This window comes from Camellia sinensis, chromosome 10 (genome assembly GCF_055761805.1).
Source record: "Camellia sinensis isolate YWXY chromosome 10, ASM5576180v1, whole genome shotgun sequence".
In the NCBI taxonomy this organism is placed as follows: domain Eukaryota; kingdom Viridiplantae; phylum Streptophyta; class Magnoliopsida; order Ericales; family Theaceae; genus Camellia; species Camellia sinensis.
In genome coordinates this window covers 13,861,524-13,933,612 of record NC_138970.1, presented here as the reverse complement: position 1 = coordinate 13,933,612, position 72,089 = coordinate 13,861,524, and the positions used below count along the sequence as shown (strand labels likewise).

The 72,089-nt window shown below is 38.2% G+C and overlaps 2 protein-coding genes across 2 annotated transcripts; both read left to right on the top strand.

Moving 5' to 3' along the window:
* Window positions 1–26,322: 26,322 nt before the first annotated feature.
* On the top strand, window positions 26,323–27,685 carry LOC145800164 (uncharacterized). The gene is made up of 4 exons (XM_082889806.1): window positions 26,323–26,497; window positions 26,646–26,732; window positions 26,824–26,983; window positions 27,091–27,685. The coding sequence occupies exons 1-4, from the start codon at window positions 26,323–26,325 to the stop codon at window positions 27,683–27,685; spliced, it is 1,017 nt and encodes a 338-aa protein (XP_082745932.1).
* Window positions 27,686–34,463: 6,778 nt separating this feature from the next.
* Window positions 34,464–70,219, top strand: LOC145800163 (uncharacterized). The gene is made up of 9 exons (XM_082889805.1): window positions 34,464–34,547; window positions 34,640–34,693; window positions 45,519–45,629; window positions 45,758–45,919; window positions 46,013–46,606; window positions 46,688–46,786; window positions 46,995–47,174; window positions 68,849–68,923; window positions 70,169–70,219. Exons 1-9 carry the CDS (start codon window positions 34,464–34,466, stop codon window positions 70,217–70,219), a joined length of 1,410 nt encoding a protein of 469 aa, XP_082745931.1.
* The last annotated feature ends 1,870 nt before the right edge of the window (window positions 70,220–72,089 follow it).

Here is a 72,089-nt window from a genome sequence, read left to right as displayed (position 1 = left end):
TCAATTCAAACTAGAGGTGAGAAAAAATATTTTATCACTTTTATAGATGACTATACTAGATATAGTTATGTTTATTTAATTCGAACCAATGATGAAACTTTGGAAACTTTCATTCAATATAAGAATGAAGTTGAAAATCAACTTGATAAAAAAATTAAAAAACTTAAAAGTGATAGAGGTGGTGAATATGAATCACTTTTTGGTGAGTTTTGTAAAGAATACAGGATAATTCATCAAACCACCGCTCCTTACTTACCTCAGCAAAATAGAATTGTTGAAAGGAAAAATATGACTTTTAAAAAAATGACAAATGTCATGTTAATAAGTTCTGGATTACCTCAAAACTTGTGGAAGGGAAGCAATACTTTCTACTAATTATATTTTACACTACTAGAAATATGACCTTTTGCGACTGATTATTTAACCATCGCAAAAAATTACTTTTTACACCACAATCTAATTGTACTCTAATTGTACTTAAAACTCTAAACGTGTATTTCCCAATCCTGTCTCCATTTCGCGCCCTCTTCGGTTGAAAAAGAGACCTCCAACGGTATGTCTCTCTCTCTCTCTCTACTTTTTGTCGCTCGATTCTTTCTTTCGATTCTTCACTCTCAATTTTATTGTTCATTTGAAAATTTCGATCAATTGTTGATGAAGATTTGAAGATTTTGATGGATGGTTGATAAAGATTTGAAGATTTCGATTGATTCATAATCGGTAAGCCTAATTTACATGAATGAATCCAATTCTCTCTCTCTCCCCTCCGCTGCGCCTCTTCTCCATCACGGACGCTTCTTTTTCTTTTTCTCGCCAGAGCCGACTATGGAGACCTTCAATTTTTCAATTCTAGGGTTTAATAGAGTATTTATTTTCAAATTCTTGAGATTTCTGGTGCGAAGCGGAGGTCTTGCAGCGCCTCCTCGAAGCTTTTCACTGTAACGATATGAAATCTATGCTTGATTGCATCTTCGATCGGTTCGTCGATGTCAACTTTGTTGGCGCTGTGTGCTTGAAGGTTTAAAAGGCGGAGCTATCATGTCGCAATGAATTGGAGAATGAGGTTCACGTTGAGTATGAAGAGTTCAAGACTGATGTCAAAGTGTTTTTCCTTGCTATTCATGCTGAAACTGTGACGCTCATAAGGAAACTACTGGTAATGTGATTTTAGTCTTTGATTTTGATTGTATCTGTTTGATCAACTTCTTGTTTCTTACTCTATTCTATATCACAAAAGTCATTTTTGATTTCATTCTGCTTATTTTGAAGCGTTTCACTTGTTAAAAAATGCTAAGTGTTCAATGTGTTTGTTTACATGCTTGTTTATCTGCATTTTGTTGATCTTTATCTCTCTGCTTTTTTGTTTCAATCTCTTCCTATTTTTTGTTTGAATCTCTCATTTTTTTCTCACTCTCTTCTTTTGTTTGAAATTATTTATTAAAAACAAACCTTGGTTCTCTCCTCTGTTTTAGAAACAACAATCAGATTGTTTTACCTCTTAAACCTCTTCACCCTGTCTTTCTCTATCTAGAATCAGCATTGTTGGGCTCAAAGAACTCATATATATCTCGATCTTTTTGCTTATTTCAGTATGTATTCGCATTTCTATAACTTATATCTCAGTTTGAGTTTGACTGGATATAGGCTTAATATTATTTGGTTACTGATGTGTGTTGGTTCAAATTATGGTAACCTTTCTTAGGTAATTGATTTTAGGTGAAGCTCGAAGCTGCGAAACAAAAATTTGGACACAAAAATCTGTGTGTTTGAAACCCCAAATGCTTTTCCAACACCCAGCAATGTGTCTAGGAGTGGTATGACCACTAAACCATTTATGCCATTATTGTTCATCATTACCTATGGAGTACTCTAATTATGTGGAATATGTATTAGAGTACCCTCTTAAAATGCATGATTCACTTTGTTATTGCTTGCTACTTCATATCACGTAATTAAGAGTGATTGCATAATTAGGTACACACTATATAAGTGAGAGCCATACTACATTAGGCAAAATCATTTTGTTATGAAATTAATTTTGTAGAGTGTTTATGCTTTTGGATTTGTGGTTTTATTTTTATCAATGGAAGACACAAGTTTAAGCTCATATACACCCACACTCATCATTCCCCCCCTTGCCCCCTTGTTGATTGTTTGATGTTTGAGGATCAAAACAAAGGTTAAAAGCCCTCCTAAATACTTTCCACAGCAGAGGCTTGTTTCAAGAATACCAGTAACCATATGTAAGGATTCCCACATGAAATTGTGTGGGTTTCTTAATAAAAATATATCAATCTGGTTGAGATGTGTTTGCTAAGCTATGATGGAGCTTCTCCCCCTTAGCTTGGTTCTTGGTGTTCCATTCCTTGTAATGCGCTTGTTCTTATTATTTTCTAATAATATAATTTCATTTTCCATTACCAATGAAAATTAAAAAAAAAAATATATATATATATATATATTTGTTTTGGGAAGTAGATTAAAAACTAACTTTTTGACTTTTAAAAAATATTACTTTTAACCTCTTTGCCAAAAAAGGACTATGATATGAAAAGGGCATTAAGAGGAGCTAACATATATTCAATAGGATTGTTATCATGCAATGATTTTTGAGTGGGTCTACAAACCCAGAACACAACATCAGAATTTTGGAAAGTGCGAAGAGCAATAGTAAAGTAAGTTCCTTTTGCTTATAAATAGCTTCTCAAATATGTTGCATTTTGGAATAATACATTTGTGCTTCCTACTTCGCTATGTTTGGATTGAGTGATTTGGAGAGAAAAGAAAAGAAATGGAGAGATTTGTATTTTTCTTATTTGTTTAGATAACATAAGTGGAGAGAAATGGGAAGAAATGGAGAGAAACCCATTTCTTTTATAAGTCTCGTTTTTAATCTTCCCAAAAGTGGAGAGATTGGGAGAGAAAAGAAACTACTATTTTCATAATACCAATTTTGTCCCTACAAAATAAAAGAAATAAAATGATTGAAAACATAAAAAGGTTATTTTGGTAATATAACATAAAATAATTTCTTTTCTTTCTCTTAATGAAATCTAACCAAACAAGAATGAGAGAAATCACAATCATTTTGTCACGACCCAAACCCGGCCCTATGGGTTTAGTACCGTAACCGGCTAGTAATCTGAGATTACCGAAGGCCTGCAGAACAATAAAACAGAGTACAGGACCTGGCGGAAGCCAAAACAGTAAATAAACAATGTCCAATGAGCTGTGATAGTCTGTATGCAAAAAGACTTTCATACATATATACATAATCAGTACAGAACAGTAATGATGGCCATCAGTCAGTAAACAGTAGTGGTTCCAACAAGGGAACCGACAGAGATCTCTGTAACAGTAACAGTAAACAGTAGGTGCTTAGGATGCCACAATACAGTTCAGGATATAGGACATACATTCATTCAGTTAACAGTAATCAGTTCAGAAAACAGTACAGTTCAGTTGTTCAGAAGATAATCATTTGCGAACATATCTTTACACAAACGTTACTCACAGAGTTCTAGGCTACAGTATGCTAGAGCGTGTCTCCCCAGTCGCCAACCCTACACAGTTAACAGATTGAACACACTAAGCTACACAGCTGAGAAAGATAATAACTTAATCCCTAATTTGCCTCGGTGTGTTCTACATCTACGCCCTCATGAAGATGTCTTAAACTAGGCCTAAGAGTGCCTAGAATGGGATGAGGATGCAAAGATGTGATCAGAAAACAGTTTCAGGAGTTTTCAGAAAAACAGAGTCCCGCTCGAGCTCAGGTTTCCCCGCTCGAGTGGTCATGCAACAAAGGTACACGCTCGAGCGTCAACTTTCCCGCTCGAGCGTACTGTAAAAGTACTGGATGGGTGAAATCTCCGCTCGACGGACGCTCGACGCCCGCTCGATCGTGAGACACATGCCTCCGCTCGAGCGGACTGTAAAACAGTGCAGAGAAAATACTGGATGCTCGGATTCCACGCTCGAGCATCACTAGTCCCCGCTCGAGCGGAAGTGCAAAATTTGGAAAACCCAGATTGCACCTCCAAGCCAAAAACCAAGTTTTAACAACTCAAAACTCGACCTCTTGGGCTGAATTTTCGGAAAACATTTGTAAACACATAGTTAAACATGATTCAAAACTGAACTTTGAGAAATCAAAGCCCAAGGGTGATTAATTCAAACCCAATTTCAAATCATTTTCAAGAACAGGATGAACATGCAAACATGCATGAATTCAAATCAATTCAAAGCCTCAATCTCGTGCTCTAGTGGGCCAAAACTTTCAAATACAAGATGAGTTCATGGTCTCTTGTAAAAATATGAGCATGCATGTACAATTTATGGAAGACAACTTCAAAACTTCAAATAAAGGCATGCATGCATGAGCTAGGCTCCAATTCACATATATGGACCAATTCAAGGCTCAAATCACTAGAGGCTCAAGAACTAAGCATGAACAAGTTCAAATACATCAATAGAAGGTGAAATTCTCTTACCTAAGTCTTGGATTCTAGGCAAGGAAGCTCAATTAGCAATCTACACTTCAATTACTAAGCAATCTTTAAGTCAATGCGCAAAATCAAGTTGGATCACTCTCCTAGTTCACTCTCTCTCTCTCTAGTTCGGTGTTTCTTGAGGAATTGAGTTGGTGAAATGTGTTTGTGTGCAAGTGCAATGAGCTCAAAAGTGACTAGAAAGTGGCCACTCTCATGGCAAGGGTGTAATTAAGGCAACTATGCTCTTTATCAATATTTAATCTAGTTAAATCATACCTAATCAGTTTTCAGATAAATATACCATAAATTCACATTAATTCTACTGATCAAGGCACACTAATTAATTTCGGATTCGGCCGCCGATAAGGCCTTCAATTAGCAGTTTAAACATAAAACGTGAACAAATCAAGTAAACAATCAAACAGATAGAATACAGATTAACACACATACTCAGTCAATTCAGTTCCAGTTTTCAGTCAGTCAGTTCAGTACTTTAATCAGTTCAGTTATCAGTCATGATCAGTTCAGTTTAACGGTAATCAATGTTTATCGGTAAGCAGTGGTGAGGGTTCTTACAGTCTCCCCTCCTTATAAAGATTTTAGTCCTCTAAACTCGAGTTACCTTCATTCTGGAAGAAAATAGGATTCAATGGAAACAGTTCAAGATATCTTTTAGCCATGTCCTCTTCCCTTTCCCAAGTGGCATACACGCCACCGTGGTTCTGCCAGTCGACTTTTACCAGGGGGATTTCTTTGTTTCTCAGTTTCTTGATCCGTCTGTTTACAATTTGTATAGGCCATTCCTCATAAGTGTAGTCGTCACTTAGCACTACACGGGTAGGCTCTATTACATGGAAAGGATCCCGGAGGTAGTCTCTCAACATAGAAATGTGGAAGACGTTATGCATATGCTCCATTTCAGGAGGAAGCGCAACTTGATACGCCACCAGATTGATTTTCTGAATAATCTCATATGGTCCGACGTATCTCGGTGCTAATTTGCCTTTGACTCCAAAACGAGTCTAGCCTTTCATCGATGTCACTTTCACAAATACGTGATCACCCACTTCATACTCTCTGTCTCATCTTCTAACATCAGCATAACTCTTCTGTCTGCTCTGTGCAGTTTTCAGTCTCTGTTGTATCAGTTTCACTTTCTCAGTTGTTTCATAAACAATCTCGGGCCCAAGCAAAGGCCCGTCTCCAACTTCTGCCCAGCAAATCGGAGATCTACATTTTCTGCCGTACAATGCCTCGAAAGGCGCCATACCAATACTTGAATGATAGCTGTTGTTGTAGGCGAATTCAGCCAATGGTAAATGGCTTTCCTAGTTTCCCTGAAAATCAAGGACACACATTCTCAGTAAATCCTCTAGAGTCTGGATGGTCCTTTCTGACTGGCCATCTGTCTGAGAATGATAGGCACTACTCAGTCTCAATTCAGTACCCAGTGCAGTCTGTAGGCTTTGCCAAAACCTTGATGTAAATTTCGAATCTCTGTCAGAAACAATGGACACAGGCACTCCATGCAGTCTAACAATTTCATCAATATAGAGTATAGCCAATTTGTCCGCATTATAAATTGTCTTAACAGGTAAGAAGTGAGCAAATTTAGTCAGTCTATCAACAATAACCCAAATCGAGTCCATACCTTTACTGGAGCGAGGCAATCCCACTATAAAATCCATGGTGATATGCTCCCATTTCCACTCTGGTATCGGTAAGGGCTGCAATAAGCCTACGGGTCGTTGATGTTCGGCTTTAACTTGTTGGCAATGAAGATATTTCGATACAAAATCAGCAATCTCTTTCTTCATTCCCGGCCACCAAAAGTTCAGTTTCAGGTCTTGGTACATTTTCGTATTCCCCGGATGGATAGAAAATCTTGAGTTGTGGCCCTCTTGCAGAACTCTTCTTTTTAGTTCAGTATCATTTGGTACACACAGTCTTTCTTGAAAGTTCAGTACATCATTCTCAACCTTGAAACCCGGTCTAGGTTTAGTTTCCCTTTCTTCGATGATCTTCTTCAAGAAGTCATCTAGTTACTGTTTCTCTTTAATTTCTTCGATCAGTGCTGGTCGAGCAGAAATAGCAGCTAAGGTTCCACCTTGTTCTCGCAAAACAATTTCAATTTTAGATTTTTCAAGGTCACAAAGTAGCTCTTTCTGTCCAGTGAGTAAACAGGCTAAGTTTCCAATTGATTTTCGACTCAATGCATCGGCAACGGTATTGGCTTTTCCCGGGTGGTACAAGATCTATAGGTCATAGTCCTTTATCAGTTCTAGCCATCTCCGCTGTCTCATGTTCAGTTCTTTCTGTGTGAAGAAATATTTCAAACTCTTGTGGTCGGTATATACTTCACATGTTACCCCATACAAATAGTGACGCCAAATTTTCAATGCAAATACTACTGCAGCAAGTTCCAGATCATGGGTCGGGTAGTTCTTTTCATGCGGTCTCAGTTATCGGGAAGCATAAGCAATTACTCTCCCATTCTGCATTAAAACAAATCCCAAACCCTTATGAGAAGCATCACTAAAGACAGTATAACCATCCGTACCAGAAGGTAAGGTAAGAACCGGTGCAGTCACTAATCGAGTTTTCAACTCCTAGAAAGCAGATTCTCTTTGGTCAGTCCAGTCAAATGATATCCCCTTCTGAGTCAGTTGAGTCAATGGTAAAGCAATTTTGGAGAAATCCCTGACAAATCTTCTGTAATATCCAGCCAAACCCAAAACGCTTCGGACTTCAGTCACGCTGGTTGGTTTAGGCCAGTTCACTACAGCTTCAATTTTCTGCGGATCAACAGAAATTCTATCTTTGCTAACAACATGCCCCAAAAACATAACATGGTCAAGCCAAAATTCACATTTAGACAGTTTAGCATACAGTTTCTGTTCTCTTAAGGTTTGTAGGGCAAGTCTCAGATGATGTTCATGTTCTTCTACATTCTTGGAGTAAATCAATATGTCATCAATAAATACAACAATAAAATTGTCAAGGTACGGTTTAAAGATTCTGTTCATGAGGTCCATGAATGCAGCATGTGCATTGGTAACTCCAAAAGGCATAACTAAAAATTCATAATGTCCATACCTCGTTCTAAAAGCAGTTTTATCAATGTCATCTGATTTAACTTTCAACTGATGGTATCCGGATCTGAGATCGATCTTCGAAAATACTTTAGCACCCTGTAACTGATCAAACAGGTCATCAATACGCAGTAATGGGTATTTATTCTTTACAGTTACCTTATTCAGTTCACGATAGTCAATGCATAGTCTCAGTGAGCCGTCTTTCTTCTTTACAAACAAAACAGGTGCGCTCCACGGTGAGGTACTAGGTCTGATGAACTTTTTGTCTAACAGTTCTTGCAGTTGCACTTTCAGTTCTTTCAATTCAGTTGGAGCCATTCGGTAAGGAGCTTTAGAAACTGGCTGTGTTCCGGAAACCACATCAACAGTAAACTCAATCTCCCTGTCAATCAAATCCCCTGGAAAATTGTCTGGAAAAACATCTGGGAATTCTCAGACTATAGGAATACAGTTCACATTAGCATTATCATCAGTAGATACAGTCAGTACAGAACACAGATACCCTTTACATCCCTTCCTAATCAATTTAACAGCTTTCACAGATGAAATCAGATATGGGGGAGGTACTACTCCAACCCCATTAAACACAAATTCAAGCAAACTAGATGAACGAAAAACTACTTGTTTCGTTACACAGTCTATGGTGGCATGATATTTCGTTAACCAATCCATCCCCAATATCACATCAAAATGATCAATGTTCAATGGCAGTAAATCAATAAACAGATGTGCATCTCCAACAATAATTTCACAAGCAATATACGTATATGCACAAGTCATAGATCCCCCAACGGGTGATGATACAGCTAACAGATAGTTCATGGGTTCTAAGGGTCTATTCAATTTTTGAGAAAAGGCATGCGATACATAAGAATGCGTAGACCCCGAATCAATCAGTACATAAGCATTCTGAGTACAAATAGAGAGAATACCTGACACAACGGTCTCGGTATTCTGGACGTCTCCCGGTACTAGGGCGAACACTCGGCCCTGCCTCATAGGCTCTTTCTTGGTAGCTTTGGGATTCGGTTTTGGTGTAACAGTTGATGCCGCTACGCTTGGTGTAGCTTTACTACTAGCTTGTGGACCAGAGGGACAGTCTTTAACCATGTGGCCCACCTTGCTACACCTGTAACAGGCTCCTGATATCTTGTAACAGATTCCTTTGTGATTTTTACCACATTCGGAACAGGGCGGTATTGTACGGTTTCCTTGACTAGACGTAGTCGTTGACCTCGTATTCTGTTTCTTGTTCAATGGACTATGCTTGCCTTTCTTGAAATTGAAACCCTGCCTTTTACCCCGCCATTCAGGCGCTGGCGTTTCAGTTTTCAGTGCTTCAATATTTGATTCAGCCATCAAGGCTCTGTCAAGGACATTCACGTAGTTCGGTAACTTCAGTACATTTATTCTGTCAAGAATTGCAACATTCAGGCCGCCTTCAAATTTTCTGGCCTTCTTATAATCAGTATCCACCATATGCGGTGCATATCTAGCAAGCTCGGTGAACTTCGTTTCATATTCAGCAACGGACATTGTGCCCTGTTTCAGCTGTTCAAATTCAGTCACCTTTCTGTCCCGTACACACTGAGGGAAGTACTTTTCAAAGAAGGCTCCTTTGAATTGAGCCCAAGTCAGAACGGTATTTTCATCACGAATGAGCATCCACCACCTTCTAGCTTCTTCTTGCAATGTAAAGGTGGCTAACAGTACTTTGTGTGCTTCAGAGCACGGGAAAACTTCAAACAATTTTTCAGTCTCCAGAACCCAAGCTTCAGCTTTTAACGGTTCAAGGCCTCCCTGAAAGGATGGCGGTTTCATTTTGCTGAACTTCTGGGTGAGAGAAATTATGTCCCCATCATTTACATTCACATTCTGTTCCGGTACGACTGGAGGAGGAGGTGGGGGCTGTTGATTCAGTTGTTGGTCCAGTCTTGCAGTTATCAGTTCCATCATTTGTTCTAGTCTGGCCATTCTGGCCTTAGAGGATGAGGTTTTAGTTTTGTTTGCAGTGTTTGCATTATCCATTTCACTATAAGCAGTTATAACCGTTTTAAACATAAGCAGTCATTTGTTTAACAGTTTAACACATTAGCATATATTCAGTCAGTCATATCACACACTTATCATGCTCATGAGATGCCCTAATTACTTTTCTAGGACACCCTATAGCTCATTTGGACACGTGTGTGCGGTATAACTCGTGGTAAGTATCGCTTTGATACCACTCTATCACGACCCAAACCCGGCCCTATGGGTTTAGTACCGTAACCGGCCAGTAATCCGAGATTGCCGAAGGCCTGCAGAACAGTAGAACAGTAAAACAGAGTACAGGGCCTGGCGGAAGCCAAAACAGTAAATAAACAATGTCCAATGAGCTGTGACAGTCTGTATGCAAAAAGACTTTCATACATATATACATAATCAGTACAGAACAGTAATGATGGCCATCAGTCAGTAAACAGTAGTGGTTCCAACAAAGGAACCGACAGAGATCTCTGTAACAGTAACAGTAAACAGTAGGTGCTAAGGATGCCACAATACAGTTCAGAATATAGGACATACATTCATTCAGTTAACAGTAATCAGTTCAGAAAACAATACAGTTCAGTTGTTCAGAAGATAATCATTTGCGAACATATCTTTACACAAACGCTACTCACAGAGTTCTGGGCTACAGTATGCTAGAGCGTGTCTCCCCAGTCGCCAACCCTACACAGTTAACAGATTGAACACACTAAGCTACATAGCTGGGAAAGATAATAACTTAATCCCTAATTTGCCTCGATGTGTTCTACATCTACGCCCTCATGAAGATGTCTTAAACTAGGGCTAAGAGTGCCTAGAATGGGATGAGGATGCAAAGATGTGATCAGAAAACAGTTTCAGGAGTTTTCAGAAAAACAGAGTCCCGCTCGCGCTCAGGTTTCCCCGCTCGAGCAGTCATGCAACAAAGGTACACGCTCGAGCGTCAACTTTCCCGCTCGAGCGTACTGTAAAAGTACTGGATGGGTGAAATCTCTGCTCGACGGACGCTCGATGCCCGCTCGATCGTGAGACACATGCCTCCGCTCGAGCGCCCAATCCTCCGCTCGAGCGGACTGTAAAACAGTGCAGAGAAAATACTGGATGCTCGAATTCCACGCTCGAGCGTCACTAGTCCCCGCTCGAGCGGAAGTGCAAAATCTGGAAAACCCAGATTGCACCTCCAAGCCAAAAACCAAGTTTTAACAACTCAAAACTCGACCTCTTGGGCTGAATTTCCGGAAAACATTTGTAAACACATAGTTAAACATGATTCAAAACTGAACTTTGAGAAATCAAAGCCCAAGGGTGATTAATTCAAACCCAATTCCAAACCATTTTCAAGAACAGGATGAACATGCAAACATGCATGAATTCAAATCAATTCAAAGCCTCAATCTCGTGCTCTAGTGGGCCAAAACTTTCAAATACAAGATGAGTTCATGGTCTCTTGTAAAAATATGAGCATGCATGTACAATTTATGGAAGACAACTTCAAAACTTCAAATAAAGGCATGCATGCATGAGCTAGGCTCCAATTCACATATATGGACCAATTCAAGGCTCAAATCACTAGAGGCTCAAGAACTAAGCATGAACAAGTTCAAATACATCAATAGAAGGTGAAATTCTCTTACCTAAGTCTTGGATTCTAGGCAAGGAAGCTCAATTAGCAATCTACACTTCAATTACTAAGCAATCTTCAAGTCAATGCGCAAAATCAAGTTGGATCACTCTCCTAGTTCACTCTCTCTCTCTCTCTAGTTCGGTGTTTCTTGAGGAATTGAGTTGGTGAAATGTGTTTGTGTGCAAGTGCAATGAGCTCAAAAGTGACTAGAAAGTGGCCACTCTCATGGCAAGGGTGTAATTAAGGCAACTATGCTCTTTATCAATATTTAATCTAGTTAAATCATACCTAATCAGTTTTCAGATAAATATACCATAAATTCACATTAATTCTACTGATCAAGGCACACTAATTAATTTCGGATTCGGCCGCCGATAAGGCCTTCAATTAGCAGTTTAAACATAAAACGTGAACAAATCAAGTAAACAATCAAACAGATAGAATACAGATTAACACACATACTCAGTCAATTCAGTTCCAGTTTTCAGTCAGTCAGTTCAGTACTTTAATCAGTTCAGTTATCAGTCATGATCAGTTCAGTTTAACGGTAATCAATGTTTATCGGTAAGCAGTGGTGAGGGTTCTTACACATTTCTTTCTTATTTTTATTTCTTCCTTATCCAAACAAAAATGAGAGATATCACAATCATTTATTTTCTTTTCTTTTCTCTTATAGCTTAAGTAATTCTTTCTTTTCTTTTCTCTCCTAGGTTCCCAAACATAGTGTTAGTTTCCTTTATTTATTTATTTATTTATTTTTTTTTTTTTTTCTAGTAGATACGTTAATTTGATAAAATCCGAAAAAGTAGCATACAATTTTTATCTCGATATTTTCTTCTTCTGTAAGAAATAAGAAAATATTGAAAGACTATTCTTGCATTTATTTTAGCAATTATACTCTAGTAGTAGACATGAACTAGATTTTTGAAAGACACTGTAGAATTATCTTCTTTTCCATCAAATTAAATAAAATTGCTAGTTTACTAATGTTTCCTTAATTATCTTCTAAGCATTAGTGCTTTTACATGATATTATGCATCTCAATTTATCTCGTGGTTGTTAAGCACTTAGAAAGGATGAACTGCTTTAGGGCTATTTTTGGAAGTGATTGCAAGTGATATTGGGAACATTGGGTAATTTCGATTCTTATGTTTTAGATAGTATTTTATATTTCTTGGTGAAGATTAGTGATCCTGTATTGGGACATCATGTAGTTATCTAATGTAGAGTTTAGAAGCTACAACTATTTTGTATGTTTCGGATTATTTCTTTTTCGTCTTCTAACAGTTCAAAACTTAATTTGATCGTTGAAGGCAATATCGAGTTTTAATACTTTTGGTTGGGTATATTTTGTCCAATCTGAGCTAAAAATTTGGAAATAACGTCTTATGGGAGGAAAGATCTCAGGTGCGGAGTCCGGCTGTTCCCTCTAAGTTGACATTTTTGTGTTCAACGACCTTTGAAGGTTTTTGGTAGTGGAGTATCTTATACCCCTTTCAAACTAATGTATATTCTGCAAGGTAAGCTGCTAGATGGTGGGTGATTCTCAATTCATTCTCTATTCTGCTCACCTTTCAGGATATTTTTAGTTTTCATTCACATATTGATTGGGTTTCAACCCTTCACATTTGGGGAAGTTCACTTTTTCTGGCAGTTTGTGGCTTCAGAGTAAGAAGAGAAACAAGTTTTTAGTGAATATTTTTAATTTTTTTATGTTGTTCTATGTAAAGTTGTATTGAATATGGACATGATGATAACTCTTATTTTCCTAAGAATTATTTTAACCATGGTCCCAATTGGTATGAAGCACTTTAAGAATAGCTCTATGACTACCCAAAGGAGGGAGATTGGGTTAATGGCTTTTGCCTTAAAACTTTTGCTACTTAAGCACTTTAAGAATAGCACCGCTGACTTTGAGACTGTTAGGGATATCAAAGAGAACCTTTGCTACTTAAGGTGAAGATATAACATTATAGTTTGGTATGCTTTTTTTGGGATTTGTTTCATTACAATTTATTAGATTTGCTTTCCTGCAGTTATGATTACAAAAGAGAACATCAATTGGGACTTGGGACTACCATCTTTGTTAAGAATTATACAGTAAGTTTACTCTCTTATCTATCTTATATAGAATCTTCCAAGAATTGTTCAACCTATTTTCCTTTTGGGCATGGTGTGACTGTGATTGTGACATAGGTTATACTTTTTCGTATTAAAATTTGTATGCATTTTTTGTTAATTTATGAAGAAAAGTTGATTTAATCAACTGCCAGATGGAAAGGGTCATCAAAGTTGGCACTGAACGATTCCAGTCTCCCGAGGCTCTTTTTACTCCTGTAAGTGCATTGTTCTTTTCAGTTACCTATCTTCAAGAACTTTATCGAAACTTTGAATTTCTATATCTCTGGTTCTTTTGGATATTACTTTTCTTTTTAATTTTTACCTTCGTGAAAAAAGTTGGTTTCTATTCTCTTTTTGTACTTAAGAGTAGCTTGAATTCAACATTGTATGATGTTTGACGAGTTTCATTCATCTTTATTTGCCTATTTTTTATTATAGTACGTGGTTGTTCTGAAAATTTTAATTCTTGAAGGTCAGATTTGAATTCTACTAACGGAGTCTATGTCAATATATAAAGTTTTCATTAGGAAAGACTATCAGATGTTGCCTAATCAGCTTGGTATGCTTTGATAAAAAAAAAATTAATTGATGGTTGATCATCATGATGATAGTTGCTTCTTTTCTTTTCTTTTTTCTTCTTTTTTTGTTGAATTAGAAAGGAAGTTACATCGAAGTAAAAAAAAAAAATTAGGTTCATACACGGAACTATTTTACGATAAGAAAGGAACCTAATATGTCAGACAATAAAAGAGGATACAAACTTAACAATAAAATTAGCTTCTCTGTGGACAAATATGCCCTGGAAATTACTCGTTAGTTGTAGGCACTCGTTCAAACAAAATTGGGTTTGTTTATTTATTGGTTGTCCGCTTGGAAAGTTGTGTAGTGTTTTCCATGAATTAGAATTCAACAATTAACCATTGGGTGTTAGCTTGAATAGTCCAAATTTCAGCTGTATTGTTACTTGTACCAATGGGACATTCGAAAGCTTAAATGCAGTGACAATTTGATTTTTTTAGTGATATTTCTGTGAGATGATTAAATAATTAACTCTTTTCAAACCAGTATTGATTCTAAGAACAATTCTGAATCTTTTTGTACCCCTGTTGGAAAAGGTTTTGGCATCTAAGTTAGTTAATTAATGTGCTCTTTGTATCCATTTTTGTTTTGGCATTCAAGTTAGTCAACTAATATATTGATGTATATTTTCGCAGGTAGTGTTGAGGGAGTAATTGATATGATGCGCGGGTGATATTGAGAGCTAAATTGAGATTTTTTTTTTTTTTTTTTTTGAGTACTTGAATCTATTAGTATTTTGTATAAATACTTTTTAAGGATGGTTGATGGATATTTGTTTTGTATGTATAGAAGTTTATATTTTGTATGCACATTTTAATTTTATTTTTTTTGAAGAAAGATAATTTTGTTAAGGGAAGTGATGGAAAATAATACATGAGTATTAGAATTTTTGCAAATATCACTTTACATTTATTGTATATAATATTTGAATATATATATATATATATATATGAGAATATAGGTTACTAAAACATTGTAGATATTTTATTTATTTATTTATTTATTTTTGCGACGGTAACAAGATGGTCGCTAATACATTGTAGGTATTTTTTAAATTTTTTTGCAACGGCAAAACATTAGTCGCCATAAGTTGATTAAGCGATCGCAAATAGTTTGCGACTGTTATTTTGCGGACGCAAAAAGTATTTGCCAGCCCACATTCGTGACCCCTATTTGTCGTCGCATAGACCATCACAGAAGAACTTTGCGACTGTTTTTTTATTATTTGCGATAGCTAGAAGTACTTTTTTTAGTAGTGAAATAAAGTACCTTGAAAAAAAGTGAATCAAACACCTTATGAATTGTGGCATGAGAGAGTACCTTCCCACAAATAATTAAAAGTGTGGGAGTGTTTTGGCTAAAGTGGCTATTCCCAGTTCTAAAAAGACTAAGATAGGTCCTAAAACTGTTGATTGCATTTTCATTGGTTATACCATGAATAGTAATGCATATCGATTTTTGATTCATAAGTCAGAACATTCCGAAATGCATGTAAATACTATTATTGAATCTCAGAATGCGTCTTTCTTTGAACATGTGTTTCCAAAGAAAACTAGACAAGAGACTAGTACTATAAAAGATCTTTTGATGCTATTACTAGTTATGATCAAGAACATGATAAAAAACAAGAGCAAGAAATAGATCAAAATGGGGAAGATAAACCTAGGCGTAGTAAACATGCACAAACCTCAAAATTTTTTGGTCTAGATTTTCTAATATTTTTGTTAGAAAATGAGCCTTTAACTTTTAAAGAAGCTATGTCCAGTCCTGAGGCTCTTTTATGGAAAGAAGCTGTAAACAACGAAGTTAAATCCATCTTGCAAAATCACACTTAGAAATTGGTGGATTTGCCACTAGATTGGAAACCTCTTGGGTACAAATGGATTTTCAAAAGAAAAATAAAAGCAGATGGATCAATTGATAAATACAAGGCAAGACTTGTGGTCAAAGAATATAGACAAAAAGAAGGTCTTGATTACTTTGACACATACTCACCAATTAGTAGAATAATATGCATTAGAATGCTAATTGCCATTGCATCTTTGTACAATCTAGAAATTCATCAAATGGATGTTAAAACCGTTTTCTTAAATGGTGAGTTAGATAAAGAAATTTACATGGAACAACTAAAAGGATTTTTCATTCCAGGAAAAGAAAAGAAAGTGTGTAAGTAGGCTAAATCATTATATGGTTTAAAACAAGCACCAAAATAATGGCACGAGAAATTTGACAAGGCAATGATGTCAAATGAATTCAAAATTAATGAATGTGACAAATGTGTTTGTATTAAAAACACAAACAATGATTATGTTATAGTATGTCTTTATGTGGATGATATACTCATTATAGGTAGTAATAATGACATAATTAAAACTACCAAGAAAATGTTGAACAAACATTTTGACATGAAGGACATGGGGATTGCTGACATAATTCTTGGTATGAAAGTTACCAAAACATCAAAAGGTTATGCTTTGTCAGAATTACATTACATTGAGAAAATACTTGACAAATTTAACAAAGATGATGATTATCTTGCTAGAACACCTATGGATGTCAATTTGTTTCTTTCTAAAAATGTACAGGAAAGTATTTCTCAATTAGAGTATGCCCAAATTATTGGAAGCTTAATGTACTCGATGAACTGCACTCGCCAAAATATAACTTATGCAGTAAGTAAATTAAGTAGATATACGAGTAATCCAAGAGTTGAACATTGGAAAGATATTTTTAAGGTTCTTAGATATCTCTGATTTACTCGTAACATTGGGCTAAATTATGTTAGATATCTAGCAGTACTTGAAGGATAATGTGATGCAAACTGGATATCGGATACTAGAGACTCAAAATTCACTAGTGGATATGTTTTTACTCTTGCTGAGGCCGTTGTATCTTGGAAATCTTCCAAACAGACTTGCATTGCTAGGTCTACTATGGAATCATAATTCATAGCTTTAGATAAAGCTGGGGAAGAGGCAGAATGGTTTCGCTACTTCCTTGAAGATATTCCAATGTGGCCAAAACCGGTACTTGCTATATGCATACATTGCGATAGTCAATCAGTAATAGGTAGAGCACAGAGTGATATGTATAATGGTAAGTCACGACACATTCGTCGTCGACATAACACCGTGAGACAACTACTCTCTAATGGAATTATTTCCATTGAATATGTGAAGTCTAAAGATAACATAGCGGATCCACTAACCAAAGGGTTAGCAAGAAAGTTAGTTGAGAATTCATCGAGGGGAATGGGATTTAAGCATATTAATAAAGAGTTACCACAATGGCAACCCAACCTAGTTGACTGGAGATCCCAAAATCTAGGTTCAAAGGGACAACTGAGTTGTGTATGACTCATAATGATCACTGGGGAGTCAAACTCCTACTCATTTCTATGATGAAATAGTGATGTCTACAACGTTTTAGGTTAAGTAAATGCTTTTAATGATTCTTATATCTAGGAATACCTTGTGGAGTATGGCAGGATACTCTTCATAAGAATCACCTATATAAGTGTGAACTAGGCCGGTTCTATGAGAATTGTGAAGGGCTACAATTCTCTAGAGCACTCATGAAAGACCAGGTTGTTCAGGACCAAAATGAACACAATAGTGAGAACTAAACTGTATTTGGTGATATATTGTGTGAGTTCTATTGTCTTGGTTTACACAAATGGCTAAACAGTTCAAGATATCATGTTCACTGATTAGCTAGTAAATTCGATAGTATCTTATAAGGGAAGGTTCAAAGCTAAAAGCTACCTATCCTTTATAGAATAATCTCAATTTATGTACTCTCTGTAATTAGATCATGTGGTTGCATTTTCTTTCCGTCAAATTCTATTCATGTGGGGGATTGTTGAAAAAATATGGTTTTATAGGCTTATTTTAGGCTAACTTTGAGCCCAAATTTGGATGGAGCCTAGACGTCTTTTAAGGTAGGTTCAAAGAGGTGACGTATTCCTTGCCGCATGACAAGTCACCCGGTGAAGACAGTATGTCAAAACCATTTATGAGTGAATGGGAAGTTGATGTCGTTTTCGGATTCATGGAATGGACTATTAAAGAAGTAAAATGTGGGTTTCCTTGAAATGGTTATTCCACATTGGAAACTTAAGAGAACTTATGTGTGTATATAAATTCTAGGTGGCAACACTTGGGTTGAGCCCCAAAACGCATCCCAAGTTTGTAGAAGAGAGGGGTTATGGATAAATTGAACTTTGGCTCAAACCACCACACACGAGCGCGCGCGCCGCCACCGCCGCCATCTGTCTGACCGCCTGGCCGAGCCGAGCTGGGCGCAGGTGTGGGTTGTAGGTTTGGTCGGTTCTAACATTAATTTTTTAGACAAAATTTATTTGAATTTTTTCAATTTCTTGCGAGAAAATTAGTTTAAAATTTGCGCTAATTTTTTTCTATCCAAACAGTACTCTTTTTTAGTCCATTTTCCAGTAGGTTCAACAAGTTCAAACTGTTCAACAGATTAGAAAAACTACCCAGCAGTTCCGGGCAGTTTTAAAACTGCCAATAGTTTACAAATCTATTCAAATTTGAACTGTATTTGTATATTCAATTTTCATACCTGTTCGGTTCAAAACTGCACCTATTCGGACAGATCTGAAGGGTCACCTTCTTGCTTATAAATAGAGATCATTTTCAGTAGATTTTCACATCTAGAAATTTGTTTTTCTCTTCCCGATTTTGCTCTTTGGTTGCGTTATTCTTCATATTATTTTTAGGAAAAAAAAAATCAGAGAATATAGAACATAAGTTTGGTTCACCGTACAAATTGTTTGGAGTGCTACTACAATTTGTGAAGATCAATATATCCTATGAGATAGACACCATTTACCCGTAAACACCGTAGCGAGGCGAATCTGTCTTAAGAACAGAGTGTCACACACTCGACTTGATCTTTTAAATATTTATTCGGTTCGGTAAAATAAATACTATAAGTAATTTATTTGTATTTGTTTGATTTGTTTCAATTTATTTATTTTACACAGAAGATTGTTCCAACAGATTCAAGAAAGATCACTGATCTTCTCGAATATATGGTCTGAAAAGCAAAATTTATTTGAAAGCCCATCATTTCCATCGACTTCATCCCTTTTACCGCTTCCTAACTCTGCCACCACCACCGTACTTCAGACACTGCTAGAAGCTGGAGATGAGAGAGGTACACCCACAAATGGTATGGGAGAAGACCTAACAAAGGAGAGAACTGTTGTGGGTATAGAAAATTCAAAAATCTATGTCGAAATTTAAGGAGAAAACTCTTAAACCCTTGTTTCGGACATAAAAAGTCTAAATCTACACTTTAAAAATATAGATTGGCTCATGTGATTTATAAATTACAAATACACGCCTTGAGATTTGTTTAAAATACGGATTATTTTCTATGGTTCTGAAAATTGCATCCCGTTCTCTAAGGTTTCTAATTTTATAACAAATGGTCTGTTTTATTAATAAATCATCAAGTTAATTAACAGTTTTTAATGATATTAAAGATTTATTTTAATTAGTAATTTAAGTAATTTTACTATTACATAGGAGACCAGTTAGAAATCTTATTTTTTCAATTAATTCTATTAAATAAAATTTTTTAATAAGAAAATCTTTGTAATTTTTTAAATTATGTAAGTCAATTTATATTTTAAACAAATTTTAAAGGATAAATTACAAATATACCCCATGAGGTTTGCTTAAAATACAAATTACCCCTGTGGTTTGGAAAATTACAAATACCTCCCTGTTAGAATTTTTTATTTAACAGAATTAATTGAAAAAGTAAAATTTCTAACTATATTCACCTATACAATAATAAAATTATCTGAATTATTAATTAAAATAAAATTTTAGCATTATTACAAACTGTTAATTAACTTGATAATTTATTAATAAAAAAATCTATTTGTTATGAAATTAAAAACCTTAAGAGTCATAATGTAATTTCTAAAATTATAAAGAATAATTTATAATTTAAGTAAATCTCAAGAAGTATATTTGTAATTTATCTAATTTTAAAAAATACATTTGTAATTTGCCTTAATAGCAATCTTGTCCGGCTCTTCTTTTGTTGATGAGAGTAAGACAAAAATACCGGGATATTCTGCCAATCCAAACCAAATCTTAGGTTTCTTTTGGAATGTGTTTTTTTTTTTTAATTTTTTGACTACTAGTTTGGGGTTAAAAAGGTTCACTTAGGATAAATTTTTTAGGTTTTTTTTTTTTTTTATAATTTTTGTAAGAGAAAAAATAAAATAATTATGTTTTAAAGGTGACATTTTGTTTTATTGACATTTTAACTTATTTAATTTTTTTGTAACTATTTTAACCAAAAAAAAAAAAAATCTAAAAACACTATATGCCAAACGAAGACTTCAAGACAAATACTCCAACACTCTCCTTACTTAAATGTATCTAAATAGTAAAATATTTGTGAAAAAATATTTTTGAAAAATTAATAAATACATGAAAATACGAAAAAATGTACTGAATTTTTATATATATATTTTTGTATTTTTTGGCATTTAGTGTATTTTTTAAAGATTTTTTCACAAATATTATACTTTTTAAGTGTATTTATGTTAAATGTGTCTAAAATGTTTTTAAAAAAAATTGCTTAAAATATTAAAAAATTCATTGAAAATATTAAAATACAAAAATAAAAAGTAAAATTTTCTGAAAATGAGAACCAAACAAGTTGATTCATGCTTTTATACAATTAAAAAAAGGGTAAATTACAAACACAATTACAAATTATCCCTCTGGTTTCAGAAATTACATTATGCCCCTAAGGTTTCTAATTTCATAACAAATAGGTCCTTTTATTAATAAATCATCAAGTTGATTAACAATTTTTAATAATGTTAAAATTTTATTTCAATTAGTAATTCATATAATTTTATTATTATACAGGTGAACAGTTAGAAATTTCACTTTTTCAATTAATTCTGTTAAATAAAAAATTCTGACAGGTAGATATTTATAATTTTTCAAACCATATAAGATAATTTATATTTTAAGTAAAATCTCAAAAAACATATTTGTAATTTATCCTAAAAAAATTATTTCTAAACATATTAACTTTTTTTTCTTTTACTAAAAATAAAAAGAAAACAATATAAAGGCAAACCCAAACCCAAACCCAAACCCAAACCCAAACGAGTTCATTGCAGCCTTTCACGCTGAGCAGGTGGCTTGGAGCCCAAGATTATCTGCGTCTGTTATGACTATTTGTAAAGTAAATACATTTGGACATAACCAAAAAAGACTTCAAAAACATATTATAGCCCTCGTTTGGGATGTAAGTTGATTTTTTAAATTTATAATTATTTTAGTCTAGGATTAAAAAGTCTCGTTTGAAATAGGCTTTTTAACTTTTTTAACGTTTGTGAGAGAAAAAATGAAATAATTATGGTCTGAATGTGACATTTTGTCTTATTAAACTAAAAAGTCTATTTTATTTTTTTATGACTAAAATAGCCCCAACCCAACTCAACTCAAACCTTCATGTCAAACATAGCCATAGTCTATATATCTATATAACAATGAAAGGCTGTTTTTGAATTCAAGAGTTGGCATATCAAAATGTGGATCATTAGATTATTTCAATCCAATGGTTAAAAATGTCTTACTCTCATTTCAATGGTTGAGATCAATATTGTTATTCATTTTGGATGGTCCAGATTTAGCCCTTTGCTCTTTCCCTCTCTGCTTGCATCTCTGCCCAAATCCTCTCTCTTTCTCATTTCAGGCCCCGCTTGTTTTCAGAAGTAGAATGGCGTGAATTTATAGTGAAGGGATTAAATAAAATTGTGTTTGTTTTGACAACAGTTGCTAGTGTAGGGATTGTTAAATTATTTTTATATAAAATAAATATAAAATAATAAAACAAATAAAAAAATACACAAACATTAAACATTAATGTTAAAAAAAAAAATGCCCAACATGTAAAAAAATAAAAAAATTCCAAAAAAATAAAAAAAAAATAAAACAATGATTTTTACTTAACAAAAAATTCAACATTAATGTTCAAAAAAAAATGCCAAATATGTAAAAAATAAAGAATTTCTAGTACTTGGGACTATTTTTCTAATATCATCTCCACCTCCTCCATCCCAATTCCCCTTCTAAGGCCTATCCTAATACGAAAGGATTAGGAATCTCCTCCCCATCTCTCAAAACAAACACCCTATATAGTAAGTCTCACCTCACTATCAATCTCAACCCCCTTCCTATAACCTCAAACAAATGGGGCCTCAAAGAAATCCCTTCTCTTTCATACGCTCTTCTCTCTCTCTCTCTCTCTCTCTCTCTCTCTCCCTCTCCTCTCGCAACGACATCGCCACCTCTTCTTGCCTCTTACTGTCCTCTCTTCTCTCAACCACTGATCTTTTCTCGCCCTCTTGTTTCGTCTCTCTCCTCTTGCGAGAACATCGCAGCCATTCAGAGGTAAACTACAACTTACAAATTTGCATGTGATATTTTTGTAGCTTTCTCTCCTCTTGGAAGTTTCATTTGATTTTTTCCTTTACAGGGGTTATGTGTATTTTGATTTATGAAGGCTTTATGTGTATTTTTTCCTTTATGAAGTTTCTCTCCTCTTGCAATCCTTGAAGGCTTTATATGTATTTTTGGTTCATGGGTTTTGGTTGATTCTTATGGGTTTTAGAGATTTTGGATTCTATGTATTTTTGGTTCATGCTTGAGTTTGGTAAATGGGTTTTGATATGTTCTTTTTGAAATGAGTTTGAAAATCTAGTGTTTTTTTTTAATTAAAAAATTGCTGAAATTTTGAGAAATTATGGTTGATTGTTTAGTTATAATACTGTTCATGGATTTTTCCATATGGGTTTTGAAAGTTTTTATTCAGGTGTTCATGGATTTTTCCATATGAGTTTTGAATGTTTTTATTCAGATTTAGATTTGATGGTTGACATTGTTAATGGGTTTTAACTTTTCTTTTTGATTGAATTGGTCACTTTGAATATTTTAGTTGAGAATGTTATGGGATTTAAGTGGGTTCTTTGATGATTTTTTATTTTATTTTATTTTTGAACTTCCTTTACATATTTTTGTCGGTTTCTCTCCTCCTGGAAGTTTCACTTGATTTTTTCCATTACAGGAGTTATGTGTATTTTGATTTATGAAGGCTTTATGTTTATTTTTTCCTTTATGAAGTTTCTCTCCTCTTGCAAAGGTTCCTGACGTGAGTTTACTCACTCTATCAGGTTGGGGTTTTCTATTGGGTTTTCTCCCTCTTTGATCTTTTGCGGGTTTTCTATTGGGTTTATTGGGGTTTTCTATCAGTGTAAAATGTGATATATGATTTGGAATTTGTTATTAGATTTATTGGGATCTTCAGGCTGAATTTGGGGCTTATTTTTATTTCTTGTTCTCTGAGAACAGAAACTGAACCAAATGAAAGCTTTAGAGAATTTTTTTTTCTTTTTGTTTCACTCAAACATGCAAATGAAAGCTAGACCATGCTGAGTCATTTCCACCAATTGAAAGCTTTAGAGCATTCTTTTGTTTTCTTTTTGCTTCACTCACAAAAAGAAAAACAGAGTGTCAGATTTGTTTATATAAATTTCTGATTTGTTTTGTTTCTTTTTTTTTTTTATTGTTATTGGATTAAATGGAATTAGTTTTTAGACCTATGTTCTTTTGTTTAATCTTTTGTGATTATATAGATTTGCTACCAAGTGATTTGGAAAGAATATTAATTGTCATATGTGGTTAATTTTTTTAAGGTTGTTAAAAAAAACATTAAAAAGTATTGCTAATTTTTTGTTTTTTGGTGTCTAATTAAATTCAAATATCCAAATTCTATCATTTTTATTGTTTTTTTTTTAAATTTTTCCTCCTTTTTTTTAAATTTTATTCTTCTTTTTATTCACTTACTTTATTTACACCGTGCCACGAGCATACACAAGCACGGGATTTTTTATCAGAGATACATTTTATTTTAATGATTCAAATTATTCCATCCAAAATTTGACGATCAAGATGCCTTTCATTTCCGCCCAAAATGCACTCCAATTATCTACCTTTGTTATAGAAAGACTCAAAGAATCTATAATTCTTTGAGGGCATTAAGTTTGCCACTTTACTGTTTAAATTTGTTTGTTTCACTTCCATTTGTTTCCTTTTATATTTTCTTTTATTTTTATTTATGATTTAAGATGTTTTATATGAGTACATAGAATTTACAAGTGGCACACAAATTTAAAGGCCAAGTCATAAAGTTGATTCCCAATTTCTCACATGACACATTGCCTAAAAGAAAGGCCTTGATAACCATTATTGGACCATTTTTTCTTTTTTATCAACTTTGTTTAGTTGATTTTTTTTTTCTTTTTTTCTTTTTGATCAGAACTTTGTTTAGTTGAATTTGAACAAGCCAAAATTGCACTATCTGTTTGTTAGAGAGCACATAGCATTATTTAAAGTGTAACTTTGTTTTTACAGTGTCGGACATTGGCAACTTGGTTATCAATCATTGAGATTATATTATTGGGTTTTTTACTGGCCGGTCTTACCTTTTACACTTATTCCCCTCTTAGTCCTGAGTTTTGCTCTTGTGCACCAACAGGTCCTGAGTCTTTTTTTTTGGTACCGTTTTACCCTTCCCCTATTTTGGTGGGTTTCTATTTGGATTTTCCATCAAAATATTGTGTTGTGAGTATGGGTTTGTGATTTGGATTTCTGTGGAATTTCACGATTTGCTAATGTATTGTTATGGAGCTTTGTGATTTGTGATTTCGCACTTGGTGTATCTTTGTGATTTGTGATTTGCGATTGCGTGCTTGGTAAATCTTCCTATTTGCGATTTCGCGTTTGGTGTATAGTTACATTTTTTGATTTGAGATGTTGTGGAGTTAGGTCAACTGGTATGTTTGATTTTGATTTCAATTTCAATGTTTTGGTTCTTTTTAGTTTGAGTTGGTGATTTTGATTTTGTTGTGATATTGTTGTTACTCTGTTGTTTCTGTTGCGATTGAATTTGTATTTTGATCATGAGATTGAAATCTTTGAGATATGTATATGTAAAGAATTTTAGATTTTTCTTTTTTTTTTTGGTTACGAAATTGTCTTGATTGAACACAGGTGCTGGTTTGTTATTTTATACAGTGATAATTTTAACACTGAGTATTTTGTGGGTGTTGTTGGATTAACTTTTTGAACAGTGATAAATTTATCAGTGAGTGGGAATAGGAGATGAAAAGGTTGCATAATGTAATGGTAAGATTCAAATCGAGTTACCATGTCTAATAAGTGTAAGCCTTATTCACTGTTCTTGGTCTTTGGTGGTGTTAACTTTTAAAGTTATCAGTGTTTATTTTTGGATGTGTTTGGATTGGTTGATAATTTTATCACTGTATTTGATTTTGTTTTAGGGTGTTTGAGTTGTTTGCCGAAATATAATTGTTGTTTGTTGCAGGATTTATAGTGATGGAGAATTGTTTGTTTCTTATGTGCAAGTTTAGAGGTGTGACATTGGTTATCAAGTATAATGATGGATTTAATTTCAAGGATTTAGTATATAAATTGTGTGCAAAGTGGAGTGAGTTAGTTGGTAGTTCTTTCATTATATCGTATTCAATGCTTGGGCATTCTTATTGTGGTCTACAAAGTGAAGAGGATTTGGAGGTTATGGTTGGACTTGCACTTTTTTGTGATATTCATCGTATTGATGTTTTTGTAAAGTGTTGTTCTTTGGGTGAAGGTTATATGATTTGTGATAGTGAAGCTAGTAGTAGTAGTAGTAGTAGTAGTAGTAGTAGTAGTAGTGTTTGTGAAACTGATTTTTTACCTTCATATTATTCAAATCAACAGAAACCTTTGTTCTCCGATGGGTGGGTTAATTGTATGAAAGGAGTGGGACAAAGGTTTGCTCTGCTGAATTTCGAGATGCGTTGACAAAGTATTCTATTCATTCCGGTTTTGATTTTGATTTTGTTAAGAATGATGAGGATCGTGTCACTGTTCATTGTAAAAGAAGGGCTGATTTGGGATGTTTATGGAGCATACATGCTAGAATGGAAAATTATAGTAAAGCTTTTGTTAGTAAACAATTTGATGATGTTCATACTTGTGGATCTTCTTTTGGTACAGTTATACATGTTAGGATGACTTCAAGTATGATTGGTGGGCTAATTTCAAGTGATATTCATAATAAGGCTTTGACATCGGTTAGTGAGGTGGTTTGTGATTTCAAGGACTATTATGGAACAAAAGTTTCTTATCGGCGAGCTTGGATAGGTGTTGAAAAAGCAAGGGGTCTTGTTTTTGGTGACTATTCATCATCATTTGACGATCTACGTTGATATGTTGATGCCACTAACGATTGTAATCAAGGATGTGTTTTTGATATGGAATTTAATGTTGATAGTAAAGAAAGACATTTCAAATGCTTGTTTTTTGCTTTTGAGGCATGTATTCATGGTTTCAAGTATTGTCGGCCTGTGTTGATGCTTGATGGAACTTTCTTGAAAAGAAGACACAAAGGTTGTTTATTGGCTGCTACGACAAAAGATGGTAACCAAGGTATATTCTGTGTCTATTTGTTATTATTATTAAAACAGTGATAATTCTATCATTTTTGTTACTGGAGAGTGTTGATTATTGAGTATGGTCAATCTATTAGTGATAAATTTGTGTTGTATATTTTTGTTAAATTTTTATATTTATACAGTGATAAATTTATTATTCATTGATTCTATATGTTGTATGCTGCTATTGAATTTTTGTAGTTATACAGTGTTAAATTTATCTATGGCTGGTACTATATGTTATATACTTTGTGTTTTGATTTTCTTTTTGTAATTTTTTTTATTTGTTATTGATAACGTGTATATATATTTTGTTTGTAGGTTTATATCCATTATGTTTTGCCATTGTTGATAGTGAAAGTTATGACAGTTGGCATTGGTTCTTGTCAAAGATATTTGTTATTTTGACTCCGGGGAGGGATATTGCGTTTGTTACTGATCGGCATGGAGGTTTGCTGAAAGCTTTAGCTGAGGTCTTTCTGTTTTCTTCTCATTCTTTTTGTCTAATGCATTTGAAGACAAACTTGAAGACTTATTTGTCAGTGAAGAGTCGTGAATCTAAAGAGTATTTGCTACTCTTTTTAGTAGATGTGCATATGCTCCTACTATTGAGTTGTTTAATGAGCTATTTGAAGAATTTAAGGGTCGTTGTGGTCGTAGTGTTAAGAAGTTTCTTGAGGATTTGCCTAATGAGTGTTGGTGTAACACTTATTTTCAAGGCAAGAGGTATGGTGAAATGTGCACAAATGCTGCGGAATCTTTTAATTCATGGATTAGGGATGAACGCCATTTGTTTTCAACTAGTCTTGTTGATGCTATACAGGTGAAACTAATGGAGCAATTTTCAAGAAGGAGAGAAGTTGGGAATAAGTGGAATTGTATTGTTTGTCCTTTTGCAGAGAAAAAGTTGGAAGAAGCTTTTAATGATACAAAAGTATGGATAGTTAAGAAATGTAGCGATGACATTTATGAAATCCAATTGGATCATTCAGTTATGATTGATATTGGGAAACGTTCTTGTTCTTGTCGATTATGGGAAATTGATTCTTTTCCTTGCAAACATGGTTTTTGTGCTATAAAGAGGAGTGGGAAGGATCTGAATTGTTTTCTTACTGATTACTATCGTGTTTATAGTTATTATGATTCTTATTCACATTCTATCTATCCAGTTCCTAGTATGTAGAAGCCAAATGTAGTTGTTGATGATGACGTTGTTTTACCTCCTCTTTGTAAGAGACCAGCTAGACGTCAAAGAACAGAGAGAATACCTTCTAAGGGCGAAATCAAGAGAATTAGGTGCTGTAGGTGTAGAAAGATGGGAACTCATAATTGGAAGACATGTAAAGAAGTTTTACTTTAGTTGTATTGGTTTTAATTGAATTACTTTGTTGAGAGTTGAGAGGTGTTAATTGCATTGAATGATTGAGTATTTTTTGAAAGATGTATCATTTTGGTACTTACAGTGAATGATTGAGGAATTTGTTGAATAGAAATTATATTTTTTGCTGATATTTTTACAAGATTAAGTTTCACAGATTTATATTATTTGATTTAGGTTAAATGTAGTTGTTGTTTTTGGTGTTTTATATAGTGATAAATTTATCACTGGTTGGTTTGGACAAGTTGGTGGATTATTTTTTTGTAAGAATGATAACTTTACCATTGTCTGAAGGAAGCAATCAAGCATTAATGGGATTCCTGAATTTTGTTATTTTCAAGAATGATAAATTTATCACTGATTGTATGGGAAGAGTTGACAGTTTATTACATTTATGTCAGTGGTTGATAAATTTATCGTTGTCATATTTAAGCAAAAGTTCTTTTTTACAGTGATAAATTTATCACTAGCTTAAACTCACCAAAAATCAATTGATGTCACTAGTTATACATGTTTTTAGTTTTTATGTGCCTTGATTAATTCAAACAAGAATATAGCCTTGCTTGTTAGACAAAGCATCCCTCAGAAACACAAATAATTTGTGCACTGAATTTACAATGACATATGCTAGACCTCTTTCCAGTTTCTTTCTCTTCACACTGTACCTTATTTACTCTTGGGTTACTTGCTAATAAAAGGAGAAGAAAGAAAATGAATATATATATGTACATATATATCATTTTTTGGTCTTTTGTTGTTTCTGAGTGATTTTATATAGTGGATATCTTTTATGAGATTCCAAATGACAGTAGATTTGAGATTCAAAATTTGAATACAGTTTTTCCCATAAGTCTTTCAACATTCAAAGGAGTAGATCTTTGTATATTACTTACTTATAGAAAGCAATTTTTGTCAGGAGTTATGTAATTTTTCCAGGAAAAATTTCCACAATACAAAGTTGTAGATCAAATCTCTAGAATACATAATTGCATATATGTTGTATTAACTGCTTTGCAAAGAAAAAATTTTTAGATCAACTACCATGTTTATCTGGTTTAGCAACAAGTTCTAAGTCTGCATACTGTTTTGTGGTCACTCAAAAGCAAGCTTTGGATGTTTGAGTTGTTGAACTGAAGTATCAAATGATTTTGATTATTCATAAATCACCAAGGATGGCATGTTCTTATATTCATTCTCAAACTTGGGAATATCTACAAATTGTAACAGTATTTTAATTTCCAATTTGGACAATGTAATAGTGTTTGTGTTTTAATTTTTAATTTAGGTAATTTTTTTATTATTTTTTATAGTGTTTTGTTTACTTGAATTGGGGAAAAAGAATGAGAGAGAGAGAGAGAGAGAGTTGCTGGTTTTTTTGTTTGAACAGTGGTAAATTTATCAATGTTCACAGTGATAAATTTGTTGAAACAGTGATAAATTTATTAGTGTAAACAAAACACTATAAAAAATAAATTTATCAGTATAGTGGCTCCAAACCTGTTATTAACCTTTAAATTCGATACAAATAATCATATTATAATCAATATTTTGAATGAAATTTGCATAACAAGACTAATATCAAAGACCAGATCTGGTAACAATATGGATAAAAAAGACTGAATGTTTCATTGAAGCAAATTTGACATTGTAACAACCAAGCATTGTCCATAACTTTGACATTGTAACAACCAAGCATTGTAATATTCATTGGAGTAAAGTAAGAACCAAAATCATCAAAATACAAGTAACACTGTAACAACCAAACAAGCAAAATGTATGAAACATTGACATTCTAACAACCAAATGAATTAATGTTTCCTTTTGTTTTCTTTTCTTCCAGATCTGTTGATTATTGCGGAGGCAAGTCATCAATGTTTTCATCAATTATTTGTTGTTGAACAGCTTGTTGGTCAGTCAAGAAGATAGTTAACATATCGGCTCTCAATTGATTGCATTCTTCCTTGGAAAAAGTAGGCATTATGTTATTTTTGGAAACATATTGCCTCATGATATAGCAAAAAATGATTCCACAATCAAGCCTGCAAAAATATTTTGAAATCAAAATATTATAATTTGGTTTCATTGCTTTCTTTTTTTTTAATAACAGTGTTTTGTTAGTGATAAACTTACGACGTGTTTTCTTGTTGTGGGCTGTTGATGACGCTCTCTATCTCCTGTTGAAATTTATCAGGGTTGATGAGAGTTGGTTTCTCATCTGTTATGTACATGTCAATAATCTCTCTCTACAACATATACATTTGTATAATTGTTCTATTAGAAAGTTAGTTGAAACAATTAATGAGAAACCATGGATTTAAAGAACGATAAATATATTACTGTATAAATTTTTGATGTATAATTGAGCATGGATCAGGATTGATGTATTGGATTAATGGTAAGTTTGATAGTGAAAACATTTTTACCACTTCATTTGCGGCATTGAAGTGTGGATCTTTAGGCATTGCTCCCCTTGGTCTCATGGAAGTATAGAATTTCCATGAACCTTCTTCAATGTCAAGGACAAGTATTGTCCAATGAAAATTTTGGTGGATTGGGAAGAGAAGGTATCTTGCTTTCATGGCTTCAGGCATCAATTTGTTCAGCATTCACTTTCTTGCTTCCTCATCTTTTGTTGTCAACAAGTGCTAACAAATATAAATAAAAAATAATGTTAATTTAACTTTAAACTTTTTTAAATTAAATAGGTGGCGAGTATGAAACTTTTTGTCACTATGATCAAAATTTTATCAATCCATATCAAAATTTATCACTGCATTGCAAAATTCATCTATACTACATATAAAGGGAACACATCTATTGGTGTCTTGAGGCCTTTTTTTCTCCTCCATGCCAAATGGATCTTTATATCCCCTAATATATCTATATTATTCTTCTCTTTCATTCTATAAATATTCATAGATGATCTGTAATAGGCTATATATCTATACTACTTATTTCAAGTACATTCATGTGAGTGTGCACATCTACTAATATATATATATATATATATCATGATTCTCTCCATTCTATAGTTGTAATGAAAGATGTCCATTACTTAATAAATTACATCAAACAAGAGCTCTATAAGGCTTCACCACTAACAAAATGAAAGTGAACTATGTCCTGCAACATCATAGCATATAATCCAGCTATTTCAATTTCAACACATCTCAATATTTGTTGAAGTTCTCAATATCATATGCAGTAGTTTCGAAAACCCAAAAAAGTGCCCAGAATTTGTAATCAAAGACTGGGATTTACTCATACTGTGGTGCCACAATAACAAGGTCAAAATATATAACAGTGATTACAAAATTTGAGTCAGAAATTCTGGTTTGGTTTGCTTGACTTTTTGTTTCACATGTCAAGATTTGAATTAGGAAACAAGGCCAATTGAAGAGGGAAGGTAGTGTCATATGTTTGAAACTAGTTACTCAGTTAAGCAAACAGAGGTTATACACTGATACAAAACAAAACAAGTGTTGTTTCTCAGTTAAGCAAACTAGTTACTTACATAGCAACTTCAAATGAATATGAATGATGTTGTTCCTTGTTTTTGTACAAGCAAGTGTTCTGCATATGTGTCTATTACCTGTATTGAAAACAAAAAACAAAACAAGGAATTAATATAAATCAAACAATAAAATGTTATTTTGATGAGTTATAAATTCAACTTACAATGCCTGCCAAATCTTGACCCTTCAATATTTTGTCAATGTCATTTAAGTAGACATAGGTTGCATGGTCAGCTCCTTGCCACACTGGCTGATCCCTGAAAAAAGGGTTATTAGTGTTGGAATAATAAATTTATTAATATTTTTGGAATATTTGATACTTATAAATGCAATGAGTTAATGATAAACAGTCTGCAAAAATGAACTACATGAGTCAAGAGAGAAGATTGTTATTTTTTCTCTGTATTCGCCCAATGTGCAATGAGATTTTGCCTTTATTTTTTTGGTAGGATGTTGAAAATTTCATTTGAAGTTTTCAATTTCTTCATTGCAGGCTGTTCTTGTGTGTGTTGTTCTTTTGAGTACTTGTTTGCCTCAGCCAAGGTTGCAATTCTCTCATGGAGTATCTTGATTTCTTCATCTTTCCTTTGCATTTGATTTTTTGTAGTTTTCTGCTGATCTTGTATTTCTTTGTTCAACTTCTTGAGTTGCTACTGCAGATTATCATTTGCAGTTTAAAGGATGTCTCTTTCCATTTGTAACCTTTCCATTTTGAGCATATCGTCTTCTATCTTCTGAAAAATAACTACTTCTACCAGATTTGGATCCACTTCAGGCTCTTTGTCAACTTCGTTTCCTTCACTCTTTTGTGATTCAAAAGGTACTATTTTCTTTTTCTTTTTAGGGCATATTTTGTGTGGAATTGGTTCCTATGTTTCATATTTGGATTTGTCTTCAGTCAATGTTTGTTCTTCTTTTTCAGAATTTTCAGTCTGATTTTGTTGCTGAAAATCAGCATCTTCATCTTCATCTTCATCTTCATCTTTATCCTTAATTTCTCTTAGCAGCATTCGATATATTTTTTTCTCTTCATCTGTGTGCTTCAAATTGTTCTCCTACATAGATGAAAATTAAAAAAATGAATGATATGATACAAATTTCAGAGATAAATTTCTCATAGCAAATTTTATCACTCAATTAGGAAAATTAAACAAATCTATGATTGTTATAGCAAATTTTATCAGTGAACTAGGCATAATAAGCAAATCTGTCATTGTATAGCAAGTTTTATCACTGAATTAGCAAAAGTTAGCAAATAAAGTAAATATAAAACAAAATGTCTAATTCAATTCATTTTTACGGATAAATTTATCAATACGGAAACCTAATCAATTCTAGTCGAATATAAAGTAACACAAATAAAGTAAATACGAAACAAAACTCATGCACAGTAGACAAATAGAAAAACATTCACTGCATAAAAGAATTTATCACTCAATTAGGTATACTAAGGGAAATTTATCACTCAATTAGGCAAATTACATAAATTTATCAGTGTGAACAAAATTTATCACTACAAAAGAAAATCTATCATTTGTTTAAACAAAACAAAGGTTAGCATTGCATACCACAATATCTTTTAGATCTTGCAAGGATGAACTTGCCAATTGTTGTCCCAGACGTGTGATGTTCCATTTAGCAAATCTTGGGATTGCATTATTGGCATTGGGTTTGATGGTGCTTTTGTGTTCACATATCCAATACTATTAAAGACAAAAAAATTGTTATAAACAAGTATTTAGTAAACGTAAATATTATATTTCATAAGTTATAAGTGAGGTATTTACTTACCAATACGACCATCACACATCCAGACACTTTATCAATTTGGTTGATGTTTCTTTTTATTGATTTTGTGAGCCGTTGCTTTGCTGCGTCGCACCAATCATATGACTTCATTTTGTCAATATCCTCAAGATATTCATGAACCCCCAACCAATTGTAGTGTCAGTACCAGGATATAACAACAGCAAGCAAATTAAGAGGCACACAAACCTCACAACATCTTCTCTATCTTCCTTCTTGTTGTTTCTCAAAAGTTTGGTTATCAACTTTTGGATTGAAGCACTTGTCATTCTACTCTCTCTTATTTTCCTTCTTTTTATCAAATCTATGTCATATTTTCTTCCATATACAAGATTCATCTTCTTTTGTCCACATGCAATCCCAAAAATTAACTTAAAGTCATTCTTTTCAACTTCAGTTTCTTCCCTCCAATTTCAAATGTGGTTCCATCCATTTGGTATGTTTACAAAAATTTTACAACGACATCATCATATTTCGTTGAATCTGCTTTTTGCACCTTCTTCTTTGACAAAATGTCAACTAGAAGGAAGAAGGGAGTCTTTTTCAATATTTGGAAATGCTCCTTTTCAAGTTTCGTGGCATTGAAGAATCTGATGAGGGATAGCATGTTTGAGCGATACACATACTTTGCTCCATGGTCATGAATTTGATCATTTCTTGTTTTTCTTCCATATATTTTCTTCTTGCCTTTTGGTTTGTGCTGCTTTGGTTCTTGTTTGTTTTGTTGGGGCTTGGTTCTTGTTTCTGCTTATTTATGTTGTTGGTGTTTGGTTATTCTTTCTTTTTGTTCTCCTTGTTTTTGAGCTTTATTTGTAGGTTCATCCTTCTGCTGTCTCTGTCTTTTCTTCCTTTGTTGCTGTTTGTTTGTTGTTTCTATTGTTGTTGTTTCCTTTTTGTTATCTTGTTACTTTTTTATCTCTTTGTTGTCTTTCTCTTCTTGCTTTTATGTTTTTGCAGTTAAAGATCTTCTTTCTGGCATAGATAATCTCATAAGAGAGCTCACAACATCTATATGAAAGAAGGATATCAATTAAGTAGGCAAACCATGCAAAATTTATGGATATACAACAAAATTTATCATTTAATTAAGCAAAGAAAGGTTATACACTTATAAAACTTGAATATATTCATAATTCCTCTGTATTCATTTTGTTAGCTAGCAAACAAAATAATTCAAACAATCAAAGAAGAATAAGAAGAATTATGACAAAATTTATTATGCAATTATGCAAACAAAGCTTGTACAGTGAAGAGTTTTAATAATGACTAGCAAAATAGACCACTCAATTGGGTTGGGTCAGATGTATGTGGCAACAGTTGTGAAGGAATTCATTGCACCATTTCACGTGTGACATCTATATAAGTCACTATTGTGTTTTACCTTTAATGTATTGTTGCTGTTTCCTTATTCTTTCTTTTGCTTCTGCTTATTTTTCAGCTTCATTTGCAGGTTCATGCTTCTGTTGTCTTTGTCTTTTGTTCATTTCTTGCTGTTTGCTTGTTGTTTCTGTTCTTGTGGTTTCTTTTTTGTTATCTTGTTACTTTTTTGTTTCATTGTTGTCTTTCTTTTCTCGCTTTTGTCTTTTTGCAGTAAAAGATCTTGTTCCTGGCCTAGATAATCTCTTACAAGAACTTGCAACATCTATATGAAAGAGGTGTATCAATGAATTAGGCAAACCATGCAAAATTTATGGATATACGACAAAATTTATCATTTTATTAAGCAAAGAAACACTGATAAAACTTGAATATATTGATAATTCCTCTGGATTCATTTTGTTAGCTAGCAAACAAAATAATTCAAACAATCAAATAAGAATAAGAAGAATTATGCAAATTAAGCAAATTTATCACTGAGGCAAATTCGGCGATAAAAAAGAAAAAGAAGAAAAATAGAGTGAGGCAAATTCTTCCCTATAAAGAGATCAAATTTGTTTAAGTTGGTGAGTCTATTGACTATTGTGTCAATCATCTTCTGCCTACATCAAATTTTTGCAAATGTATCCGTACATAGAAATGGAGATAAATGTGTAAGTGATAAACTTATCAGTTGGTTTGGTATGTGAACCAAACTTATTAGTCGGTTTGATAAACTTATTAGTTGTATATTTATTTATGTATGTATTGTTACTATTATCTATATTGTCTATACTATTATATTATGTGAGCCCCTATATTGGTTTGTTGAAGCTTTTGCCATGTGGCATTTACATAATTTTTTTAAAAAAACTACTCAAATTTTACTTGATGTCAGTTACTCTCTTATGGGAACAAATAGTTACAGAACCACACCCTATAGTATGGTTTAATTATCAAATCTATAAATTGGTTTGAGTTCTACAACAAAAAAAAGGTTTATCAGGCGAGATGCCTTGATTTGATACGCTTCTACTATAAGGTAAAAGTATTGCAAGGCTTCTATTTGTAGGCTACATCAACAGCATGATTTGTATATTTAAGTTTGATAAAGATCATTGAGTTATTTTTTTCTATTTACAATTGGTATTTCAATTGTTAGTACATCCGCATAGAGTTTAAGCTATTTCTTTTAGTGAAATTTTAGTATGAAAATTTGCTTAAACAACCATTATCCAATAAAAAAAAATATCAATTATAAAAATGTTACCAAAAGAGGGGTATAGTTTATAATCGATCAAATATTAAACAAAAATCACACAAAAAATTAATCCATAAGGTGTAAAAAAATTATAATTTTTGAGAAATTGGACATAGTGAAATAACCAAATAAAAAATAAAATAAAATATATCTAAAGAAGGATGCAAATTATTATCAATCAAATATTAAACAAAAGTCACACAAAATTTAATCTATAAAAAATTATACACATGTAGTGTGTGCACCCTTCTAGTTACTATTATATATGTGAACAACTCACTTTAATTTCTTGAACCCAGTCCCCACTTTAATCTCTTGAACCGGCTCCCTTCTTTTTTGTTAACTGAATTTTTTTTATCAAAAATGAAAAAAATATATATATATTTTAAAATGAACCTAATTTTGAACTTGAAAACCAACACCCTTATCACTTGATCAACAAACATTTCACATATTCACAAGTTTTATTTTCTGAAAATGCCCTAATATTGTTGAAATTTGCAAGTTGTAATTGAACCATATCTAGGGTTTTTGAAAATGTGTTTGATTGGGGTGAGAAGTAAGGGTTTCAGTTGCTTACGTTTTACAGGCATGTTTTGTCGGAATTTTTATTCGAATCGGCTAATTTGGTATTCGAATCGACTGAGTTGTGTTCGTTGTTTCGCTTGAGAATGGAAGGGTTTCACAGACAGTGGAGAATGAGAAAGGCAGGGCTTGAATCGCGTGACTCACGCTTTTGTCTCCCGTGTCTGGCAAATATATTGTGCTACAATATTACTTTTTTTTAAAAAAAAAAATTATCGGTGATAATTTTATTAATGGCAAATAGCTTGGTACAATAACAAGATATTTCGAGTTTTGCAATTCATTTTCAATTTAAATTGTTCAACATTTCAGTTTAGAAAATGCTTCAGCATTCTTATATTCATATTCAAATGAAATATAAACATATTATATTTGGTTTTGAAATGAAATATTTGTAAAACTTATTAAAAAAAAATTTAAAAAAATTAAATTGGCTATCAACTTAAAATTAATAATACTTGATTCTTAAATATTAGTATTTTGCATTATAAAATTATAGTATGATCTTTCAACATTCTTGAGCTCATGTGTAACTGTAGACGTCCCCGAACGCCCCGGGAGGGTTAAGTCCCGTTCTGTTCATTTGGGGTCACTACAGCTCGGACTCTTAAATGTCACGGTTCCTAATCTGAACCAAAGAGTCCAAATCTGGCAAATCGTTTTGAGAAACTGATTTTTTGAAAAAGTAGTGCCAAATATGGATTGCTTTGCCAGATACAGAGTCGCCACCTAAATATTTTATTTTGGGAAATTTAGGAAACCCTGACTCGGTGCCAAGAGGCCACGTGTCCGTCATCACCAAAGTTGCCTCGGCTCGGGAACTTGGGTACTATTGGGGAAGGTCACTTCGTGAGCACCCCCGCTCGCCCGATCAAAGATCGGCCTCTACTAACCATGATATCTGGTTTTGAAAACATTGTGAGTTCTTATTCCGGTTTATTAGCCTAGGTTACTATGTGATGCACACAGCATACAAATATAGACCGAGTCGCCTGAATTGGAATGAAACATTTCATGCTTGTTTTTTTTTTAAAGTGGTTTGCTACCCGCAGGTAGGCTTTAAAACATTTGATGATTTATTCCAATTTAAGTAACCCAACCTTCACCCACAGGCATTTAGGCAGTTATATCAGATAAGCATATAGCCTCATGGTAAGCATGCTATTCATGGCAGTCACTCACACGCATGCAAGGATGCTAAAGCATAAAGCTTACCGAGTACTCCAAGCCAAAATAAGAATTCATTAGAAATCATGCATGATCCTAACTATACAGAAATGCCTAATGCAACACATGCAAAATGCAATTATAGCAGGCTCGGCTATTCTAAGATGGCATATGAAATGTTACAACTATCATGTATTCAACTTTGAAATTGAAAGTACAATGCAATTAGTATGATGCGCTGAGCCCGGTGCATGCAATACAGATGAATGAATGCAAACATGCTGTCATACTGTATGCTAATTTAAATATGCCCTAATCTAACCATCATAAGCGGATAAATAAAAGGGAGAAAGACGTGGGGTTGGAAGACATACATCACACACACGCACACTTATTACAGTTGTGCCCTCGCGCAGAGGATCTGAATAAATAATACAGTCCCGAATAAAAGAATAGTACAGTCCAAATATTACAGTCCAAATAATGTACAAATTCCTAATTAATTTACAAATTAACTAAGAAAACAAGTAAAACTGGCGTGCAAGCCAGGGACTGCCTCGCTTCTGATGGATGATGCATGTCCGGATTGTCTTGCGCGGAAATCCACCGGAATGCCCCAATTAGCCTCTGTTTACACCTGTTCTTGAAATGCGTGCCAAGCCCCGAAAAGTTGCTGATTCTTTGTTTTGCTGCAACAGAGAGCAGGAAAGGGGCATAGCAATGTATTTGCACAGATATATGCATGTCTCGATCCTCGTGCCACCAATCACGCATACCGAGGCATGATGGCCGAGGAGTCGAAATGCACAATTCAATATAGGATGAATGCACATGAAACTACAGCTAAAACCTAACTCCATCATGGATAATCCGGAGTGTCGGTGACTGGGGAATTGAGACACATTCCGTCACTCGGAGTACGAAATGTACCTCGTTTCCCGTGCCCGGGCTAACTCTTATTCCGGACATGACGCAATATGCATGATATGCATGAAATGCAACTAAGATACAATTCTAACATATACAATGATATGGAAATGAAATGCCTTGAAATGCGTGCATACGGGCACGCAAACCGAGAAAATGACAGAATGCAATCTAAGATACAACCTAGTATGCACAATGCTCTGAAAATGAGATGCCTCGAAATGCGTATGCACGGGCACGCAAACCGAGAAAATGCAAGAATGCAATGAAGATGAGATGCCTTGAAATACGTGCACACGGGCACGCAAACCGAGGCGATGGCATACGCAATGCAATGACAATGAGATGCCTCGAAATGCGTGCACACGGGCACGCAAACCGAGGTGATGATAAAATGCTATGAAAATGAGGCGCCTCGAAATGCGTGCACACGGGCACGCAAACCGAGGCAATGGTAAAATGCTATGAAAATGAGGCGCCTAGAAATGCGTGCACACGGGCACGCAAACCGAGGCGATGATAAAATGTGATGCAATGATATGGAAACATGATATGGGCTTATACCAACATGAGTGAGCCTCAGCCACACTCACATAGGATACCGGCGGATAAAAATGAGGTGCCTCGAAATGCGTGCACACGGGCACGCAAACCGAGGCAGTGGCAAAATGTGATGAAATGACATGAAAACGTGATATGGGCTTATACCAACATGAGTGAGCCTCAGCCACACTCACATAGGATGCCGGCGGATAAAAAAGGGGTGCCTCGAAATGCGTGCACACGGGCACGCAAACCGAGACAATGACAAAATGCGATGTAATGTCATGAAAACATGATATGGGCTTATACCAACATGAGTGAGCCTTAGCCACACTCACATAGGATGCCAGCGGATAAAAACGAGGTGCCTCGAAATGCGTGCACACGGGCACGCAAACCGAGGCAATGACAGAATGCTATGAAATATGGTAAAAATGATATGCAAGCATGCTAATGGAATTTCAGCACTAAAATATGGGGGAAAACAGTCCCGAATTGAGGCGAAATGACATGAAATGCATGGAATTGTCCCGAAATGTGAATTTAGGCACCCGAAATGACCTATAGCTATGCCAAACATGCACAATATGGACATGTAATGCAAAGACAGAAGCTAGAAAGTCCCAAAAAATGCACTTTCACAGTTATAAACATGGCCAAACAGCAAGCATAGGTATGGTAAAAATGGCATGCAAGAATAGGGGCCAAAAGAGGGGTAATGAAGCAAGTGATACAAGCAAAACCAAAACTGAAAAATTTCATTCTACAACATTGAAGAGGGACCAAAAATATGAATATTTACAGTTTATGGAAGCCTCAAAATCAGTATACAAACATGCTAAAAATGTGATGCAAAATAAGGCTCAAAAGTGGCTATAACATGAGGTATGCAAAATAATCACCAAACAGCCAAAGGCCCTTAATAAAACATGTAGAATGGACCAAAATAAGCACTTTTACAGAACTGTAAAACGGCCAAAAACAAAAGCATGGTAGGCTAACTAAATATGCAAGAATGGGGAATAAAAGAGGGATATAACATGAAGTGACCTATGGAGGCCCCAAACCATGAAAGGACCTAAATGAAACATGAAGAATGGACCAAAATAAGCACCTTTTCAGAACTGTAAAACGGCCAAAAACAAAAGCATGGTAGGCTGCCATTGCATGCAAGAAAGGGGAAGAAAAGAGGAGTATAAAGGTAGGTATAACATGGAAGTCCCAAATGGTGTTGAGCCCTTCTTCAATGTTGAAGAGGGGCTCAAAATAAGCCTAATATCAGTTTACAACATGCTCGAAAAAAAATTGCTCATGGGCCAAAAATAGCATGCAAGATTGTTACATATAAGAGGATCAATGAAGCAAGTGTATCATGGAGGGCTCAAACAGGGTTGAGCCCTTAATGAAAGGTGAAAATGAGCTCAAAAGAGGGCCCTTTTCAGTTAGGGCCAGAGCTTTAAACAAAAAGCAAGTGAGGCTTACAAATGGATCAAGAAAAAGGGGTCAAAGAAGAGAAAGGCTACTCACCCTTGAAGACTAAGACTTTTGTTGCTTCTTGGATCAATTTGCAGCTTCTTTGGCCTTTCAGAAACCTTCCTTGTTGCTGGAAATGAGGTGGTGGTGGTAGAGCTTGGTGGTGTAGAAGAAATGATGGTTAGGGACTTAGGGTTTTTAAAGGAAATGAGAGGTATAGAAATGGAGTTGTATATGGAAGCTTGAAGATGAAGTTTTCTAACCCCAACAAAGGAGGCCACCAGCTGGTTATAAGGGTCAAAAAGGGGGTGTAAAGGTGGGGGAAAAGGAGAGTAACTTTCCCCCAAGAAATATCCCCCGGATAAAGATCTTTTCTGGGGGATAAAGCTCCACAGCTGTAAAGTGCACAGTGCAAGGAATACGGCCGGCCTGGTACTTTTGTTGCAGGTGGCCGGCCGGCCACACCCCCTAGGGGTCAAAAAGGTCAATCAGATTTTCTGGCCGGCCACCAACTGGTGGGGTCCTCCTATCTGTGTACAACACAACTCTGTGGTTAAAAGTCCAAGAAAGTGGGTCCAAGGGGTTCAACATTAGCCCAGAAGGAGGGGGTCAAAAGGGTCAAGTTGAATTAATGGCCGGTCATGAACTTTTAGGGTCCTCTCATGTGTGTACATCACAAATATGTGGTTCAAAGTTCGAGAAAAAGGGTCCAAGGGGTTCAACATTAGCCCGGAAGGAGGGGGTCAAAAGGGTCAAGTTGAATTAATGGCCGGCCATGAACTTTTAGGGTCCTCTCATGTGTGTACATCACAAATATGTGGTTCAAAGTTCGAGAAAAAGGGTCCAAGGGGTTCAACATTAGCAAGGAAGTGCGAAAAACGGGCGCCGGAGGGCGTCGGAGGATGTATAACTGGTTGCTGCAACAATTGCTGGCCTCCCACCCTTCAGTGACCTCCTCGGTGATAAAACAGAGGTACCTGCCAAAAATGAACAAAAACCGTTGCAAAACGAATGCTCGGGGACCAAAACGCGCAGTTTGGGGTCCCGAAAATGGGCTGCCAAGCACCGAAAGTGGCGTTTGGCCACGAAGTGGGTTTCTTAGACCCCAGTGTCCCTCAAAAGGGAGAAAATAAGATGTATGTCAAAAATCAGAGCAAACGGGGATGGTTAGGCGGTCCCGAACCGAGGCATACGGCCAACGGTCCCGAAAACCGGGAACCGGACTCCGAAATGGGCAAAATGGCCTACGGCCACAAAATGTAGCCTACGGCCACTGAGAGATGGTGTACGGGACCTCTCCCTCCCCTCAGGAAAAGAAACAGAGAAAACCGAGTCTGGTTCGCAAACCGAGACAAGGCATAGAAGAGGGTTCGGAAGTCCGGAGGCAGGGCTCACGGCCGTGACTCTGAAACTTCTGAACAAGCACATTATACAACATCACCAAGCGCTCAATCAGTGACGTCTGAGTCTTAAGGTCGGTCAAAAATGGGGTGTCTACAGTTGCCCCTCTTTGACAGAACTCGAAAGTCATAAGTGACGGGAGTGAATGTCAAAGCCCAGAGACGACCCATTTTTGACAAGGCCGAAGACTTAGACAAACGTACAAAGTAAACAGAGATGTGCCCGCAGGCATGCCCGCAGGCAGGGGGGGCAAAATGCAAAGCGACATGCAAGAAGCCAGAAGATTTTGAAGATTGGGCTTATACGCTACGCGAGGCCGGTTTTGAAAGTTGGACTTATACGCTACGCGAAGCCGGTTATCACTCATGATCATGCGAATGCAGCAAGCTGTAATGAAGCAAGTATTCGCAAATAGATGCAACAGTTTTACGCAAAAATGCAAAGCAACAACTACATTTCATGCAGTTAAGAATGCGGAGGATTATTCAATCCCCGCCACGTCTCACTCGGAGAAGATACGATACCTGCTCGATTCGTCTGGTCGCACCAGCCTCAATTGAACCGTACATACAATATCGTGCCTGTAAAAGAGAGAAATTGCAACAAGTGCAATATGCTAACAACATGTATTTAATGTGATTCCGAAAGTTTGACACACGCAGTGCCTGTGAGTGTATGCATCGCAATGCAAGAGTGGAACATGCGTGACAACGCATGCTCAAACATGGAGGTATGCCAATATCAAGAAATGTACGTGACAAGGCAAGTATGCTCATGAGAATGCAAGATAATGTGACACGAGCATGAATCAGGGTGTTCGTTTGTTATGAAACAACGAGTACGGAAACGCGTGTTTCGGCGAAGGCAACTCGATCGCGGCCTCCAACCCACTTCCCTGAAAGGTTACAACTCATTCAAAAAGGATACACTTTGATTTCGATGAGTGATGATGAGACACATGTCAGAACTTGAAGCCGAAGTTCTGGCAGAGCTATTTCACGACCGGAAGTGTACTTTTCTTGAACTTTTTCAGGTCCCGGGAACTCCGATCTTCCTCAAAATTTGCAGAGAGCTAGGTGGGCATGTGAGGAACATGGCCGGCCGTTTATCTTCCCAAGGGGAGGTGGCCAACCGGTTTCCCATAAAGCTAATGGCTGGCCGGCCAGTTATCCAAAAAGCAGATAGCTGGCCGGCTAGAAAAAGGGGCCGGCCGGCCATATGCCAGATCCGAGGGCATTTTGGTCTTTTTCACCCCCTTCCTTCATGCTTCTTCAACCAAGACTTGAGGTCTATAAAAGGCAGCCGAGGCCCCTTCCTTTCTTGCCTCCTATTCCACTTTCCTCTCCAGATCTGAGTTTTATGCGCGTTTTCTAACGCCCCGTGTAAATTGTTTTCGCAAAAACATTCAGTTTCAAGCACTTTGGAGCGATTAAATTCCGGCTTCGGAGCTTCTTTTTGCATTTTTGCCACTTGAGGTAAGTTTGCCTTAATATTTGGAAGATTTTCTCGGGAGTTGACTTTTGTTGACTTTTTTATTTCCCGAGAGTTGATTTTTGTTGACTTTTTCCAATTTTGGCTCATTTTGTTCGTTTTTGCTCCCTTTTGCAGATTCTTTGAAAATGGCGGGCAATTCTCCCCACGGCGGAGGTTTTCCAGGTGCCGGAGATGATTTCGATCCCATGACTCTACCCCCGAGGACCCGACCTTTTATTCCCGGGAGGTACCGTCCGCCAGCACATGTTCTCCCTCGTGCTGTCTTCCGTCACTTTACTAGCTTTGACGAGCGAGCACCCGTGGATCTGCTTCTCCGAGAGCCGGAGCATCACCTCTTTCATGAGGCCCGAGAGGTATTTACTTCATTTTCTGTATTTTTCCTAGATTTTGCACCTTTGTCATGCTTGAACACGCAGTTTAGCTTATGACATAGTACTTCGCTTGCATCCTGAACATGTAGTTCCAACATTTGAATTTCTGAACACTCGGCTCATTAATTAATTGCGAACGCACAGCCCACATTAGAACACACGGCTCAAACACTGATTTGTCGAACACACAGCCCGAATTCGAAAGTGAACACACAGCCCACACTTTAAATTTTCTGAACACGCAGCCCAGATAGATAGTGAACACGCAGCCTACACTAGTTGAAATTTGAACACGCAGTCCAAACTTTAAATTTTCTGAACACGCAGCCCAGATTAATAGTGAACACGCAGCCCACACTTCAACTGAAAGTTGAACACGCAGCCCAAACTTCAAATTTTCTGAACACGCAGCCCAGATAGATAGTGAACACGCAGCCCACAATTTAACTGAAAGTTGAACACGCAGCCCGAACTTCAAATTTTCTGAACACGCAGCCCAGATAGATAGTGAACACGCAGCCCACAATTTAACTAAAAGTTGAACACGCAGCCCGAACTTCAAATTTTCTGAACACGCAGCCCAGATAGATAGTGAACACGCAGCCCACAATTTAACTGAAAGTTGAACACGCAGCCCAAACTTCAAATTTTCTGAACACGCAGCCCAGATAGATAGTGAACACGCAGCCCACAATTTAACTGAAAGTTGAACACGCAGCCCAAACTTCAAATTTTCTGAACACGCAGCCCAGATAGATAGTGAACACGCAGCCCACAATTTAACTGAAAGTTGAACACGCAGCCCAAACTTCAAATTTTCTGAACACGCAGCCCAGATAGATAGTGAACACGTTGCCCACAATTTAACTGAAAGTTGAACACGCAGCCCAAACTTCAAATTTTCTGAACACGCAGCCCACAATTTAACTGAAAGTTGAACACGCAGCCCAAACTTCAAATTTTCTGAACACGCAGCCCAGATAGATAGTGAACACGCAGCCCAAACTTCAAATTTTCTGAACACGCAGCCCAGATAGATTTGCATGTAGCTTATTTCACTTTATCGGCATACAGCCCATTTCATCTCATTGACACACAGCCCACTTCATTTCATTGGCACACAGCCCACTTCATTTCATTGGCACACAGCCCATTCATTTCATTATTGACAAATGTATTCATTCTGAATGCAGGTTGGTTCCCGCAGTGTGCGGGGGTATGGTTCCACCATCGCACGGGACTGGTACGCCGAGCTCCCGGAGGCCGTCCGAGATTTGGTAGATTTGGCAGGATTCGGGCCTTTCTGCGTCGGGTTGTCACGTTGTCCTGCCAGGAGGACACTGATGGCAGCCTTGGTAAAGAGATGGTGGGACACCACCAACTCCTTTCATTTTTCTGCTACCGGGGACATGACCATGACCCCTTTTGACTTCGCTGTATTGACCGGCCTTGACGTTGGAGGTTGGTCCATCCCCTATGATGAGGATATGGGCGAGTGGGAGGCCGCCTGGATGTATTTATTGGGGGCTCGCCCACCTGTTGATAGGGTCTCTGGGAGAGTCTGATACACTTGGTTCTCCTCCCATTTTCGGCGGGCGGAGATGGTGCCTGAGACTCCCGAGGAGACAGAGCAGTATGCCCGTGGTTTCCTTATGTTCCTCTTCGGGACTACCCTGTTTGCCGACAGAGGGAACACAGTTGGGCTATACCTGCTGAGCGCTCTGGTTGACCTATCACAGGTCAGTAGATATGATTGGGGTGGCGCCGGCCTGGCTACCCTTTACTTTTATAAGAGCGCGACTTCCCGCGGGCGGGGCGATTTACTTGGCGGCTACTGGAGAGCCTGGGAGGTACTTTTCTGTCCACTTGATTTACATTTCTGCTCTTCATTACTTGTACATTGCACACACAGCGCACTTTTACAGTCTGTATTTTGCTCTCAACATTTCGTACTTACATTCTGCACTGCTTTTCTCAGCTATGGGTCTATGTATACTTCCCATCATTAGCCCCAGAGTTGGAGGTGGCGGGGATTCTCATGACCCCATATTCATTGGTGTTCGAGGGCCCGCACCGGCCGAGACCTCGAGAGACCCTCCTTAACCTGCGACAGTACTTCGACACTGTGCGACATTCAGAGGTACCTCAGAACTTTCAGTTCCTTTCATTTTCATCTTTGATTTGCTCTGTATATTCTCGATTTCTGATTGGTTTATGCATTTATCATCCGCAGATCACATGGCAGCCCTGGGTGTCCCTGGGTGATGGTCTCCGACTTCAGTATACCGGAGCGTCGGACATCTCCCAGTATAGGGTCCTGCTTGAAGGGCCGGTTGGCAGGGCATGGTTCCTGGGGGAACGCTTTCTGCGCCAGGTATGGGGGTATCTTTCTCAAGATCCTCCCGCAGTACCTCCAGCCAGTATGCGGACTGCTGACAGGCTCTCTTACTCGGAGGTAGTCGGCGCCATGCTGGCCAGTGATGCTTTACTATATGTTGAGGAGGGGGACTACGCCACTTACCGTCACATATACTTGATGCCTCCATTGACGGGAGCTCATATCCCGATGATGAGGCCTGCTGGTATGTCATCCTCGGACCAGGCTCGGGCTCGGGCTGCAGACGCCCCTTCTACCAGCAGGGCTGGTACATCTAGAGGTGGGAGTAGACCGGTTCCTCCGACTCCGTCGACTCATCCTCATCCCGGATGGCCAGATATGCCGACTGAGTTGATGGCGTGGCAGTATGGGGCTATCTCTCCGACTCCGATCCCGCTAGAGCCTCCGATGCCCAGTGATCGATACGCCATTGATCCGGACTCACCGCCGGTATGCTCCACTTTTTTCATTCATCATTCAGATGTTTAGACACTCTTCTGTTCACTGATGATTATGAGCTCATTTTTGCAGCCATCGCGAGGGTACATGGAGGAGGTGGTTGGACTGGTGGCCACACTCGAGGGCATGGTCCTGCGTAGGGAGGCACAGTTGTCTGTCGCGGGCATTCAGGTACCCTTCAGTTTTTTGGCATTTATCATACTTCTGATGACATGCTGATTTCTACTGCATCGATAGACTACTTGTGTAGAGCACATCTGACACACACCCCACTTGTACACTGTATTAACATGCACCCACTTTACGTATCCTTTGCTTGTATCTGCATCTGATGTATATATCTGGACTGATGTATTTGAATTGAACTCTTTGTTTTCAGATGCCTTCATGGTCCGGTCAGCCGCAGACCAGGCCACCTGGGCCTCCTTGGGGAGCTGGGCCATCTGGGCCTTTTCAGGGGGCGGGGCCATCTCGGCCTTCCCGAGGATCCGGATCATCTAGACCTTTTCGAGGAGCTCGAGGAGGGCCTGTCCGCAGACGCAGGGCTCATGTTGTGGAGGTGAAGCCTGATGAGGAGGAGGAGGATGCTGAGGAGGAGGAGGAGGCTACCGATCGTCAGTCAGAGACATCTGCTGAGGAGGGGGGCTCCGGTTTTGGCTCGGGGAATAGAGGCGAGGCTGAGGAGGATCCTGAGGATGACAGCTCCGACTCAGATGATGATGATGGTGCGGAGATTGTCCCGCAGAAGAGGATGAGGAGTGCTTCTCGTTCCCGCTCCCGAGGACTTTGATGCTGCTATTTTCTGCTTTATTTTTCTTTTTTGCTAGTAGTTTGTAGCACTTTGCACATTGTTAGGCAGTTTTATTTTTTTTGTAAAACTTGTACCTTTGTTTGTTGTAAAGCATGATGAAATGAAATAGCTTTTGAAAAGGTGTTTGTATTTTAAACTTTTAGCATCGTATCGCATCAATTTATTTTGCACAAAAATGGAATTGAATGGAAATGCGCGTTGTGTAATCACCAAGTCAGGTAGTGAACCGACGCAACAAACTAAGCAACTCACCTTACTAAGATATAACAGAACCTTAGGAAGTTTACAACTCGATAAGCAAAATGCAACAACGCAAATAAACAAGACTTTAACAAAAATTGCTTAAACAGAGAGCAAAGACTCAAAAACACAAAACACGTCCGCTCGACAAACAACTCGATAAGCAAAACAACAACTCGATAAACAAAACTCAACAACAACAAAGTGTACTTCTGACGATCTGGGCATCGGAACGCATCCGAAACGGAGGGAGATAAAGGCCTTTGACTTTCCCGTTGCATGGAAATGCTTGGAACTTTCCCTCGAAGAGTAAAACAGGGCCAAGGGGATATACTGGAGCATTGCTGGTCACCTCTGGGGGCCGGCCGGCCATTTTTTGTGGAGAGAGACAGCTGGCCGGCCATTTCTGAAAAAGTAAATGGCTGGCCAGCCAGAAAAGGTGGCCGGCCGGCCACTCAGTCCTGCAGTCACCAGATTTTTGACACGTGTCCCCGTGAATAGTGTCTTTCCTTCTATAAAAGCCTCAACTTCAGGAACATTCATTTCATCTTAGTTTTAGACAAAGATGGAGGCGTTTCTCGCAGAAAATGTTACATCTTGGATCTCTTCTCTAGATGGCTCGGAAAAGCTGAATTTCTGGGGTTTCGGCTTGAATGCACTATTCACGCTGAGCCGTACTCCGCTACATCTTCCTTTTCTCCATGCCGCGGCAAGGTTCTGGAATCCAGTGACGCATGTTTTTAGCTTCGGCGGCCAAGAGGTATGTCCCACTTTCGAAGATTTTCAGGTTTTGATGGAGTCTGAATGCTCTGAAGTGATCTTGCCCCAACTCCGTTTTGGCCATGCTCAGGCTTTAGGGCGGATGTGTGGGCTCACAGCGCATGACGCTCGATCTCTGATCTGCAGTGGGGAACTAGACATCCTCGGCTTGATCCACCGTTTTTTCGACGCCGGTGACCGCAGCAACCATTATTGGCAGGGTTTCCGGCAACACGCCCTCTGCTTATGTTTGTTGTCTCACTTTCTGCTTTCCTCGGGCTTCGGCGGAGCTAGTATTCGCCTGATTGAAGTCGCCCAAGGTTTGAGAGAAGGAAAGAGCTGTATTGCCATGACCTTGGCCGAGACACTGATGGGCTTAGATTCTGTCTATCGCCGGGAGGCGACTAGGTTTGCTGGGAGTCCACTGCTGCTGCAGGTAATGTTTCCCACCCGACCTCACATATATATTTGCTCACATCACTTGACCCTCAGGCTCGGTTTTTCTCACAAAACCCTTTTTCTCACTTTTTCTCTCATCGTACATCTCTCTGTTCTTTATTCTCTCATTTTCCATCCCTCCCCTAGGTATGGTTAATGGACAAGTTGCAGGTTGTGGATTCTTGCTCGGCCTATTCAGCTCGAGGCTACTTCTTTCGGCAGCGCCTAGTCAATGCTCTTGACGAAAGGTGGTGGTTCGATTGGATGTGCAACTTGTCTGCAGACAGCATTGCTTGGCGTTGTCCTTGGCTCAACCTCCCGGCAATGAGCTATAGTATGTCTCGACTGATTGGGATCCAATTGATTGGTCTAACCCACTGCGTATTCTATTTTCCGTTCCGGTTCCTGCGTCAGCTTGGTCATGATCAGACCTGTCCACCGGAGGGGATTGAGTACCCAGTTGCTTTTCCGGTCCGGGGTGTACAGCTTGCCCGATATGCCACGGCATGGAGGACTAGAGAGCTCCTGGCCCCTGCTTCAACTTTCAGTTGCACTTTGTCCGATAAGTGCTTGGATTGGCTCAATGAAGAGGCACGGGTCGGGCCTAGCTTGGCATCAGATGCTCCGTCCAGCTCTGGGAGGGGACGCAGAGATACTTGATTCAACTATGCCCCAAATTTATTGCTTATTTAGCATTTTCAAGTTTTCTTTATGAATGTACTAAAAAGCAACCTCGATTGTAATGCAAGAGCAGGAAAACTCAGTTTTGAAATCAATGAAATTGAAAGTTGTGGTACTGAAAATTTTTCGCTTTTGGTCCAAAAATGGTCTTAGTCGTAAAAAGATTAATTTGAACAAAGTTAACTTTTATTAAAACTTTTCAAAACTATTTTTGATGTGGATCAGAACTGGACACGCCGAAAATCTGTCACTGAGATGCACAACCCCAGATCCCTGCAACTGGAAAGTTGCCCCTAGTATGAAGAACAATGCGGCACTTCAAAGCAACGGAAAGTTGCCCCTAGTCTGAACAGCACTGTACCGGAGATCGCGATAAATGCTGATGGATAAGGATGACTGAGATGATCGAAATAGACAGAGTTGATCGGGGAAAAGTTTATGGCTGAACTTCGATGTGAAGTTGCCTACGTATCCCAAAGATGGGAATCAAGCCTTACGTAGTTCAGGCCCAGGTTCACTCGAGTATTTTCACTCTCCTTTTGCGCTCTAACTTTTGCCAAGGCCGCCCTTTGCGGGTTTTCAACCTTGCGAGCTCAGTTTTTATATTTTCTAATTTTTTGTGCTCTGACTTTTGCCTAGGTCGCCCTTTCAGGTTTTCGGCCTAGCGAGCCTCTCAAGGATAGCATTTCTTCAACTTGTCCATATTGATCGGTTGTGAGAATTCCAAGCCATCTAGATCCATCAGAACCACAGCTCCACCTGACCAGATAGCTTTGATGATGTAAGGACCGGTCCAATTAGGTTTGAACTTGCCCCTTGGGTCGTGGATGGGAGCTCGGTTGTCTTTGAGCACCAAATCTCCCTCTTTCAGATTCCTGGACTTAACCTTCTTGTTGAAAGCCCGGGCAATTCTGCGTTGATAGCCTTGGATGTGGTATAGTGCTTTCAGTCTTCTTTCATCAAAGAGCATGAGTTCTTCGAATCTGCTTTGCTGCCAATCTGCTTCGGCTATCTGGCATTCAGCCAACACTCGTAACGACGGAACCTCAATCTCGATGGGTAGAACAGCCTCCATTCCATAGACCAATGAATATGGAGTTGCTCCAGTAGAAGTTCTGATTGAAGTCCTGTAGCCCCACAGAGCAAATGGCAGCTTGTCTGGCCAATCCCGATAGGTTCCCACCATCTTCTGCAGTATATGCTTGATATTCTTGTTGGCGGCCTCAACCGCTCCATTGGTCTGCGGCCGATATGTAGATGACTTATGGAAAGCCACATTGTATTTTTCCAACAAGTCTATTACTTCTTTCTTGAAATGGGAACCATTATCTGAAATTATCTCATTTGGCACCCCGTAGCGACAGATGATGTTATTTCTGATGAACTTTACGACATGCGACGCCTTCAACACCGCGTATGATTGGGCCTCGACCCACTTTGTGAAATAATCTATCGCTACCAGGATAAACTCATGCCCGTTTGACCCCTTCGGGGTAACAGCTCCAATTACATCAATTCCCCAGACTGAAAAAGGTCATGGCGAAGTCATGTTGTACAGCTTTGTCGGCGGGATGTTCATGCGATTTGCATGAATTTGACACTTGTGGCATCGCCGAACAAAACTAATACAATCCTCCTCTATGGTCGACCAGTAGTAGCCCTGTCTGAGGATCTTTCTGGCCAGCATTACTCCATTCATGTGTGCACCGCACTCCCCCCCATGGATGGCTTCCATCAGGCGTCTTGACTCTTCAGCTTCTATACAGAGCTTATGCATTCCCAGATGCCCCATTTTGTACAGCTTTCCCCCGCAGATGATAAACTGAGCAGCCATTCTTCTGATGGCCCTCTTATCCTTGGCATTTGCCCCTAGTGGATATGTCTCCTTTTCTAAGAAGTTCCAGATGTCGTAATACCAGGGGTTGCCGTCTTGAACCTCATCTATGGCGGAAATCGACTCGTATGCTGGCATGAACTTCTGATCAATAATGACTGGACGCATCCGGACTCCGGACGGAATGTCTATCATAGAAGATAGAGTTGCTAATGAATCTGCAAACCTGTTGTTCTCTCTTACGAGGTGGGTGAAATTTAGCTTCTCAAACCGAGGAATTAACAAATCCAAGGTTTGGTGGTAAATTATCATCCTTTCCTCCTTGACTTTCCAATCTCCTTTTGCTTGAGATACAACTAGGTTTGAGTCCCCAATGACGTCCAACCGTCTTGCCCCTAGTTCTAGGGCTGCTTCCAGGCCAGCAATACATGCCTCATACTCTGCCTCATTGTTCGAGACTTTGAATCGGAGCTTGAATGCTAAAGGGATACGGGAATCGTCAGGCGCTATCAGCAACACCCCTATCCCATACCCATACTGGTTTGACGCTCCGTCAAAGTACATCGTCCAGGTTTCATCTTTGACGTGCAGAATGGCTTCATCTGGGAATAGATACTCAAACGCTTCATCCCCCTCAACCGGGTGGTCGGCAAGGAACTCCGCTACCGCTCTCCCTTTTACTGACTTGCGCGTTACATACTTCAAATCAAATTCGGAGAGCAACAGCAGCCATCGAGCTAGCCTACCCGTAAGTGCTGGTTTCTCGAAAAGATATTTGATGGGATCCAAACGCGAAACCAACATTACTGAGTGAGCTAACAGGTAGTGTCGCAGCTTCCTGGTTGCCCATACCAAGGCCAAACAAGCCTTCTCCAGCGGTGTATAGCGGGTCTCGTAATCCAGCACCTTTTTGCTCAGATAGTAAATGGCTCTTTCCACTTTGTCTTCTGACTCCTGCGCGAGCATGCAGCCCATGGTAGTCTCAGTTACTGAAAGGTATAGTATCAACGGTCTCCCCGGCTCTGGCGGTGACAACACGGGTGGGTTCTGTAGATACTCTTTGATCTGCTCAAAAGCTGCTTGACATCGTCCGTCCCATTGGAATTTCTTTCCTTTCTTCAGGAGACCAAAAAGTGGTTCACAAGTCAAGGTTAATTTAGAAATAAACCGTCTTATGAATTGCACTTTACCCAGAAAGCCTCGCACCTCCTTTTCAGTCCTTGGTGGTGGCATTTCTAAGATGGCCTTGATTTTGGAAGGGTCGACCTCGATGCCCCTTTGTGTGATCAGAAACCCTAGCATCTTCCCTGCTGTAACACCAAACGTGCATTTCTGGGGATTCAGTCGCAGCCGAAACTCTTTGATCCTTTGAAAGAATTTTTGTAAGGCGGTGTAGTGGCCCTCTCTATCTTTGGACTTGACAATCATGTCGTCCACATACACCTCGACCTCTTTATGGATCATATCATGTAATATTGTAGTTGCTGCCCGTTGATACGTAGCTCCGGCATTTTTCAACCCGAATGGCATCACTCTATAACAATATGTACCCCACGGGGTAGTGAACGCAGTCTTCTCCCGGTCTTCGGGTGCCATTACTATCTGATTATAGCCTGAGAAACCATCCATAAATGAAAGCAAGGCATGTCCTGCCGTGAAATCCACCAATTCATCAATGTGCGGCAAGGGGAAGTCGTCTTTCGGACTGGCTCTGTTCAAATCTCTGAAGTCTACACAGACCCGAATTCTGCCGTCCTTCTTTGGCACCAGAACAATGTTGGCCAACCAAGTTGGGTATTCAGATACCAGCAGGAACCCTGCGTCAATTTGCTTGGTGACCTCTTCCTTAATTTTGAGGGCCCAGTCCGAGCGAATCCTTCTGAGTTTCTGTTTGACAGGGCGGGCCTCGGGATCAAGAGGGATTCGGTGCTGTACGATCTCAGGATCGATTCCAGGCATGTCTTCATAGGACCACGCGAAAACATCTTTGAAATCTTTTAATAAAGCGACTAAGCGCTCGCGCTCCTCTGAAGACAACGTGGACCCGATCTGGACCAGCCGCGGGTCCTTCTCAGTACCAACATTCACAGTAGTGATTTCATCCATTAAAGGTTTAACAAATCTTTCCTGCTCTTGATCAATTAATCGTTGCAAAACTGGGGGAATTTCTCCCTCATTGTTTTCATCAAAATTTTGAAAATCCTGATTTAAGCAATAAATCAAAGGCACAGAAAAATACTCGGAAACCACATCCACATCATTCTCATTAAATATTTCCAAGCCGTCAGATTCCTCTGTTACAACAGACTCAAAAGAAAATGAAAAAGACGACCTAGACAGGACTGTGGCATCCGGGTTATCACCCCCAGGAATACCGGACTCAGACTCAGTCGAGCTGGAATCTGATTCCGACGCACAAGATTCGGTAGAATCAGATTCCGGCTCACTACCTGACCCGGAACTGCTAGATAAAAAGCCTTCTTCATACTGCCAGATGAGAGAAGGTGCGATAGATGCATCCAAGATCGGCGCTGGAAAGCCCGCAGCTATTTCATCTCCAATCACAGAAACCGAAGAGTTATCCCCCAAGCACTCTTGGCTGATCGGAGGATCTGATAGTAGACTCGCCAGTGCTACCCCCATTTCAAGCTCTGTGCTCTCAAGATCCACTGCTTCACATTGCTCAACCTCAGTTGGTGGGTCTGTCTGCGCTTCGGCAACGTCATCCCCAGATAATTGTATGTCGAAGAAGATTTCAAAACCAGGCACGCGCGTCCCCTCCGCGTTTAGCCATGGCTCCGGGAAGCCGCAGAACGGAAAATCTTCCCCCTCCCGGACGAAGCGTCCGTTTAGGGTACCCCAGATGGGCCTGTGCATTAACTCAAATGGTTTCCCGGCCTTCTTTGCTCTGGCCCTTCCGGCCATTTCTTTTCCTTTCCTCACCCAATCCTCCTTGGTGGGCAGATAACCCAGTCCAAAGGCGTGAGGGTTGTGTGGCACTTCGGCCAACACTGAGACGCCCTTCCGGCCGCTTCTCCCTAATCCCATCCCGGGGGTATGTTTTAGCTTGTTCATGAGGTAGATAGATTGTGCACTAACATACATGCCCTCATTCACAGCCATGACATTCTGCACCACTTGAGCCTTGGCCAAAGTGAACCCCGATAGAAACACATCCTCCGTGCCGTGCTCGATCTCCAAGACAGGTGTGGATACTTCCGGCGGGGGATGGATTGATGAATTTCCAAAAACGATCGCTACCCCTTTCCCGTGGGGGTACTTTAGCATCTGATGTAGATTGGAAGAGACTGCTTTGACCTGGTGCAACCACGGTCGCCCCAAAAGTAGGTTAAAGGTTGCGGGAACGTCCAAGATATGAAATTCGATGCTGTGTTGCCCTGGACCAACCTTAGTTTGAATTTTAACAGTCCCCATCACTTCTCTGCTGGTATTGTCGTATGCTCTGATCACTTGGGTAGTTGGGACGAAGTCCACGGTTTCAACCCGATTGCATATGCCGTTCTGGTCGGGCAGACATTAATCGCAGACCCGGTATCAACAAGTACCACCGGTATCCACTTATCTCTACATTCCACAGAAATATAGAGAGGTTTGTTATGACTTGTGCCCTCAGGCGGTAGCTCCTTGTCCGAAAAGGTTAATGCCGGGGAACCTCCTCCCGGAAAAACCAGCCCAACCAGCTGTTCAGGTGTGGTGTCTATGGAGAGTTTGGACTTGTCCATAGCAGATAGGACAGCTTCTCTGTGTACTCGTGATGCCATTAGCAGTCCCCAGATGGAGATGTCCGCTTGTATTTTCTTTAACTGTTTCAGCACAGCCTCATCTTCAATCTGCTTCTCCTTCTGTTTCTTCGCTTCTCTATCCTTCCCGGATGCCTCGGGTTGGTCCAGGTGTGGGGGCTTGAAGTACCGCCCACTTCTTGTCATGTGATCCACTTCATCAAGATACCAAGTATCATTCGGTTGGTTATTCCCCCAGTCTTCATCCGTGTGGGCAAGACATAAGTCATCGTCTTCCCACCACATTCCATCGGCAGCCAACAGACACCTGTCTGGCTCCGGTTTAGTTGTACTCGCAGTATTCCCTGTCCCAATGCTCGCAGCATTCTCTATCTTTGTGCACACAGCACTTTCAGTCCCCTCAGGGCCTTTAGCTTTTCTAATTCTCTCAGCCTCCTCAAACTTTTCTTGTTCTAGCTGCATCAGTACAGCTGTTTGTTCAACATTTCTCATATCCATAATGCCCATGTCTCGAGCGGAATTCTTAGCACCGGCGCTCTCCGGCGATACAACTTGACTTTCGGCCATTCCGGCCACAACTGATACTTCTGCCCCTGCCGGGCTCTGTTCTGGTTGGGCTTCCCCCACTGCATCCGGTTGATCTTCGAGCCATCCAGTGGCCTCCTCTAATCCCTCATAATCGTACCAGTTAATCGACGCATCCCCCAGTTCCTGGTCGTCGAGAAATTGCAGGTTGGCAAAGTCCTCCCCTGCGGTTGTCAAATCATCTGCCCATAGCCCAGATCCATCCCCCCGGATCATGCATAGCTCTCCTGTCTCTGGCAATTCTACACTTAGCCCAATTCGGCTCGTTGATAGGATATACTCGCTCGGATCGTAGGCTCCCCCAGCAAAATTCTGTCCAGTCTCAGATTCAACAATCTCATTCTCTCCCAAAATCTGCCCTGCCCCGTCTTCGACGGTCACCACCATCGGTTCTGGTTGGGTTTTGGAGATGTCCACCATGCACAAGAAATCAGTGCAATCGGGGAGGAGCACCTCTGGCTTGGGTAGGTGGGTGGGCGTAATATAGATGGTAGGATCGTAAGATGCGACCCCAGTCTGGATAAAATTAATTCTGTTGGGAGGGGGAGGTTGGTTATGTGATGGGAGAGGGTTGGTTGTGACATTGGGTTTATCAGGAGGCGCGATCACTTGTTTGTCAATAAGATCTTGGATCTCATGACGCAATCTGTAACAACGGTCGGTGTCATGACCGTGTTGTTGGTGATATGCGCAATACTTTGACGGGTCGTAAGAGGGGGGGAGTGGATTTGGTAATGGCTTTGGCTCCAGGGGTTTTAAATGATTTTTTCTGATCAATATTCCCAGAACCTTGGTCAGAGGCATATATAGTGGGGTAAATGTTCTTTGGCCTTGCGGTTGGAATCTGTTGTTTTGTGTGTTGCTTCCGGACGTGCCGGAGAAGGGTGTGGCGGTCATGGGCCTTGAAGGGGGAGAGGGAGTGGTGGTGACCATACTAACTTCCGAGGCTCTTGTATTTGCAGCGCCACTCGGGCCCGCATTGTTGTTACGGTTGAACGTCCTCCTCGGTTGTTCTCTGTCGTGGTCAAACAGCCCTTGTTTCATTGCGTCTTCGATTTGCACCCCCATATCATGTAAATCTGCGAAAGTAGGGAAGGGGACTACAATCATTCTCTGCATCAACTTCGGGTGGAGATTGCGCACAATCATCCGGATTTGATCTTTGTCAGTGGGCCTTAAAGTCATTGTTGACGCCTTTGCCCTCCATCGGATCACAAAGTCCGAGAAAGATTCCTTGGGCTCTTGCCTTGTCGTTTCAAGATCACGGGTTGTGATCTCGATCTGAGTGTTGTACGAATATTGCGCGACAAAGGCCTCAGCCATTTCGTCCCAATTCTTTTTCACTTCATCTTGTAATCTTGCGTACTAATGGGAGGCCACACCCGACAGGGTTCGGCCGAATAGTGAGAGCTTTTGTGGTCGTGTTAGGCCCATTGGCCGCAAGACATCTGCAAACAGTCGGATATGGACCATGGGGTCGCCGGTCCTGTCAAAGCGGTCGATTTGTGGCATTTTGAACCTATCGGGGAGTGTTACGGCCTCCTCGGTATATCCATCTTCGATATCCGGCATAGCCTTGACCCCTTGGGATTTCTTGAAGAGCTTCTCCAGTTTGCTCAATTTCAGAGCTGTGTGATCAACTTCGACCTCGAATGGAGAGTCCGGGTGATTGGATGTATGGACCTTGGACAGTTGTGGTGGAAGCGGGGGCGGAGCTGGCCCCGTTGGAAGATTTGTGTCTTCTTGCAGATTTTGGATAGTCGGCACAGTATTCTGGGTGTTTGGAGGAGCGTTCTGAACAGCAGGTGCCTGCTCAGGTAATGGGGCTCCTGTCGGAGGAGGAATTTGGTATGAAGCAAATGCTGTACTCTGTTGTTGCAGTCTGGTAATCAGCTCAGCTTGCTGGGTCATAATCTCAGCTTGTTGCTTAGCGAGTTCATCCCGGTGAACGGCATCCTGTTGCATGGCCCGCATGGTTTCCTGCATTTGGCGCATCATTTCCTCAACTCCTGTTGGTGCCGTCATACTATTTTGATTTGTCTGAACTACTGGCAGATCTGTCTCAATGGGGATCTCAATCCAACTGTCCACTGATGGGGGATACCACTATTCTGGTGCTCTTTGTTCAGATACACTGCGCTTTTTCTGCTTCCTTCTTGTAACAGGGGGAACATTGGCTGTCCGTCGATTAGATCCTCAGATCGATGGAGTCGACGACCTCGTGTCCAAAGTGCTTGGGGAATGCCTGCTGGGTTGGAAGCAATCGTGCTAAAACTGACCTAGCAAAAGATAAATAAAGCGAAAAGGAAATAAATAAACAGATAAACGGGCAGCATAACAGCTTAAAATAAAATGCAAGACACACAGTCGGGCATACTCAACACACAGTCAATAAGCTGAATGACACACTGTCCTCAAACACTGATTATTATCCCTGTATCACTGTTCCCTAAAACAGAATCTGATATCCGCAGATAACTCGTTCGCAAATACTGGTTGATGCCCGCAGGCCTGATACCCATAATACTGAACTGATGCCCGCAGGCCTGATGTTGACAATACCGAACTGATGCCCGCAGGCTTGATATTCAAACTCATATACTGATCTGATGCCCGCAGGCCTGATACTGACAATACTGAACTGATGCCCGCAGGCTTGATGCCCAAACTCATATACTGATACATGCATTCCTGTAGAGACGCACTCTAAAGCACATAACAGATAAGTGAGAGCCAAAACACCCCTATGTTGGGGTAGGGTTTCCCTGTCCTCTTGTGTCAGGAGCTAGGGTTTCATTACGCACGCAGCGGTTTCAAACAACCTATAAACGGGTAAGCAACCTGTCCTAATTTGGAATGGTCACTATGGATCCGAATATGTACTAGGTCGAATGGTCAAAGAGGGTGCCCCGGTAAAACCGGGGTTTGTGTTCCCATACTGGCAGAGCCCATAACCGGTCAGCCTTATGGTCATGCCTTGACAAGACAAGCCTCCGGCAAACCGTTCAGGAATAGCAGATGGCAAACACGGTGTCCTAGGCGCACCAATGCAAATGCAATGCAAAGAAACACACAAGTGTAGTCAAAAACAGATATCATGAGTTCGAGTCAAGCTCTCTAAATCCCCAGCAGAGTCGCCAGAAACTGTAGACGTCCCCGAACGCCCCGGGAGGGTTAAGTCCCGTTCTGTTCATTTGGGGTCACTACAGCTCGGACTCTTAAATGTCACGGTTCCTAATCTGAACCAAAGAGTCCAAATCCGGCAAATCGTTTTGAGAAACTGATTTTTTGAAAAAGTAGTGCCAAATATGGACTACTTTGCCAGATACAGAGTCGCCACCTAAATATTTTATTTTGGGAAATTTAGGAAACCCTGACTCGGTGCCAAGAGGCCACGTGTCCGTCATCACCAAAGTTGCCTCGGCTCGGGAACTTGGGTACAATTGGGGAAGGTCACTTCGTGAGCACCCCCGCTCGCCCGATCAAAGATCGGCCTCTACTAACCATGATATCTGGTTTTGAAAACATTGTGAGTTCTTATTCCGGTTTATTAGCCTAGGTTACTATGTGATGCACACAGCATACAAATATAGACCGAGTCGCCTGAATTGGAATGAAACATTTCATGCTTGTTTTTTTTTTTAAAGTGGTTTGCTACCCGCAGGTAGGCTTTAAAACATTTGATGATTTATTCCAATTTAAGTAACCCAACCTTCACCCACAGGCATTTAGGCAGTTATATCAGATAAGCATATAGCCTCATGGTAAGCATGCTATTCATGGCAGTCACTCACACGCATGCAAGGATGCTAAAGCATAAAGCTTACCGAGTACTCCAAGCTAAAATAAGAATTCATTAGAAATCATGCATGATCCTAACTATACAGAAATGCCTAATGCAACACATGCAAAATGCAATTATAGCAGGCTCGGCTATTCTAAGATGGCATATGAAATGTTACAACTATCATGTATTCAACTTTGAAATTGAAAGTACAATGCAGTTAGTATGATGCGCCGAGCCCGGTGCATGCAATACAGATGAATGAATGCAAACATGCTGTCATACTGTATGCTAATTTAAATATGCCCTAATCTAACCATCATAAGCGAATAAATAAAAGGGAGAAAGACGTGGGGTTGGAAGACATACATCACACACACGCACACTTATTACAGTTGTGCCCTCGCGCAGAGGATCTGAATAAATAATACAGTCCCGAATAAAAGAATAGTACAGTCCAAATATTACAGTCCAAATAATGTACAAATTCCTAATTAATTTACAAATTAACTAAGAAAACAAGTAAAACTGGCGTGCAAGCCAGGGACTGCCTCGCTTCTGATGGATGATGCATGTCCGGATTGTCTTGCGCGGAAATCCACCGGAATGCCCCAATTAGCCTCTGTTTACACCTGTTCTTGAAATGCGTGCCAAGCCCCGAAAAGTTGCTGATTCTTTGTTTTGCTGCAACAGAGAGCAGGAAAGGGGCATAGCAATGTATTTGCACAGATATATGCATATCACGATCCTCGTGCCACCAATCACGCATACCGAGGCATGATGGCCGAGGAGTCGAAATGCACAATTCAATATAGGATGAATGCACATGAAACTACAGCTAAAACCTAACTCCATCATGGATAATCCGGAGTGTCGGTGACTGGGGAATTGAGACACATTCCGTCACTCGGAGTACGAAATGTACCTCGTTTCCCGTGCCCGGGCTAACTCTTATTCCGGACATGACGCAATATGCATGATATGCATGAAATGCAACTAAGATACAATTCTAACATATACAATGCTATGGAAATGAAATGCCTCGAAATGCGTGCATACGAGCACGCAAACCGAGAAAATGACAGAATGCAATCTAAGATACAACCTAGTATGCACAATACTCTGAAAATAAGATGCCTCGAAATGCGTATGCACAGGCACGCAAACTGAGAAAATGCAAGAATGTAATGAAGATGAGATGCCTTGAAATACGTGCACATGGGCACGCAAACCGAGGCGATGGCATACGCAATGCAATGACAATGAGATGCCTCGAAATGCGTGCACACGGGCACGCAAACTGAGGCGATGATAAAATGCTATGAAAATGAGGCACCTCGAAATGCGTGCACACGGGCACGCAAACCGAGGTAATGGTAAAATGCTATGAAAATGAGGCGCCTCGAAATGCGTGCACACTGGCACGCAAACCGAGGCAATGCTAAAATGCTATGAAAATGAGGTGCCTCGAAATGCGTGCACACGGGCATGCAAATCGAGGCGATGATAAAATGTGATGCAATGATATGGAAACATGATATGGGCTTATACTAACATGAGTGAGCCTCAGCCACACTCACATAGGATACCGGCGGATAAAAATGAGGTGCCTCGAAATGCGTGCACACGGGCACACAAACCGAGGCGGTGGCAAAATGTGATGAAATGACATGAAAACGTGATATGGGCTTATACCAACATGAGTGAGCCTCAGCCACACTCACATAGGATGCCGGCGGATAAAAAAGGGTGCCTCGAAATGCGTGCACACGGGCACGCAAACTGAGGCAATGACAAAATGCGATGTAATGTCATGAAAACATGATATGGGCTTATACCAACATGAGTGAGCCTCAGCCACACTCACATAGGATGCCGGCGGATAAAAACGAGGTGCCTCGAAATGCGTGCACACGGGCATGCAAACCGAGGCAATGACAGAATGCTATGAAATATGGTAAAAATGATATGCAAGCATGCTAATGGAATTTCAGCACTAAAATATGGGGGAAAACAGTCCCGAATTGAGGCGAAATGATGTGAAATGCATGGAATTGTCCCGAAATGTGAATTTAGGCATCCGAAAAGACTTATAGCTATGCCATACATGCACAATATGGACATGTAATGCAAAGACAGAAGCTATAAAGTCCCAAAAAATGCACTTTCACAGTTATAAACATGGCCAAACAGCAAGCATAGGTATGGTAAAAATGGCATGCAAGAATTGGGGCCAAAAGAGGGGTAATGAAGCAAGTGATACAAGCAAAACCCAAACTGAAAAATTTCCTTCTACAACATTGAATAGGGACCAAAAATATGAATATTTACAGTTTATGGCAGCCTCAAAATCAGTATACAAACATGCTAAAAATGTGATGCAAAATAAGGCTCAAAAGTGGCTATAACATGAGGTATGCAAAATAATCACCAAAAAGCCAAAGGCCCTTAATAAAACATGTAGAATGGACCAAAATAAGCACTTTTCCAGAACTGTAAAATGGCCAAAAACAAAAGCATGGTAGGCTAACTAAACATGCAAGAATGGGGAATAAAAGAGGGATATAACATGAAGTGACCTATGGAGGCCCCAAACCATGAAAGGACCTAAATGAAACATGAAGAATGGACCAAAATAAGCACCTTTTCAGAACTGTAAAATGGCCAAGAAAAAAAGCATGGTAGGCTGCCATTGCATGCAAGAAAGGGGAAGAAAAGAGGAGTATAAAGGTAGGTATAACATGGAAGTCCCAAATGGTATTGAGCCCTTCTTCAATGTTGAAGAGGGGCTCAAAATAAGCCTAATATCAGTTTACAACATGCTCGAAAACAAATTTCTCATGGGCCAAAAATAGCATGCAAGATTGTTACATATAAGAGGATCAATGAAGCAAGTGTATCATGGAGGGCTCAAACAGGGTTGAGCCCTTAATGAAAGGTGAAAATGAGCTCAAAAGAGGGCCCTTTTCAGTTAGGGCCGGAGCTTGAAACAAAAAGCAAGTGAGGCTTACAAATGGATCAAGAAAAAGGGGTCAAAGAAGAGAAAGGCTACTCACCCTTGAAGACTAAGACTTTTGTTGCTTCTTGGATCAATTTGCAGCTTCTTTGGCCTTTGAGAAACCTTCCTTGTTGCTGGAAATGAGGTGGTGGTGGTAGAGCTTGGTGGTGTAGAAGAAATGATGGTTAGGGACTTAGGGTTTTTCAAGGAAATGAGAGGTATAGAAATGGAGTTGTATATGGAAGCTTGAAGATGAAGTTTTCTAACCCCAACAAAGGAGACCACCAGCTGGTTATAAGGGTCAAAAAGGGGGTGTAAAGGTGGGGGAAAAGGAGAGTAACTTTCTCCCAAGAAATATCCCCCGGATAAAGATCTTTTCTGGGGGATAAAGCTCAACAGCTGTAAAGTGCACAGTGCAAGGAATACGGCCGGCCTGGTACTTTTGTTGCAGGTGGTCGGCCGGCCACACCCCCTAGCCGGCCGGCTAGGGGTCAAAAAGGTCAATCAGATTTTCTGGCCGACCACCAACTGGTGGAGTCCTCCTATCTGTGTACAACACAACCTTGTGGTTAAAAGTCCAAGAAAGTGGGTCCAAGGGGTTCAACATTAGCCCAGAAGGAGGGGGTCAAAAGGGTCAAGTTGAATTAATGGCCGGTCATGAACTTTTAGGGCCCTCTCATGTGTGTACATCACAAATATGTGGTTCAAAGTTCGAGAAAAAGGGTCCAAGGGGTTCAACATTAGCCCGGAAGGAGGGGGTCAAAAGGGTCAAGTTGAATTAATGGCCGGCCATGAACTTTTAGGGTCCTCTCATGTGTGTACATCACAAATATGTGGTTCAAAGTTCGAGAAAAAGGGTCCAAGGGGTTCAACATTAGCCCGGAAGTGCGAAAAACGGGCGCCGGAGGGCGTCGGAGGATGTATAACTGGTTGCTGCAACAATTACTGGCCTCCCACCCTTCAGTGACCTCCCCGGTGATAAAACAGAGGTACCTGCCAAAAATGAACGAAAACCGTTGCAAAACGAATGCTCGGGGACCAAAACGCGCAGTTCGGGGTCCCAAAAATGGGCTGCCAAGCACCGAAAGTGGCGTTCGGCCACGAAGTGGGTTTCTCAGACCCCAGTGTCCCTCAAAAGGGAGAAAATAAGATGTATGCCAAAAATCAGAGCAAACGGAGATGGTTAGGCGGTCCCGAACAGAGGCATACGGCCAACGGTCCCGAAAACCGGGAACCGGACTCCGAAATGGGCAAAATGGCCTACGGCCACAAAATGTAGCCTACGGCCACTGAGAGATGGTCTACGGGACCTCTCCCTCCCCTCAGGAAAAGAAACAGAGAAAACTGAGTCTGGTTCGCAAACCGAGACGAGGCACAGAAGAGGGTTCGGAAGTCCGGAGGCAGGGCTCACGGCCGTGACTCTGAAACTTCTGAACAAGCACATTATGCAACATCACCAAGCGCTCAATCAGTGACGTCTGAGTCTTAAGGTCGGTCAAAAATGGGGTGTCTACAGTAACTAACTAAAAATAATTTTTTTTAATTTTTTTTTTTTTTACGAATGTATTCTAAACCTTTTATTAACCTTTAAATTTGACACAAATAATCAGATTATAATCAATTTTTTGAATGAAATTTGTATAAAACAAGACTGATATCAAAAGACAGATCTGGTAACAATATGACTAAAAAAGACTGAATGTTTCATTGAAGCAAATCAAGAACCAAAATGATTAAAACAATGTAATACTATTTGTGTTTTAATTTTCAATTTAGGTAAATTTTTTATTATTTTTTATAGTGCTTTGTTTACTTGAATTGGGAAAAGAGAATGAGAGAGAGAGAAAGAGAGATGCTACAATAGTACTTTTTCCTTTTTATCAGTGACAAATATAATCTTGCTACAATAGCAAGATATTTTGAGTTTTGCAATTCATTTCAGTTTAAATTGTTCAAAATTTCAGTCTATGAAATGCTTCAGTGTTCTCATGTTCAGATGAAATATAATACATGAGAACATTTTTGAACATTCTTGAGCATTTTATAAACATGAGAAAACTCTTGAGCATTCTTGAGCATTTTAATAATACCTAATTCTTAAATATTAGTATTTTGCATTGTAAAATTATAATATGATTTTTCAACATTCTTGAGCTCATTTGTAACTAACTACAGATAATTTTTTTTTTACAAATTTATTCTAACTGTACTTATATCTTATTTTTTAAAATTTTACAATGATCAAAACAATGTAATAGTGTTTATATTTTAATTTTCAATTTAGGTAAATTTTTCATTATTTTTTATAGTGCTTTGTTTAATTGAGTTAGGAAAAAAGAGAGAGAGAGAGAGAGAGGTGCTGGTTTTTTTGTTTGAATAGTAATAAATTTATTAGTGTTCACAGTGATATAAATTTGTTGAAACAGTGATAAATTTATCAGTGTAAACAAAACACTATAAAAAAATAAATTTATTAGTATAGCGATTCCAAACCTGTTATTAACCTTTAAATTTGACACAAATAATCAGATTATAATCAATTTTTTGAATGAAATTTGCATAAAACAAGACTGATATAAAAAACCAGATCTGGTAACAATATGGATAAAAAAGACTGAATGTTTCATTGAAGTAAACTAAGAACCAAAATGATCAAAACAATATAATAGTATTTGTGTTTTAATTTTCAATTTAGGTAAATTTTTTATTATTTTTTATAGTGATTTGTTTAATTGAGTTGGGAAAAAAGAATGTGTGTGAGAGAGAGAGAGAGAGAGATGCTGGTTTTTTTGTTTGAACAGTGATAAATTTATCAGTGTTTACAGTGATAAATTTGTTGAAACAGTGATATAATTATCAGTGTTCACAGTGATAAATTTGTTAAAACGGTGATAAATTTATCAGTGTAAACAAAACACTATAAAAAATAAATTTATCAGTATAGTGATTCCAAACCTGTTATTAACCTTTAAATTTGACACAAATAATCAGATTATAATCAATTTTTTGAATAAAACTTGCATAAAACAAGACCTAATAGTGTTTGTGTTTTAATTTTCAATTTATGTAAATTTTTTATCATTTTTTATAGTGTTTTGTTTACTTGGGTTGGGAAAAAAGAATGTGTGTGTGTGTGTGTGTGTGTGTGAGAGAGAGAGAGAGAGAGAGAGAGAGAGAGAGAGAGAGATGCTGGTTTTTTTGTTTGAACAGTGATAAATTTATCAGTGTTCACAGTGACAAGACTAATATCAAAAGCCAAATCTTGTAACAATATGGATAAAAAAGACTGAATGTTTCATTGAAGCAAATTAAGAACCAAAATGATCAAAACAATGTAATAGTATTTGTGTTTTAATTTTTAATTTAGGTAAAATTTTTATTATTTTTTATAGTGTTTTGTTTAAGCAAATCCATCATTGTTATAACAAACCCATCATTGTTTAATTGAGTTAGGACAAAAGAATGACAGAGAGAGGTGCTGGTTTTTTTGTTTGAACAGTGGTAAATTTATCAGTGTTCACAGTGATAAATTTGTTGAAACAGTGATAAATTTATCAGTGTAAACAAAACACTATAAAAAATAAATTTATCAGTGTAGTGACTGAAAACTTGTTATTAAGCTTTAAATTTGACACAAATAATCAGATCATAATCAATTTTTTGAATGAAATTTGCATAAAACAAGACCTATATCAAAAGCCAGATCTGGTAACAATATGGTTAAAAAAGACTGAATGTTTCATTGAAGCAAATTTGACATTGTAACAATCAAGCATTGTAATATTCATTGAAGCAAAATAAGAACCAAAATGATTATAATCTTTATCCCAAATTATTCAAGCATTGTTGTCATTGTCTATTGTATCCCAAAACTCCTTGTTTTCAAGCACCGCTTCTGTTGCCTCATCAATGATTTGCTGGGTGTCTGTCTGTTGGTTAGTCAACAAAGCATCTATGATATCTGCTCTGATTTGCTAGCACTGCTCCTTTGTTAAATTGGGAAAGATGTCTTTGTTACAGACATATTCTCTCATGAGGCAACAAACTATGACACCACAATCAAGTCTACGATGACATTGGAAAAACAAAGTTAGTAGTCATCAATGATAATTTTATCAATGTAATGTGTTTTGGTTTTCAGAAACTTACGAAAGATCAACTTGTTGGGGACAATTCATTGCAATTTTTGTTTCTTCATGAAACTTGTTACCTTCAATAAGTTTGGGATTGTGATGTTGAAGGTATTTTTTAATAACCTTTCTCTGCAAAATATATTAATAATTAATTGGTGTTTGACAAATAAATGCATAATAAAATTTGATATAGACAAGGGAAATGGATGATATCGTAATTAATTGGTGTTTTATCACTTTGTTTGCCTCATTTAAGTGGTAATCTGTTTCTGTGCTTGGTCTCATTGAATTGTAAAACTTCCATGATCCATTTTCAGTATCGAGTACCAACAATGTCCAATGTTTTTCATTGAAAATTGGGAAAAGAAGATATCTTTCCTTGACAGCTTCTAACATCATTTTGTTCAACAATTGATTTGTTTCTACCTCATCTTTTGTAGTGAACAAATACCGTGTTTTGCAAATATATTAGTTTTGATTACAATGTAATTCGTTAATGGTAATTTTATCACTATAACACTGGATGAATGAGAACTTATGCACTTGATATAGACAAGGGGAATGGATGATATCGTAATGATATATATATATATATAGTTATATAATTTACTTACATGGCATGATGTAATAAATATATATGTTGTTCCTGCTTACGAGCTCAGGCTGAACTTTGGTTTCGGTTGCTCTTCTCTTATTAAGATTTCCTTGTAGACATTTATTGCCTATTTTAAAAACAAAAGCAAACAAGGTTAATGAGAGAATTATTATTTGGTATTACAATTGATATATGCACAAATAAGGATTTGATTTTACATTTCCAGAAAGTTCTTTGCATTTGACTATTTTGTCAATATCATCCAAGTACAAATAGCTGTCTACTTCCTTTCCTTGTAAGATTGGATAACTGCAAATGTGAAAACAAAATTTATCACTGTATACCAAAATTTATTGCTTAATTAATGAAAGAAAGATTGGGGAACAAATTGAGCATCAAATTTTACTTGATGTATTAAATCCCAACGATGAACTGAAGTACAGAACATAAACACAAATGCCTAAATAATTTGATACTATAGATGAGACACCATGAAGATTAGCAAAATATATCACTCCACCAAACAAATTAAGTAAAATTTATCGCTATGTAGCAAATTTTATCACTGTATATCAAAATTTATCAATGAATGAAGTAAACAAAGGTTATACATTGATAAATGCATGACTATATATTAAAATTTAGATTCCAAATTTGGAAATTTTAGGACCAAATCATGTTCTTAGCTGCTGGTTTTTGTTGCCCAAAGACTAGTGAGTTTCATCTTTGATTTCTTTGGCAATTTGTGAAACATTGGATAGGAAGTGTCAATTTCTTTTGTTGGATGTTGATGTTGTGTCTGCTCTTCTTTTCTGGTCTTTGCACTCTTTTCAAACATTGGTTCTACTTCATCAACTGTCTTGTTCTGCTTTGGCTATCTTTTCGTTATGTACCAAAAATCTGGATCTTTGTGCTCTTTTCTTGTTTCTCTATTTTTCACCCTTTTTATCATTGAGCTCACAGGAGGCCATTTTTTGGGTGTGGTGGCTTAAGCTTCAACTGCGATTTGTTCTTCTTGACTGTCCAGGTAGACATTTGATTCAACCAACATTGCAATTCTCTTATTAAGTAGAACTATTTCCACATCTTTCACTTCCATTTGTGTCTTTGCTTTCTTGCTCTGTTCTTCCATTTGTTTATTGAGCTTCATGAGTTGGTCCTTAAGCTTATTATTTTCTGTTTGGATTCTTGCCTTCTCCATTTCTAGCCTTTGGATTATCAACACATTCTTTTCTAGTTTCTGAAAGGTATGTTCATTAATTTTGACATAGTAGAGATTTGTTTCATAGGCAAGTTTCCTTTTTGCTTTCCTCTTTTCAGCCGGTGTTTGATGCTTGAATCTCGGTGAAGTTGTTGGACCAACTTTCTGTTTGATCATTGTTTCTTCTTCATCATTTTCTAGCTTCTTAAAAGAAAGCTCATTTCTTTGCACATGAACCGGACCTTCTTCAGTTTCATGCTGAAAGTTGGCTTTCCTTCTTGCATTCTTTTTTGATTGCAATGTTGTTGATTTCCTCTTTTTTCGAGCACCTATTTTATGCTTGGGATTCGGTGAATTTCTTTATGGACTGAGACTGAATATCTTTTTGATAATTGGTTCTTCTTCCTTTTCAGATAATTCAGTCTGCTTTTGTTCCTCAAAGTTACATTCTTCATCTTCATGCTCATTTTCTGTTTGTGGTTGCAATTGTTTGTATATGTTATGTTATTCAATTATGTCTTTCAAATTGCTCTCCTACATGAATGAAAATGATTAAAAAGAATGATGTGACACAAAGTTAAGTAATAATTTATCATTCGGTGATTCAAATTTATTATAAGACTAGTGATTTGGTTCACGATAACAAGTTTTATCAGTGAATTAGCAACATTAAGCAAAATTTATCACTCAATGAAGCTAACTAAGCAAATTTATAACTGTGAGCAAAAAGTTATTAGTCCATATCAAAATTTATCACTGCATAGCAAAATTCATCACTCAATTAAAGAAATAAAGGTTATACACTGATAAAACTTGTTTCTTGAATAATTTCCTAGCACAGATGAAATGCCTAAATAATTTTCTACCAGAAATGTGACACCATGAAGATTAAGAAGAATTTATCAGTCGAGCTAAAATTTATCACTGCATAACAAAATCTAATATTTGTTTAAACAAAACAAAGGTTATCAATGGATACCTCAATATGTTTCAAATCATGCAAGGATGACTTTGCCAATTATTCTCCCAAATGTATGATGTTCCATTTTGCAAATCTTGGGATTGCATTCTTGTCATTTGGTTTAATGATCTTTGTATGCTCACATATCCAATACTGTTGAGGACAAAAAAAATGTTATAAATTAGTATTTAGTAAATGTAAATATTATAGTTTATAAGTTGTAAGTAAGGTATTTACTTACCAATAAGATGATCACACATCCGCACACTCTATCAATTTGGTTGATGTTCCTTGCTACTGATCTTGTAAGATATTGTTTTGCTGCGCCACACCAATCATAAGACTTCATTTTGTCAATATCCTCGAGGTATTTCATGAACCCTCAACCAATTGTAGTCCCAGTACCCAGATACAACAAAAGCAAACAAACCAGAAGGCACACAAGCCTAACAACATCTTTTACATCTTCATTGTTGTTGCTTCTCAAAAGTTTTGTTATCAACTTTTGGATTGAAGCACTTGTCATTCTGCTCTCGATTATTTTCCTTCTTTGCACCATAGCTACCTCATTTTTTTTTTTTCGTATGCAAGATTCATCTTCTTTTGTCCACATGCAATCCCAAAAATTAACTTGAAGTCATTTCTTTTCAACTTCAGCTTCTTCCCACCAATTTCGGTCCATCCATTTGGTAAGTTTGCAAAGATTTTGCAACCACATCATCATATTTAATTGAATCTCTTCTTTTAACCTTGTTTTCACTCAATGTATCAGCTAGAAGTGAAAAATGTGTCTTTCTCAATAGTGTCAAATGCTCCTCTCTGAGTTTTGTTGTCTTGAAAAATTTGATAAGAGATTGAATGTTAGAACGGTAGACATACTTTGCTTTATTATCATGTATCTGTTCAATCCTAGTTTTTCTTCCATCAATCTTTTTCTTCCCTCTTGCTTTGTGGAGCTCTGTAGCTTGTTTCAGTTGTTGCTGTTTGGGCTCCTCATTGTCAATGTTAGATTCAGGTTTAACTTCTAGTTAATTTTCACTTTCATGTGTTGTTGGCTTTATAATTGTAACGCCCTCAAAATCACAACATTAAACCCATCAGATAAGACATGCATTTACATATAAACTAACCACATACTTTTATTCATTAGAGTTCCATTACATAAGTATTACATGTTAAGATCAAAACAAAATGCCCTACGGGCTTACAGCTTTCCAAGTTAACACTTGGTTACAACAAAAGAGTACTAACTCATACACATTAAGCCCTTGGCTTATATTTACATGTAATACATCAAAAAGTAAAACGACTACATTATGTCCGCCTCTAGCCTCCCAAGCTATGTCCTTGGAGGTGGCATGCTTCCTGTACCTGAAAATGATGTTCCCATATAGGGTGAGCCACAGCCCAGTAGAAATACACTAAACCAACCATGAACAATGACTAAAAGATTAGCAATTGATAGATGGCTAACACAGATACATTCACATAAATTACACATTTATGTCATACAACTTATGAGTCTAAGTTACCTTTCATTTTCCCTTTCTCAACAGATAAGCATGCTAGCTCTATCATCATTTCCACAGATATGTATAAAAACTATATCCCACATTCACAGATAAGCATATAAGCTGTATCCACACTTTACCAAGATAAGCATATAAGCTCTATCTTCACTTCTCTAGACAAGCATATGAGCTGTATCTACGGAGTTCATCCCCTATCTTCTCCCAACACTATCCGGTTTAGAGGTACATCCCCTATCTTCCCCTAAACCGCGGAGTACATCCCCTATCTCCTCCTCTACACATAACGTATATAAACACATTGGTTCTATATACAATCACCCAATACATACAGTTAATGTATTCTATCAACCGTCAAGTTCCATGACACATTTCATTGATTAGTTTCAGTTTGCCTAATCATCATGCATTGTCTACAACAATCACGACTATCCTCCACCGATAGCCCAAAGCAGTTATTTCTAAACAGAAAATAAATGCACAATGGATATTCAATCAACATTTCATTTCCTCATTTCTCACAATTAATCATCCCAATTAATTAAACAATGTAATTAGGTCGTTATCCATAATTACCATTTCAACCCTTAGGTCCCATTTTCATCAATGATTCAACATTTAATTCCATTTCTCTATGCCAAACATGCATCTAGGTTTATTATGAATAAAACCCCAACTTTTGTAAAAATTGCACAAAAGCCCCAAACTTTCACAAAATTACCAAGCCAAGCCCAACATCTCAAAATACCAAAATTTAAAGACAAAATCCATAGAGAGGAGTAGGGTATCCCTACCTCGAAGTTTAAGCCAAAAAGGAGATGAAGACCCGAAGATCAACTTGCTCCAAATCCAAACTTTTTCAGATTAAATCAAAGCTCTCAACGCCCTCTATCTTTTTAACAAAGGCTCTAGGCTAGATTCACACTCTAGGGAGATCAAATCTTAGAAAGGGTGTAAGTTTAGAGAGAGAGAGTCTTGGATTTAGGGTTTGATCAAAAAAAAGAAATGAAAAACTGAAGTTCAAAATCGCTACTGTCCGCTGATATAAAACACGCTCGCTCGAGCGAAGACTTGGTCGCTCGAGCGACCAGACACAGAAAACTCTCGCTCGAGCCAAGAAGTTCTCGATCGAGCGAAGAAAAACCCAGACCGCTCGAGCGAAGG

Bases quoted from the DNA above. Each gene is read 5' to 3' on its own strand.
- LOC145800164 (XM_082889806.1), top strand. From the start codon at position 26,323: ATGGAATTTAATGTTGATAGTAAAGAAAGACATTTCAAATGCTTGTTT. The intron at 26,733-26,823 runs GTACTATATGTT...TTTTGTTTGTAG, and splicing joins GTTAAATTTATCTATGGCTG to GTTTATATCCATTATGTTTT. The intron at 26,984-27,090 runs GTTTTCTTCTCA...TCTTTTTAGTAG, and splicing joins GCTTTAGCTGAGGTCTTTCT to ATGTGCATATGCTCCTACTA.
- LOC145800163 (XM_082889805.1), top strand. From the start codon at position 34,464: ATGACTAGCAAAATAGACCACTCAATTGGGTTGGGTCAGATGTATGTG. The intron at 45,920-46,012 runs GTACCTCAGAAC...TATCATCCGCAG, and splicing joins ACACTGTGCGACATTCAGAG to ATCACATGGCAGCCCTGGGT. The intron at 47,175-68,848 runs GTGAAGCCTGAT...CTTCCTTTTCAG, and splicing joins GCAGGGCTCATGTTGTGGAG to ATAATTCAGTCTGCTTTTGT.